Raw genomic sequence first — 72,089 nt, forward strand, 5'->3', positions numbered from 1 at the left:
CAATCTACTTTCCACCCCCAGCTTCCTCTGACCCCCAACATCAGAATTAATTATCACTCAGCTGGTTCTAAAGGCATTTCACTCATACATTCAATATGACATTCATCACCTGGAATACAAAGTGCTTATTTATATCTGTAACTATCTTGTAACACTGTGAGCTGCTCAAGGGCAGGGACTGGGTCTTGTGGTCTTGTTCACGATAGTATCCCCAGCATCAAGGCCAGTGTCTGAGCACTGACAAACACAGGATGTGCCTTTATGTTGGTGTCATGTGTGTTCTTATTTATTTTTATTTAAAAATACAATATTTTTTCAGTTTGGAACAATACTGGCATGGAACACCATCTTCTTTGCTGTCACCTGGAGACAAATCACCATCATCCGTCGTCTGATTTATTGTAGAGCTTCCAAACTGGTCTTCCTGCTTCTACTGTAGGCATCCCCTGCCCACTCCCTGGTCTGTTATCTACACAGCAGCTAAGGTGAACCTACTAAAATGTACATCAGATCAAAGTTCTTTGGTGACTCCCTATCTCACATTGAGTAAATTCCGAAGCCAGTACCCAACATGACCATGTTTGATCTGTTCTCCTTACCTCAACTTATCCTGTGTATAGAGGTTAAGAGTGCAGACTTTGGAGCCGTATGACCTGGATTCAAATCCTGGTTCTACCATTTACCAGCTGTGTGACCTAGGGCAAGCAACCTAACCTCTCTGTGCCTCTGTTTTCTCATCTACCAAATTAGGATAATAATATCTGTCTCATAGGGTTGTTGCAAGAAGTAAATGAATTTATACATGTAAAGTACCTAGAACAGTGTCAGGTACATGGTAGTTACTAAGTAAGATTTTCTCAAATAAACAAAAATGTATCATTCTCCCCCTTGCCTGCTCCTCTCCAGTCACACTGGCCTCCCTGCTGTTTCTGAAATACACTGTCTCAGAACAATATTCTCTTCCCAGACACTTACATGGCGTCCTCCCTGTCTTCCTGTGGTGGCACATGCCTGTAATCCCAGCTACTTGGGAGCCTGAGGCAGGAGAATCGCTTGAACCTTGGAGGCAGAGGTTGCAGTGAGCCAAGATCGCACTACTGCACTACAGTCTGGGCAACAGAGTGAGACTCTGCCTCAAAAAATAAATAAATAAATAAAAATAAAAATAAAAAAAGAAAATTCTAACCATACAGAAAGGAACAAAGGGAAAATAAGATAAAGTCTTCTCTACCCCTACCCTCATCTGTTTTCCTTTAGGTAATCATAGTTGTGTGATTTTTCAATTTCATTAACCAATAAGTATATTGGTTGCATTCTATGTATGTAGGAAAATGTTTGAGGCTTGAGGTTCTGAGGACCTTATACATGCAGAGCCTTCACCTTCCAGGATTTCATAGTCTTTCTGGGAGAAGAACATAAAGGAGTTTTGTAGTGTTACAGAGTAAGAAGTAAGAGCCATCACTGTGGGGTCATAAGATCAGGAAAGGTTTCCTGCATGATGGATGACTTGTTGGGGGTTTGGGGCTTGGGCAGATTTCAGTAAGAGAGAGGAGGGTGGCCCAGGGGTCTAAGGCTCTCTCAGAAGAGGTGCCAAGGTGGGATGATGAAAGGGGCCTCTGAGGGAATGGATAGAAGTGGAGCCTGGCTTAAGTTGAGCCTTTAAGTGGAGAACAGTGACAGAAGAGAATGGAGAATAGGGGCTGGAGCAGCTAGAAGAGTACTGAAAGAGCCAGGAGGCATGTGCTAATGACTCAGGACTGTGACTGGAAGTGACACATTTTATAGATACTGCAATAGTACAATTGTTAGGACTTGGTGAGTGGATGCATATGTTGAGGTGAAGAACAGGGAAGACTGAAATATGAAACCCATGTTTTTGAGCCTGGGCAACCAGGAAAATGGTGATAACATTGTCCAAAATAGGGTAGTCTGGGGGAAAAACTGTTTGGGGGTGTGGTGTGGTGGTGGGAAGTTGGGAGATGACTCTGGCTAGATAGATAGTTCAGCCTTTCCTTGAATGCAGGGACTGCCATTGACTACCTTAGCATTACCCTCCGAAGCTAGAACTAAATACTGCATAGAATATTTGCTAAATGGATGTTACTGGTGGAGATCACTTACAGCCACCTTGGATGCCAAACCCTGGTTCTACTTTCAGATGTTAAGTTCAGAGGGTCCTCTGCATCCCCACCTCTTTTCAACTCATACTTATGGATATCTCTAGGCATCACCTTACCTACCAATTCCTGTCAATTGCAAGTACATCTATGGAAAGTCTGACTTCCTTGCTTCGTTATTTACTTCAGGATCTCCTAGGGTGATCAACCATCCTGGTTTGTTCTGGGGTTGCCAATTTTAGCTCCAAAGGTCAGAAGTCTCAGAAACTTCTCAGTTCCAGGAAAACTGAAGCAATATTCAGCTCTCTCACCTTCAGAATAGCTCTGCTGAACCTACCAGCTGCATAGTAATAATAGCCTTCTCATGTTCTCAATCTAAATTGGTCTTATTCTACTCTTTTGCTCCAGCTTCTCTTGGAACACTGATGACTTATCCCCAGGTATAGTCTTAACTCTCTCATTTCACAGCCATTTGAAAGAGTCAGCAAGATAATGCTGCATGCTAGTTTATCACTCTGCAGTGGCTACTTCAACCCACAACTAAGCAACCTGAGATTCCTAGGAGCAGATAACCCCCATATGCAATCTGTCACTGTTTAGCTTTCATTGCCAAGATAATTTTACAAAGTTAATGAATAGCTAGGTTGGAATGGGGAAGGGGGAACAGACATAGAATGAATGAGGAGAAACTGTCATTGGTGGGCAGGCTCTGTTCTCCTTTTTGGCAGGACATTGGTTACATGGTGGGCCACTTGAGGGTACAGTTGGTATCGTCATCAAAATGTTTTTATGAAGGACCTAATATCTGGTGCTCTGAGATAGGCCACACAGCTCTGGACTTTTACTTTTAGAACATCATGGTCCAAGAGCAGGTACTGATGTGGACATGTGCAAAATGGATTCAAACTGTCAATATGGGTTAAATCACATATTATATGTTAATCATCTCTTCCACTGGTTTCTAGATATTTCTGGTTGAAATCTATCAGGCAAATATATCTTGTCCCCTTAATTATAATATTAGCTCCTTGAGGGCAGAGGACCCAACCTGATACTCCTGTCTACAGACCTTAGCTGCACAGGACAAATCTAGATGTTCAGTAAGGACTGATTGAATCAACCTGACCTACTGGGTGCAGGTGCTCTAGTACCTTTCTAGTTAATTTATTCATTTGAGCCTCATTTCTTCCTCTACAAAACGAGGGTGGAAATTTCTTTTACTTTCTCTTTCTTTTTTTTTTTAAAAACAAGGAGTCTCGCTCTGCTGCCCAGGCTGGAGTGCAGTGGTGCGATCTCAGCTCACTGCAACCTTTGCCTCCCAGGTTCAAGTGATTCTCCTGCCTCAGCCTCCCGAGTAGCTGGGATTACAGGCGTGTGCCACCATGCCTAGCTAATTTTTGTATTTTTAGAGGAGACAGAGTTTCACCATGTTGGCTGGGTAGGTCTTGAACTCCTGACCTCAGGTGATCCACCTGCCTTAGCCTCCCAAAGTGTTGGGATGACAGGTGTGAGCCACCACACCTGGCCCCCCCTTTTTTCCTTTATTTTAGAGACAGGTTCTGCTATGTTGCCCAGGCTGGTCTCAAACTCCTGAGTTCAAGCAATCCTCCTCCCTCAGCTTCCCAAAGTGCTGGGATTACAGGCATGAGCTGCTGCGCCCGGCCAGGAATTGTAATTTTATCTGCTTCATTGGGTTGTTGTGAGGGTGGAGAGACAATACATGTAAATTGCTTAGCACATACTCTAGTATCATACAGTACATCATCTGCTCACTTGCTAGCTATTAATTTAACAATATTAATTTCTGTCTCCTGCTCAACTAGGAGAGAGCCTATGGAAAAGAGTAAGTGCAGCGGCTCTCATGCAAATCTGTAGGTATTCAATTCAGCCTATAGAGGCACACTGGTCTGTTGCCTATGTATTGGGATAAGAACAACAGAAGATTTACCTTTTCACCTATCTTCTTCACTTTTCTGCCATGACAGGGATGCTTTGATGGGTCTGTGCGTGAGCAACTGACTAAGAGCGAAGGTCCAAGTGGGACTCTGGACTGGGAGCGAGGGCTGAGACTAAAGTCGCCACATCAGGCTGCTTATTCCGTTCATTCAGCAAATATTTATAGCTAATCTAACCAGTTTCCGATATCGTTCAAGAGCTGGGGGTCCTGCAACAGCCCAGGCTCGTGCCTTTACCCCATTTCACAGAGGAGAAAAAGCGAAAAATTAGAGAAAAACCGTTTCTACAAGAGGTAACCGCAAAGAACGCGGAAGGCTTCTAGTGCGCAGGCGCCACGCCCCGGTACGCCCCAGCTCTTCCGGCGCGAGGTCACCGACTCGACGAGCCACCGGCGCCGGGGCCGCGCATGCGCGGCGCTGCCTTTCCCGGGCGCTGATTCCTGAATGCTGAGCGCGAGCCCGCGGAGATGAAGTAAGGCGTCAGCTTCCTTTTGAGGAACGAGCAGCGGGCCGCTGAGGGTGGTCTACTGGGGCTGGGGTGGTAGAGCGTCTGCGGGGTCGAGGGGCGGGAGAGGCGCGGGGACTAGAACACCTCGTCCCCTTGTTTTGCTCTTCTTCAGCTTCGGCCGGTTAGCATTTACTTGTCTGCTTTTCTGCCTCCCCTCACCCCCGCCACCGTGAAGTCCTTTAACTAAGGTGAAGCTGATCAACGAGCTGAATGAACGAGAGGTCCAGCTTGGGGTGGCCGATAAAGTGTCCTGGCACTCCGAGTACAAGGACAGCGCCTGGATCTTCCTGGGTGAGGTGCACATCTTTCTTCCGCAGTGCTCCCAAGATTCTCCTGCTCGGTGTCCGACTATTTCAGCATTTTCACCCTTCACTCCTGCTTACATTCATTGCCCTCCTTTATATCCATCTGCTGTCTGCCCGGGAATCCGTGTTCCATCTTTTTTTTTTTTTTTTTTTTCTGCCCCATTTTTAGTTTTCCTTCCCAGCCAAATCAGTGCTCATGAGAGTTACTGTTTGCCATTTGCTGTGCTAAGGTTCAGGGACTGTTGTTATTTCTCTCTCACCCCCTGACCCGTTATTACAGCTGAGGAAATTGGGGTGCAGAGAAGTTAAGGGACTTCCTTAAGGTCACATAGCTAATAACCGCAACAGGCAGAACTATAGCTTTCTAGAACTCATGGTCTTAGCCACAGCCCCATATTGCTACCACCGCCCTCCCCCATTCCCCTTCCCTTGCAGAATTCACTTTGCTCCTCTAGCTCCTGCTTTCTGACCATGGCCACACTACCATTACTGTATTCACTTTATATCACAACCAGTAATTGTACAAGTTTGATGCTTCAAAGAGGTTATTGTAAAAACGTTGTGCTAAGCACTTTATATGCATCGTTTTATTTAACTCTTATAACAGTCTTGCGAGTTACCTGCTAATATCCCCATCTTACAGATGAGGAAAGAAACATTTGGAAGGGAAATTATTCCCTAGGAAATGCTTAACAGTGTCTTTATAACCTTTGTCTATGTGTAGGTGGGGTTAATCATGACATATGTAGACTAATTTTGTATCATAGCTGTAAATTTGTGGGTAATGAGCAGATGAATTCAACATGTTTGTGGAAGCAGAGGTTTGTGATGGAAACTATCTGCTTTGCCCATAGGATTTTGGGTGCCAGGAGGACTGAGTGATCAGTTTACTTTTGTTAGTGGTGACACTGACTTCCACTCAAAATTAGTCACTCCTTTTCCTGTTCTACTGGCACCTTACATGTACTTCTGTCATTGCATCAGACTTGATTTCTTTCTTTCTTTTTTTTTTTTTTTTTTTTGAGTTGGAGTTTCACTCTTGTTGTCCAGGCTGGAGTGCAGTGACGTGATCTCGGCTCACTACAACCTCTGCCTCCTGGGTTCAAGCGAGTCTCCTGCTTAAGCCTCCTGAGTAGCTGGGATTACAGGTGCCCGCCACCTCGCCCGGCTAATTTTTTTTGTAGTTTTAGTAGAGACGGGGTTTCGCCATGTTGACCAGGCTGGTCTCGAACTCCTGACCTCAGGTGATCCACCCGCCTTGGCCTCCCAAAGTGCTGGGATTACAGGCGTGAGCCATGGTGCCCAGCCCAGACTTGATTTCTTTAAGGGCAGGGCCTGTTGCTTACTGTTTGCACCCCTAGTGCCTGGCCTAGTGCATGGTACGTAGTAAACACTTGGTAAATGTTGGTGGAACTGAAATGTGGTTTTCTTTTCTAGGAGGGCTTCCTTATGAACTGACTGAAGGGGACATCATCTGTGTGTTCTCACAGTAAGTCCCCTTTCATTTCCTGCCTCCTGAGTCGACAGAGTACTTTTTTCTGTAATGCATTTTGTGGCATCACAAAAACCACTTATTTTCACTCTAGGCTGAATGGTGTCCCTGCATGGGGAGGGCTGGAGCTTCTGCTCTAGTCTAGATCAGTCCCAGGACATGGTTCTAGAATGTTCTCCTGTGGGAGATCCAAGAGGTTTGTTAATTTGGGAGGCCATCTTGGGGATTCTAGTCTATTTCTGTTGTTTTTCACTGAGGTTTGTTCAGCCTGGGCCTAGACTGGAACAGACTGGAACCCTCAGGAAGGTTCCATATTGGTACGCCTCCTTGGGCTCTTGCAAACTAGGGGTAACCCATGGTCACAGGGCCCTTCTGGTCCTTGCCTGTGTGGCATCATACGACTGGGGCAAACCACAGAGGAATTGGGATGAAAAACAGAAAGAAGGTTGTAGTTTGCTTTCTTTGATTCTCAATGAATGTAAGGTTAGTGAGCAAAGCCAATCTCTACCTGGAGGCTGAGAATCACAGCCTGACGAGGAACAAGAATGAATAGGAGATCTGTATATTCTTCATTCTGCTGAGGTGTTGGCAGCAGCATTTGGTGGGAGAGGGTGTTGGTGGCTCATACTGGTAGTAGCAGCTAGTAGGAGAGGGGCTGGGCAGCTGGCCTGCAACCCCAGAGGTAAACAGCACAGTTAGTCCACAGGGCCAGAGGATCTTGGCACAGGTGCAAAGGACCACTACATTTGGGTTTTGTAGGCCTTCAGAGCATAGTACTGTTTCAGAGAAGTTGGACAGCATGTACAGGTAGCAGACCATGGCAAAAGGGGCTGGCCAAGCAAACACAGGTAGCATACACTGGCAGAGGGATTGCTATGGCAGGATGGTAGGGCCATCCATGGACAGAGGGCCCTGGCTGAGTGGTTGGGCCACTTATGGGGCAGCAAGCCATGGGAAAGGAATTGGGCAATACCCGTGAGAAGAAGGCTGTGATAGAGAACCTGGGCAACCCACACGAGTGGAGGGCCCTGGCAGGGACAAAGATTGCTTCCTTCAACTTGTGGATGTTGCAAGGTTCACAGCAGGTGCAGCCTATAATTTCTACCCCTTTGTGTACTTCTACTCAGCCTTCCCTCTTGGAGCTGTTTAGTTCTACTTGCATTGAGTGATGATCAGCTAGCACGTGTGCTTGTTTGTTTATTCTAATTCTCTATTCTCTATTCTGGTTACACACGTTGCTCTCCATGAAGATTGCCGCTGATAACAGTGCCTTTCAAAAAACTGCTTTGTTGGCTGGGCATGGTGGCTCACGCCTGTAATCCTAGCACTTTGGGAGGCTGAGGTGGGCGGATCACCTGAGGTCAGGAGTTTGAGACCAGCATGGCCAACATGGGGAAACCCCATCTCTACTAAAAATACAAAAATTAGCCAGGCATGGTGGTGCGCGCCTGTAATCCCAGCTACTTGGGAAGTTAAGGCAGGAGAATTGCTTGAATCCAGGAGGTGGAGGTTCCAGTGAGCCAGGATTGCACCATTGCACTCTAGCCTGGGGGACAAAGCAAGATTCCCCCATCTCAAAAAAAAAAAAAAAGAAAAGAAAAAAAAAAAGAAATCTACTTTGTTTCTTATTTTGAAGGTAATATATAGTCATTATAGAACATTTGGCAAAATAAAGTATAAAGAAGAAAATAGAACACACTCTTAAGGAAAACCTTAATGTTTTGGCATATCTCTTTATCATTTTAAAAAAAATGCTGGATGTTATTTCCAGTGGTTTGCTATTATGAATTATACTGCAGTGTGCATTATAGTATATACATTTTTGTATGCATCCCTCATGGTCTCTTTAGTGAAAGAGGAATATGGATCAATATGTTAGCATTTTAAAGATGTTTTATAAACATTGCCAAATTGCTCTCCAAAAGGTTGTACCAATTTCCACACTCACTAGAATGCCCATTTTTCTGAATCCTGATTAACAGTGGCGATTTTAAAAAATATTTGCCAAAGGGCTTTTCATTATTACTTTGCTTTGCCTTTATTTCATCATCAGTGAGGTTGAACATCTGTTTCTAGATTTGCAGCCCATTATTCTTTTTCTTTGTAAATTGTCTATTCATACCCTTGCCAACTTTTTTCTACAAGTATTTTCCTTATTTTCTTGTTGATTTTACATGAGCCCTTCATGTATGAAGGATATTAACTCTTTGCTCTAGCACTTTGTTGTGTATTGTATTACAGGTTGAATATCCCTTATCCAAAATGCTTGGGGCTGGGCGCGGTGGCTCATGCCTGTAATCCTAGCACATTGGGAGGCCGAGGCAGGTGGATTTCCTGAGCTCAGGAGTGAGACCAGCCTGGGCCACGTGGTGAAACCCCATCTCTACTAACATACAAAACATTAGCCAGGTGTGGTGGTGGGTGCCTGTAGTCCCAGCTACTCTGGAGGCCAAGGCAGGAGAATCACTTGAATTGGGAAGGTGGAGGTTGCAGTGAGCCAAGATAGCACCACTGCACTCCAGCCTGGGCGACAGAGTGAGATTCTGTCTCCAAAAAAAAAGAAAAGAAAAGAAAAGAAAAACAAAACGCTTGGGACCAAAGGACCAGAAGTGTTTCCAATTTGCATAAACGTCATGAGCTCTCTTGGGGCTGGGACCCAGATCTAAACACAGAATTCATTTATGTTTCATATACAACTTGCACACATAGACTGAGGGTAATTTTATACAATGTTTTCAATAATTTTGTGTGTGAAAGTTCGTGTACATTGAACCATCAGAATTTAAAGGTGTCAGATATGGAATTTTCCATTTGTGACATCATGTTGGTGCTCAAAATGTTTCAGACTTTGGAGCATTTTGAATTTTGGATTTGCAGATTAGGGATGCTCAGCCTGTACTATGGACTTACTTTTTCTTAATTTGATATGTTATACTTATCATTATTCTTTCTTGATGCTCAAATTTTCCCTATGTGAGGGTCAACATGAGTTCCTTCAAGCCAGTGCCTGTATTCTTTTTTGTTTCAATTCTTGTTTTGAAATAATTTCAGGCTTAATACAGGAACATTATAAAATGATATAAAGAATATCTGTATCTCCTTCACCCAGATCCCCCAGCTGTTAGCATTTTAATTTAATTGATTGTTCTGAGACAGGGCCCTGCTCTGACACCCACACTGGAGTGCAGTGTTAAGACTATAGCTCACTGTAGCCTTGAGCTCTTGGGCAACTGTCATATGTAATCTACAAAAAGGTAGTGTTACTTCCTCTTTTTATTTATTGTATCTGTTTTATCTAACTGCATTGGCCTATACCTCCAATTTAGTATTAAATAGTTCCTAAACTTAGTTGAATTGGCTCTAGTATTTCTCATTAAGTAGGATGCTAGATTTTGGGCTGAAGTGTGTGTATGTGATCATGTAACATCTATCAATTCCTATTTTATTTTTATGACTTTATTTTTAAATTTATAAACCTCTAACTTATCTGGAATTTATCTTTTTGTAAGGAGTAAGGTAGTCTTTTTTTTCCTAACGTTTTTTCTTTTTTTGAGACAGGGTCTCACTCTCTTGCTCAGGTTGGAGTGCAGTGGCATGATCCTAGCTCACTGCAGCCTCTAACTCCTGGGCTCAAGTGATCCTCCCCATGTACCCTCCTGAATGGCTGGGACTACAGGTGTACACTATGCCTGGCTAATTTAAAACAATTTTTTTTTTTTTTTTGTAGAGACAGGGGTCTTGCTGTATTGTCCAGGCTGGTCTCAAACTCCTGGGATCAAGTGATCCTATGGCCTCGGCCTCCCAAAGTGCTGGTATTATGCACATGAGCCACCGTGCCTGGTTTTTTTTTTTCTATTTAATTCTTCCTTTTTGTTTGTTTGCTTTTTTAAGAGACAAGGTCTTGTTCTGTTGTGCAGGCTGGTCTCGAACTACTGGCCTCAAACAATCCTCCTGCCTCCCAAAGTGCTGGTATTACAGGTGTGAGCCACCATGCCTGGCGTTTTTTTTTTTTTTTTTCTATTTAATTCTGCCTTTTTGTTTGTTTGTTTGAGAGACAGGGTATTGTTCAGTTGCCCCAGCTGGTCTCGAACTGCTGGCCTCAAACAGTCCTCCCACCTTGGCCTCCCAAAATGCTAAGATTACAGGCATGAGCCACCATGCCTAGCCTAATTTCTGCTTTTATCTATATTAACTCCCATCTGCTTTCATTAGGTTTGCTTTCTTCCTTTATGTTCATCCTTTGTTTTCACAATAAAAGTCTTTTAATGTTACAAATTTTCCTGAGTATGACGTTAGCCACATTTCATAAGTTTTGGTATATATTTTTCTCATTTTTGCTATTTTCTAAATAGTCTACCATTGATTTTTTTTTTTTTTTTTGCTTCATTTTCTCTTTCATGCAGTTGTTAGGAGAGTAGCTTTCAAGTTCTAGTTAGATAATGTGTTTTTTATTTACAATACCATTTCCAGCTTTATAACATTATAATTGGAAACATGGTCTGTTCTGTTTTTTTTTGGTATAATTATTGAGGTTTACATTGAGACCTAATCCATAGTCAATTTTAATACATGCTTCATGGATTCTTGAAAATGTCATCTTGTAGTATTCAAAGATATCTATGTATCTAATAGTCCTACATTAATATTTGTTAGTATAATTATGTGTATTAATTCATCTGATTTTATTTTATTTCTGTCCACTTTATGCGTGATAAACTTCAAAGTGATGTGTTACATTCTCCCATAACTTTCTCTCTTAGTTTCTCTTTGCATTTCTAATAGCTTTTTTTAATTAAAATGTTTGATTTCTTAATTGACTCAGAGTTTTCCTGATGTATACCTTTATTGTGTATTTAGGCCTTTTTCAGTGTAAAATAATCTTAGTCTCATGTGATATTTTTATTTTGGCCTTGAATTAGTTTTTGCTCTGGATATTGCCACCCACTTTTAATTGGGTGTTCCTGTACTTGTCTGACTTTTTCTTTGCAACCTTTCTGTGTCATCCTGTTCTAGATGTATCTCTTGTACACACTATGTTATTTGAATTTTGTTTTATTACCTTATCTGCATGTTTTTGCCTTTTAAGTCAATAATGTCTTACTCTTTTATAAAATAAATAGATATGGCGAGATTGTTAACATTAATCTCGTGCGGGACAAGAAAACTGGGAAATCCAAAGGGTTCTGTTTCCTCTGCTATGAAGACCAGAGGAGCACAATTCTGGCCGTGGACAATTTTAATGGGATCAAGGTGAGTGTGCTTATTAAGCAGATTGGTTGGACTTTTTTCCCATGTATAGGTGTTTCTTTTTCTACCTGATTCCCACAGACACAAGGGCAGCACTTGTCAGCTTGGTTTGTTGCGGGGGCTGCAGAGATGTGGAGACGCTGGTCAAGAAGAGATTCCAGGAAATAATTCTGTTGGCTCGTGGCCCTGCAGTACTTGCTTCTTTTCCCCATCTGTAAACAAACCATCTCCCCAGGAGCATAGGCACCAGGCCTGCCTCTCATCCAGGCCTCTGTTTTTCACCTTTCTTTTTTTACTGTCTACTATCATTTCTGGTGCACTGGAGGATGAAGAGACTAGCAAACATTGCTCTTCCATATTGTCCTGTGTTGGGAGTTTTGGGCTTCAACATGGCCTCATAATCTAGGACATACCCATGTATGCCTGTCATGTATCTCCAGTGACCTAGCATATTGGGCTCTAGAAATTCTCTAGTTAAAATCCGATGACAGATTCTACAAAAGTAATTTCATCCTGAAATTTTCTCCCCCCAGATCCCTCTTATTTCCACTGTCGTAAGTGAGGCACTGAGTTCTTAGAAGGAGATAGGGCAAGTCAGGCGTATTGATGCTCCATGTGGTTGCTGCACTCATTTAGGAAAAAAGCTGCAGTTGAAATGAACAGTGTCACAGAGTTGGTGTGGGGAGGCTTGAGTTGGAGAGTTTGTCACTGATTCACGAGTATGGGATAGCTGGAGATTATAGAACAGAGTGGAACAAGGTTCTAGGCTTGATGTTTAAGGAAGCCAGCAGTCAGAGGGCGTCATTGTAAAAGGAAGGTTTTCCAAAGTGTTTCAAAATGGAGAAGAGGATACATAACAGAAGCCGCTCAGGCTTCAAGGTAAAAATAAAAATCTGCTCTTGTATTGGAACAATAAAAGCCAAACTTTAAATTTTGAATGGCTTTGCCTAGAGAGTAAGTCTGTATCTGCCTAAAAATAGAATGTTTTTATTTTAAGTGAGGTGTTAATTTTTTGGGGGGCGGGGGGAGGGGGACAGGGTCTCACTCTGTTGTCCTGGTTGGAGTGCAGTGGCGTGGCCTTGGATCACTGCAACCTCTGTCACCTGGGTTCCAGTGATTCTCCTGTCTCAGCCTCCTGAGTAGCTGGGATTATAGGTGTGCACCACCACACCCGGCAAATTTTTGCCATATTGGCCAGGCTGGTCTCGTACTCCTGACCTCAAGTGATCCACCCGTCTCGACCTCCCAGAGTGCTGGGATTACAGGTGTGAGCCACTGCGTCCGACCAGAGGGGTTAATTTTTTGTTGTTGTTCACCTGGAGAGTTGTGATTCGTAGTGCAAGAATCAGTGTGAGCCTATTGTTCCAGTATGGTGGGGCTAGAGCAAGGTGTGAGGGCTGAAGAAAAAAGCAAGTGCCTTTTTCTCGATTCCTTTCTCCCTCCAAACTGTTGGTCTGACTTTGCCTCCTAATTACTGGGTCGAGAAAGCAGTTGTAGCATTAAGCCAGATTTCAAGAATTCCTTCTAGTTGCCAGACCTTCCTAGGGTATGTTTCACTGTAAACTTAGGTTACAGATCAAGGGTAATTCATTATGCATCTAAATCTCAGTCTTCCCTGATGCTTGTGCTCTGAGGTAGTATTTCCTAGTCTTTTTCATTTTATGGCACATACAGAACATGAAGATATTTGCATGGTGCCCTGGAGTAAAGTGATGAGGCTGCTGGTACAATTGCCCCAGGCCTCACCTGGCTGCACTGAGAGGCTGCACTATATATTTTATAATAATAAAATTATATTAACTAAATATTAGTATAAATTAATATTTAGGTGTACATGCTATGACACACCAGTTGGGCAGGTCTGCTTTAGTGACAGAATTTAGCAAGAAGGTAAAGGATATAGTTCAAATCATGGTTCTCTGTAGCTTGTGTTCAAATAGTTGGCAGTTTGGTATGAGGGCCGTCTTCACTGAAGCGTTGCCTGTCTTGCTTAGATCAAAGGAAGAACTATCCGAGTGGATCATGTGTCTAACTATCGGGCTCCTAAGGACTCGGAAGAAATGGATGATGTGACCAGACAGCTCCAGGAGAAGGGCTGTGGGGCTCGTACCCCCTCACCAAGTTTGTCTGAGAGCTCTGAAGATGAAAAACCAACAAAAAAGCACAAAAAAGGTAAAGCATTAAGACCTAAGAGAAGATTCTGGATGGCCTTAATGTCTGCTCTTCCTTGCATTCATTGATAGTTGAGAATCAACTCAAGTGTGAAAGGGGAAGGTATGGGGAAGCATAGTTTAACTGGGAAAGTGGGGAGTATCAGTGGAAGGCTGGTGCTATGGGCAGAATTGTCTCTCTCCCCAAGTTAATATGGTGAAATCCTAACCCCCAGTGCCTCAGAATGCCACTGCATTTGGAGATAAGGTCTTTGAAGAGGTAACTCAGGATGGGAATTACCTTGTACAGCAACTTGACATATCAAGGGTGACAGACATCCAAGTTGGCTTCTTGAGGCACTCTCCTTGGAGGCCTAGACAGTGGCCCCTTCATGTTGCTGCCAAGGTTGTTCTCTTTATGCACATTCCTCACCTCCTAGCATGTGAATTTTTTTTTTTTTTTGAGACAGAGTCTTGCTCTGTCGCCCAGACTGGAGTGTAGTGGCGCGATCTCAGCTCACTGCAAGCTCCACCTCCCGGGATCACGCCATTCTCCTGCCTCAGCCTCCTGAGCAGCTGGGACTAGAGGCACCCGCCACCACACCTGGCTAATTTTTTTGTATTTTTTTTTAGTAGAGATGGGGTTTCACCGTGTTAGCCAGGATGGTCTCGATCTCCTGACCTCGTGATCCACCCGTCTCGGCCTCCCATAGTGCTGGGATTACAGGTGTGAACCACCGCGCCCGGCCGTGAATGTTTTTGAACTATAGTACCTGTGTTTGATGTAACGTATTCAGCAAAGAAAGGTGCTTTTGTTTTTTTTAAGGGAGTTCTTTATTTTTTTACCTTTTCTTATTTGCTGCTACTTTCCTTTACCCTCCAGACAAAAAGGAAAAAAAGAAAAAAAAGAAAGAAAAAGAGAAAGCCGACCGAGAGGTACAGGCAGAGCAACCATCCTCTTCATCACCCAGATGCAAGACAATAAAGGAAAAGGATGACCCTGGCCCAAAGAAGCACAGCAGCAAGAACTCAGAGAGAGCTCAGAAGGCAGAGCCCAGGGAGGGGCAGAAGCTCCCCAAATCCAGGACTGCCTACTCTGGTGGAGCAGAGGACCTAGAGAGGGACCTGAAGAAGGAGAAACCCAAGCACGAGCACAAGTCCTCAAGCAGGAGGGAGGCAAGAGAAGAAAAGACCAGGATTAGGGACAGAGGGCGGAGCTCAGACACACATTCTAGCTGGTACAATGGGCGTTCCGAAGGGCGTAGTCATAGAAGTAGAAGTAGGAGCCGAGATAAATCCCATAGGCATAAAAGGGCCCGGCGCTCCCGGGAGCGGGAATCTTCGAATCCCAGTGACCGTAGGCGTCACTGAGGACTGTTCAGCTGCTCAGTAGATTTGGAAATAATTATGTTTTTTAAATGCAGTCAAATTCAGTTGGGTTGTTACTATTTTTGTATCTAAAACTTCTGGGGCTGGATTCTTTTAATCCCTTGAGTATTAGAGTCATTGGGAGGGCTGCAGTTTCAACAGCTAGATATCCTGGATATTCTTCGCACCATCCATTGTCCCTGGACCAGAGTATGTATCCTGAATTTTGGTTCATAAATATGGCTCTTGAACCCATAGACCTCAGTTGAAGATGGAATTTTTAGGAAAGGGAAAATACCAGATAATTCTAGAATTCTAGTCTTCGTGTTAGATGTTTACAGCCCAGCATCTTGGGACATTTCCAGTTACTAGGTTTGGACAGTTTGATGTGAACGAATGGGATAGAATTTTTAAAATCAGCCAGCTCCATGCCCAAACCCTCCTGTTTACAGAAATTTTTAACGTCTTGTCTTTTTCATTAAAACTTTTTTGTTTGATATGCCTCTTTCCACATTTTTTCCTTGCAATGTATTGATTATTTGTATTGAGGTGAAATTCACATAACATAAAGTTAACGATTTTAAAGGGAACAATTCAGTGGTATTTGGTACTGAACATCCACAGTGTTGTGTAACCATTGCCTCTGACTAGTTCCAAAACATTTTTTATCATCCCAAAATGAAACCCTGTACCCATTAAACAAGAACTCCGCATTTCCTCCCTCCTCCCTGTCACTAGCAACCACCAATCGACTTCCTGTTTATGAGTTTGCCTATTCTGGATCTTTCATAAAAATGGAATTATACAATAATGGCCTTTTGTGTCTGGCTTCTTTCATTTAGTGTAGTGGTTTTTTATTTTTTTATTTTTTATTTTTTATTTTTTTAAATTCGAGATGGAGTCTCACTCTCGCCCAGACTGGAGTGCATTGGTGCAATCTCGGCTCACTGCAACCTTTGCCTCCTGGGTTCAAGCCATTCTCCTGCCTCAACCTCCCAAGTAACTGGGATTACAGGCGTGCACCACCACACCTTGCTTATTTTTGTATTTTAGTAGAGATGGGGTTTTATTTTTGTATTTTAGTAGAGATGGGGTTTCACCATGTTGGCCAGGCTGGTCTTGAGTTCCTGACCTCAAGTGATCACCTGCCTTGGCCTCCCAAAGTTCTGGGATTACAGGCGTGTGCCACTGCACCCGGTCTAATGTAGTGTTTTTGAGGTCCTCCACGTTGTAACATGTATCAGTACTTCATTCCTTTTTATGGCTGTATCATATCTCATTGTATTGATAGAGCACATTTTGTTTATGCACTCCTCAGTGGGTGGACATGTGGGTTGTTTCTAATTTTTGACTAGTCAGCTTCCTTTTTGTGTTCCAGACATACCAGGCTACCTTTTAGCCTTTGTCCTTTTTTCAAGTAGCCACTGTTGCTGGTATGGGAACCCTTTGTCAGCTTCATTGTCTGTCTTTCTGGTCTGCCTGGCACTTCCTTCTTATTTTGACTTTTAGCTTTCTGCTTTATCTATCAGTCTCTTAACAAGTTTGGTAGGTACTAGGTCACAGGACCTTTAATAAATACTCCCTGGTAAATTATTAAAGGTCAGATTTCTGACCCTGCAAAGTGAAAGACCAGAGCTTTAATAGTGAGTGCACTAAGTTGGACTTCCCTGTGTGTTAATTTGGACCCTTGGTTAGACATGCAGGAGAGTTTGGGAGAGTTTGTGGGGGATGTCATGGGGGAGGGTCGAGGAGTCTGGGAAAGCTGTCAGACTATGATATAGATCTAACCTTGGAGAAGAAATAGGAAGGAAGGGTAGGTAGGAAAAGTCTTGTGCGGTTCTAAGACGATTTCAGCTAGACCAAAGTGAGTTGAGCCAGAGTCACCTGTCAGGAGCCCTGCTACATCAGTCGTTGTAAGCTGTTCATGCTATTGCCTCTTGGCCTCCATCTCAGCCATCGTGGCTGCTGTGCTCATGCACCCATTATGCCAGTGCTGTGGTAGCCAGTGACAAAGGCCCATGAACTGGGTTAAGTCATTTCATCGGCTTGTTTTTATATGTGGCAAGGAATTGGATCACACAATTATGGGAGCTGGTTAGGCAAGCCTACAATTCATGAAACAAGAGCTGACACCGGTGGGATTTCTTCAGGGAAATCTGTTTTCCTCTTAAGGCTTTCAACTGATTGGTTGAGGCCCACCCACATTATCGAGGGTAATCATTACTTAACTGATCATAGATGTTAACCACATCTACACAATCCACTACTCCCCCCTTACCAACGGGATACGTTCCAAGACCCCCAGTGGATGCCTGAAACTGGCTAATGCTGAACCCTAAATATACTATGTTTTTTCTATACATACATACTTATGATAAAGTTTAAATTATAAATTAGGTACAATAAGATTAACAACAATAACAGTAAAACAGTTATAACGATATACTGTAATAAAAGTTATGCGAATGGAGTGTCTCTCAAAATATCTCACGTATGTAATATTTTCCAACAACGGTTAACCACAGGTAATTGAAACCACAGATGGGGGGATTACTGTACCTTCACAGCAACACCGAGTAGTGTTTGATCAAGCAACTGGGTACTGTAGCCTAAGCCGAGCTGACACACAACACTAACCATCACAGTTTACTATCCTGTCTGTGGAGGGGTTTCGGGGGAGGAGCTTCAGAGGTTTCCACATGGCCTTCTTCACTATGACAGCTCTCACTCCAACAGACCAAGGAGCCATGGGGGCATTACTCCCACTGCCAGGTCAATTCCAATTACACACTTAGGGCTAGGAAATGATCACTGACTGGGTCAGCAGCAGGCCCACTGTGAATCCTGTTTTGGCCAGCACTTCAGTTATCACTTGGCCTCCATAAGCCCCCAGTCTAACCAGGGCCGTGATGATGCTTCCTGTCTCTAGGTATCAGTCAACTTAGATCTTGGGTCCAGTGTTCCGCCGAATGTTTGAGTATTCTTTCCCCAGTGTACATATCCCCAAGTAAGTGGCTGTAGGTCCCTTTGGGGAAGTACTGGGTGAATCATTGCATACTCACCATTGTCCTTCCCAGGGATCCAGCCACCTCTTTCCAGACCTGAAAACCGGCTGAAGTATGGCAGCTAAGCAAGGAAGTAGGACTTTTTACTGGGGGAAGCTCCCGTAGCCTCCTGCTCCTCCACTCTTCTTCAGCTTGTAGATAGTGAGCAACACCCTTGTTGACTATTGCTCCTAGGGACACCATGTTCCATTATCCATCTCTAGAACTTCCTGAAGGTAAAGCCCCCGTGGCTGTCCTTCAGACCTTGTGGTTCACTCTGGTAATATAAGCCAGGACTCTCCAATTGCTCTCTGAAGCCTCATTCATGGAGTGGACACACTTCCGGGGACCTGTTCCAACTGGGACTCCAGATGGCTGTATCCAGGACTTCCCAGCACTGCTTGATCTGGGTGTAGGTATTCTCCCCAGTTTGTTGAAAAAAAACCAAAAAACCAAAAACAAAACATCTTTTCCTTTTCCTTTTCCCTTTTCTCCTACTTTAGCTTTTGCTAAGTTAACTATTATACTCTTTTGTTATGTTGGTCATTAAACTTTTAACTGCATTTGAGTGTAATATTGCAGTTTCTTTTGCTCGTGAATCCTCAAACCCAAAATGATGAAAGTAAAACTTTCAGCAAAACAGTCACACAGGCAACCAAGTAGGGCAAGGTGACCACAGTGTGACTACTATTTAACTGCTCACTTCCCAGGGGAGGGACATTGGCTACTTTGCTTATAACCCAAAAAGTCCTGAACCCCTTGATCCTAGGTTCCTCGGTTGCAATTCAACTGCCTGTATGCGTAGCGTCCATCTGAACCTGTTGCATTGTCCTGTGGCACTTGGGGGCAGGCGAACTGGAAAAAACACACTGATGCTCATGTTGCTTGCTGTGTTGTAATAAACTGTTTTGTTTGAGCCCATTAAATTTCATTGTCTATGTTCTACACCTATGATGAAGAAATGGCAGGTTTTCTCCTGGTCATTCTCTATGAGGTGGGAGCTCTTCCTTGACGGTATCCCTGACCCAAAGTCACGTGTTAGGGGAGTCCTTTGCTTCCTAGAAATGGTCTGCCTTAGTGTCTCTGCCACACCGAGAGATGCCTGTAGAAAGTTTGGTTTTGGTGAAAATGCAGTGATGGATGGTGGGTTTCAGCCACGTTGGATTTCAGTTGCAGTAGTGTTGAATTTCAGAGCTCAGTGGTCAGCTACGCTCCCTGCAGTCAGAGGTCTGAGGGGCACAGATACATCTTGCACTAGGCCCAGCCTGAAACAACTCACTAGTCATTGACTTTAGTTAAACTTTGGGAACAGTGAATGTTGACTTGTTCCTTTCATGAGTTGACTTCATAGAGCACAGTTGGAATTCATTAGTGGACAAATTGCTAGTGACCTCAAACCTAAACAGCCACATTGAGTGAAGTGCTCATGAAGAATGCCTTTTAGTTCTTAGCATATCAATATTTTTTTTGATGTGGCCTAATTAACACCTGAATCTGTCAGTCTGTCTTTTTTTGTTTGTTTGTTTTTGTTTTTGTTTTTTGCTTCCTCTAACGTATTGAGGCATGTACCTAGTAAGTACCTGTCTTGGTAGTTTATGGACTCATGAATCCTAAGTTGGAAATAATCCTTATCTGGTACAGGCCATTCATTCTGTAAACATGTTTTGAAGCTCTTTGAAAGAAGTAACGTGGTCATCATCTAAATGGGTATTCTAGTGAAGTGGAAAGTGCTCCCCACGGTGCTGTTATGACCAAAGAATAAAGTCAAACGTTTCCTGGTGTCCTTTATCTGAAAATGTAAACTTAGAAGATATGATTTGAGGAGTGACTATTTGCACTATGAATGATTTAACCTAGACTTCTTCCTTAATAAGTGGCCCCTGATTTTTGCAAGCGTTACTGGAAACAGCATCACAAAATAGATGATAAGAGCAGGTCATATTTTTCAACAGGAAATAATGAACAATTACATTTGTGATAAGCATTTGATATTCTATAACTAAAGGATGATCAATGGTAGCTCATCAAAGATACATTGGTCCCTAGATGGATCATTCAAAATACTGAAGCTATGTGCCAGGTGCTATAAAGTGGCAAAACCATAGGACACATGTGAATTGTGTTACTCTAAACTATATGCTTGTCATACAGATGTATAGCCATTGTAATTGTATATTTAATCTCAAAACAATTTGCTCTCCAAAGTGAACATCAGTCAAAAATTTGGTTCCTTCTTGTTGGCTTAGAATTTAAGATTACTTTGGGGATGACTGAAGATGACCTAGCCTCTTTAAAGAAGCTGTTCAAAGAAGCCTGAATGAATGTTTTCTTTTTTTAAAAAAAATTTATTTCCATAGATTTTGGGGAAACAGGTGGTATTTGGTTACATGAGTAAGTTCTTTAGTGGTGATTTGTGAGATTTTGGTGCATCCATCACCTGAGCAGTACACACTGAACCCAATTTGTAGTCTTTTATCCCACATCCCCCCTCCCACCCTTTCTCCTGAGTCCCCCAAGTCCATTGTATCATTCTTATGCCTTTGCATCCTCATAGCTTAGCTCCCACTTACAAGTGAGAACTTAGGATGTTTGGTTTTCCATTCCTGAGTTACTTCACTTAGAATAATAGTCTCCAGTTCTATCCAGGCTGCTGCAAATGCCATTAATTCGTTCATTTTTATGGCTGAGTAGTATTCCATCATACACACACACACACACACACACACACATACATATATATGTATCTCACAGTTTATCCACTCGTTGGTTGATGGGCATTTGGGCTGGTTCCATATTTTTGCAATTGCAAATTGTGCTGCTATAAATATACGTGTGCAAGTATCTTTTTCGTATAATGACTTCTTTTCCTCTGGGTTTTTTCTCATGCCTTACATGCCTCATGTGAACCTGAGGCATTTGATGTCATTCCATTCACCTTAGGTTGGGATTAGGATTTGTTTAAGAAATGATATTGGTGATTATTATAATGTTTCTTTGAGGGGAAGGCATTTATTTACAAGCAGCTAATCGCAACAGCAAAAAACTTTCATGATTATTAACTTAAATACCTAAGTTTATTAGGTTTTCATTAGTACACCATATGATTGTTAAATGATAAACTATACTGTGTAATTGTTATCAGAGTGCACATCTTACTTTGTGTGCTGTTTTCACTTATACATGCATTTCTATGTGTTCATATTATCACTATCTTTGTGATTTTCAGTTGCTACGTAGTATTCTTTTCTGCTGATACACCACACCTGTCTCCCACTTGGATTGTTTTACTTTTTCTTTACAATTAATAGCACTGCTATGAACATTTTAATATTGACCCCCTTAAAAATTTTCCCTTTCCTTTAAGGTTTCCTTGGACTATATTCTCTAAAGTAGAGTTACCAGGTCCAAAAGTACAGATAGAACCTCACCTCGTCTTACTTGCTGTCAGATTACTTTTCAGAAAGATCAAATTTTTAGAACCACCATCACTGTAGAGTTCAAGTGTAATTCTTTCCGTACATTCCTGGATTTGATCATTTTATTACTTTTTGCTTCTCAGAAAGGTATATTGTGATACCTTCAGTTTATCCTAATTTACATTTTCTTTCATGGCAGGTGAAGCTGTCTGTGCATTTTTACTATATTCTATTTTTTCATTTTTTCTTTTTCTTTGTTTTTTTTAAAATTTTTTATTTTGAGACGAAGTTTTGCTCTTGTTGCCTAGGCTGGAGTGCAGTGGCGCGATCTCTGCTCACTGCAACCTCCACCTCCTGGGTTCAAGTGATTCTCCCGGCTCAGCCTCCCAAGTAGCTGGGATTACAGGCATGAGCCACCACACCCGGCTAATTTTGTATTTTTAGTGGAGATGGGATTTGACCATGTTGGTCAGTCTGGTCTTGAACTCCTGACCTCAGGTGATCCACCGGCCTCGTCCTCCCAAAGTGCTGGGATTACAGGCATGAGCCACCACGTCCACCAGCTGGTGCAGGTTTTGATTTACTCTTTGTGATTACTTGACTTTGGTGTTCTAATTGAGGCCTATCCTTTCTCCATCAATTAGATTTTGCCAAGTGCAGGGCAACAGGTATGACCGAAAAGCATGAGCTCTCCACTAGCCATATCAGTGGTTCAGGTGTCTCGAAGGGGTCAAGAGGATTCCTGGAGGCTGGAAAGCCCCTCTGAGAAAAGTCATATCTTTGCACTGCCCTAGATGTTCAGGGATATATCTTGGAAATGAACTATTAGGGAACCCCTAAAGCTCACCTGAATTGGCTTGTACCCACGAGGCCATGTACTAACTAGACCTGCACTGTCCAATAAGGGAGTCCCTAGGCACATATGGCTATTTAAATTGAAATAAATTAAAATGAAAAATCCAGTTCCTTAATCACACTAGTGACTCAATAGCCACACGTTGCTTGTGACGACTGTACTCAACTATGCATATATAGTCCAATCCCATTATCATAGAACATTCCATCAAACAGCACTGAATTGGACCATTTACACATGATGGGATTGTATGTAGCTATGTGATCCATTGTGAAAACCTCTCTGGATCCTTCTATGCCCCTCTAAACCCTACTTGTCCTTTGAGGGTTGGCTCAATTCTAGTTCTCCCAGGAAACATCTCCTGATCACTCCAGCTCACAGCAATGACTCCATTCTTGGAACCCCCTAGAGCAGGTGTCCCCAACTCCACTGGTCTGTGGCCTGTTAGGAACCGGGCCACGCAGCAGGACATGAGCAGCGGGGCAAGCAAGCATTACCACCTGAGCTCTGCCTCCTGTGAGATCAGCTGCGGCATTAGATTCTCATAGGGGGCTCAAACCCTATTGTGAACTGTGCACATGAGGGATCTAGGTTTCATGCTCCTTATGAGAATCTAATGCCTGATGATCTGAAGTGGAACAGTTTCATCCTAGAAACCATCCCCACCCTACCCCAACCCCATTTGTGGAAAAATTGTCTTCCATGAAACCAGTCCCTGGTGCCAAAAAGGTTGGAGACTGCAGCCCTAGAGCACCCAAAATACTTGACACACTGTCTTATTGGTGTCACAATTTTGCTTGCCAGTTAGTCTTATCTTCCTAAGAAGGCTACAGGGACCTCAAGAGAAGAGCTTAAATCCCACACTGCCTGGGTTCCTCTTCTCATGCCAGAATGCATAGCAAAAGCATTTATCAAACTCTCTTTTTCTCTAGCTGTCTTCCATACTTCGCTCTTGTTTTCAGTATTTAGAAGAATCAGCATGTAGGACACCATGTCATGCTTCAAAAACCATATATTTTTAGAGGAAGGTCAGCACGCTTATTGATGTCAGGTGTAGCACTTCAGCTTCTGTCGTGGTGAGGTGGCAGGAATGGGGATAGGATTGAGGAAGATTTGGGAAAATTGGTATTAAATCTTGAAAACACCTTTGACAGAGCAAAGAAAAATGATACCTTCTTTCGTAATTTCAGAGCTCTGTTTGAAAGTACTGGGCTTAGCATCTATAAATGCACCAAAAGGGGTATGGACATTTCTTTGACTTTCTAATTGAGGCTGTCATGTTAGGGGATTGATAGTTTAGGACTCAGAAAGAAGCATTTCTAGAATAACTTATAGTTTTTAAATATTTATTTATTCATTTATTTACAAGACAAAGTCTCTCTCTGTCGCCCAGGCTGGAGTGCAGTGGCACGGTAGCTCACTGCAACCTCCGCCTCCTGGGTTCAAGCAATTCTCCTGCCTCAACCTCCTGAGTAGACAGGACTACAGGCCTGTGCCACCATGCCAGCTAATTTTTGTATTTTTTTTTTAGTAGAGACAGGGTTTCCCCATGTTGGCCAGGCTAGTCTTGAACGCCTGACCTAAAGTGATCTACCCAGCTTGATCTCCCGAAGTGCTGGGATTACAGGCGTGAGCCACCGTGCCCAGCCAAATAACTTACAGTTTTTAAAGCACTTTCACAAAGAATCTTTATTTGTTCCTTTTTACCTCTCTGGGGAGGAAGCAGGAGAGGTCAGTGAGGTCGAACACCTCATCTAAGGGTTATATGGGTAAAAAGTAGCTAAGTTGGCACTAGGACCAGCTCTGCACTCCCTGAATCCTGATGCTTCTTGAGCCAGCTTTGCAGAGCCTGCCTCCCTTGTCCTAGCAGATAACTGTGTGAAAAAAAACTTAACAAGCTAATTTCACATGAAAAGCTAAATTTCAATTCAAGTGCCAGGTTCATTTCAGAATGTCCAGGTGAAAGCAGCAGAGCATTTTAAAACGCCATCAGTTCTCACCCACTTTGGGTAAACTTTCAGTTGACTGGCCCCAACAGATCTGTTTGTTATGTGAGCTATAAAGGGCTCGTGTGGACAATAAGAGTCTCCATTTGGACTCATTTTTTCTGCACCACTTATTTTGTGCATAGGGCCTTTAAAGCATATCCTAGTTCATGGTAACAAAATGATTATTGTACCTGTAAGGGCAGAAATGAACATTTATCTACGTTGCTGATGCATCATGACAGGATGTGATAGCACATGAAAAGAAACGGGCATAAAACACAGACTTTCTTATTTCCAGTAAAAGATTAAATTCTCTTATAACTCTTGTGGTTACCTAGTTTTTATCTTCCCCAGCAATATAACCTTGGGAACCTCAAGAATCTAGGGCTTAAACTAAGGTAGCAGAGAGCAAATTTACCCCTAAACAAAGGGGGAAAACTTTAGCTTTCAAATTAATAGTGCAGTACTAGAATATGCTAGCAGTTTTAAAAACTAATAAGAGTGACCTAGAAATTAATAAGGAAAAAGCTAACATTTGCAGGGATAAAGACAAGGACTTGAAGGGAGAGATGGTAGTCTGAAAAAGCAAGACAAAGATTTTTAGTTATAGTATTGAGGTGTGTGCTGCAAGGCCATATCCTGGAGGTCTCATAGGAGGAGAAAAATGAAGCTTTGGTTTTGAAATTTGGTGATGTTGCTAAAAATGTGGATGCCTGGACTCCATTTCGTGGAGGTGCTGACTAGGCAGGTCTGCGGAGGGGCCATGATTCTGCATCATTAATAAGCACCCTGAGTGATCCTGATGCAAACAGTCCCGGAAGACACTTTGAGACTCTGCCTCCAAGTTGTAATCACAGTCACTATTAGATTCTGCATGTTGCTCAAGATTGGCAGATGGATGGTATCCTAGGATCATAGCACACAGGAAGCTCATTCTGAGGAGTACAGTGAACCTTTGGCTACCAATTCATACTTTTTTCAAAGCAAAACTGCTGAAAAGAGAAACTGGGCAGTAGATGTGGTGTTCATAGTGTGTGGGAAGTAGGAGAGTTCAAATGAAGCCAGCTTGGTGAGACCACTTCTCTTTCCAAAAGCAAACCCTGGAGGATTCAACAGCTTAACACGGATACCCTGATGCTGCTTTGATCAGCTTGTGGGCAGACTAGTGAGGTTCATTTGGTCACTGTGAAGGGAGACATGTTCCTGGGGTGTTTATGGCCAAAGTAAATGGGCCATGGTGCATGCTAAGTGCTAGGGAATGACACTTCACACTGTGAACTGATTTAGATTCCCAATAAAACTGTATTTGTAAAAAAAAATACATCATAAGCTGTAATGGATATGTGCTGGTCCAAAAGTCCTCTTTTTATTGTGAGTTTTCTTAAATAGGCATCATTGTAATTTTTAGTAAGTTCTCCTTTGTGGACCTTCTTACTATTTTGAGCATCTTAGCACAAGTTTGGCCATTTGTGCATTTCTCCCTCCAAAAGGAAGCAGCATCAGGGTATCTGTGTCAAGCTGTTGAATCCTCTACGGTTTGCTTTTGCCTTGTCAGAGCAAAAATAAGTTATTTGAATTGACTACTGCTGTGCAGTGAGCTCCTGTATTGGACAGAATGTAGCGGTTGGGAGGAGGTGTTCCTGTTCAACTAAAGGTACAGAAGAATGTGCTTTTACTACTTGGTTGGGCATGTGGTTGGAAACCTACACGGGATATTTTTTACTTGCCACTGTACTCTGCAGACTGTCCTTGGTCACTGCCCAATTCTGGGACACAGTGGCAACTGGATGTAGCCCCGGGCTGGCGGAAAGAAATTGTACGGGATGAAAGTCACAAGCCCTGTGAGGTTTGAGCCCCAGCGCAGCTGTTTTTTGGCTGTGCAACCTCAAGCAGGTCATTTCCCTCCATTTTCTCTTCTATAAAATAGGACATAAGACTCGTGGAGGAAGCACAGTATGGTAGGCTATTTCCCTTTTGTGACTGTGGTTTCTCATTAATAAAATAGAGATGACGCTCTGCAGGGCAGATGTGAGAAAAACACACTCTCAGCAGAATGTCTAGTACATAGCCGCTACTTAATAAATGTTACTTCCAGTACCTGCTATCCCTCTGCTGTGAGATGCAAGTCAGAAAGCTGCATAGTAACCTGCAAATTGCAATCTATATGCACAATAAGTCATATATTTCAACCCCATGCTGGTGGCAGATGGGGGTGTGCAAGGCAGGAGCCCCTCATTCCAGGGGGGTGAGTAGACAAGCATTTATATTCAAAATGATATCACTGAGCGCTGGATTACAAAATGATATATACTTTGTACCTGAAATGTCGTTATTTGAAGACTATGCATTGGCGAGAATGCTTTTGCATTGAAAGAGGGTGATGAACTGCCCGGGCAAAAGTGAAATACTTACCGTATGCTCCTGCCCTTTGATGGATAGTGAACAACAGAAATACCTAGAAACCCTCAAAGGATGAAACCACTGTGGCATTGTACCCAGTAATCTCTGTCCTCTGCTCTTCCTGGGCTTGACTTCTCATAATTCTGGTCAATTATGACCACCCAGGATTGGCCCCAGACTTGGATGTGGACCTTGGCTGCCCTTGTAGGATCATAGCAAAGGCTCAGTTGTCCCAGGTCACAAAAAATGTCAGCCATGTCTGCCTCTCCCTCCTAGGACTTGGAAAATAAAACATGATGGGTCCTTTTCCAAGAGAAGAAAATGTTAGCAGGGGTCTGGCGGTGAGAAGGAGGAAACGGCTGTCTATTTTACCGCCTCGATCTCCTTTTCAAGAATTCTCAGCAATTGTGCGGTCTGGAGCAAGAAAGTGGCGGGTGAGGTCGCAGAAGCACAAAGTTGATGTTGAGGCAGGCTTAGCTCCTGGCTTTCCTCTGTACCTTTATCAATTTATTCCCTCTTGGAACACAGAGGCAGCATGGTCCCAGAAGGAGACAAAATAGGCTGGGGTGGGTGGCAGGGTTACAGGGCAGCCACTCCATGGTGGTGGCAGTTCAAAAGGAAGTGGAAAATCAATGAAGTAAGGCCTAAATACACACAAGGTGAGAGAAGCGTGTTTTGTATTGATTGTGTGGAGAGCAGAATATTATCTCAAGAGTTTGACTCTAGTTCTTCCAAGAGGATTTGAGGCAGCTTATGAATTAAGACGTTGCAAAGCAGGGTACTTAAAGGGATAAACTGTGACAGGGACAATGTAAAGCACTTGTTCTTAACCCCGGCTGCACAGTAGAACCACCGGGAGAAATTTAAAAAATATGCATGCTTGGGCTTCACTCCAGTTGAACAGGAATCCCTGAGTGTGGGACAAGTATTGGTGTATTTTTAAAATTCCCCAGGTGCCTCTAATGTGCAGTTAGGTTGAGAAGCTGGAGGAGCAGATGCTACCAAATCCCTGACATGAGTAGGTTAAATCAGGGGTTCGCAACATTGGCTGTATATACAAATCACCTGGAGAGCTTTTAAAATCCCATCGCCTAGGCTGCAACTCAGACCAATTGAATCCGACTCTCTGGCGAGGGTGGGGGGGAGGGGGCAGGCATCAGTTGTTTTTAAAGTTTGCCAGATGGTTTCTATGTGCAGCTGGGGTTAAAAAGCTCTGCTCTGTGTAATCCCAGCACTTTGGGAGGCCGAGGCGGGTGGATCACAAGGTCAGGAGATTGAGACCATCCTGGCTAACATGGTGAAACCCCCGTCTCTACTAACAATACGAAAAATTAGCCAGGCGTGGTTAAAGGGGCCTGTAGTCCCAGCTACTCAGGAGGCTGAGGCAGGAGAATGGTGTGAACCCAGGAGGCGGAGCTTGCAGTGAGCCAAGATCGTGTCACTGCACTCCAGCCTGGGCAACACAGCAAGACTCTGGTCTCCAAAAAATATATATAAATAAATAAACAATAAAAAAAAAAAAAGCAGCTCTGCTCTGTGAAGTGGTTTCCAAACATGACTATACAGCAGATTCACAGGGAGGGGTATTCGGGAACTCCTAACGTAGAGACTAAATTCGACTGATGGATAAAGCATTAGTCCATTTGACAGAAGTTTGTTGAGCATCTACTAAACGTCAGTCACTATGCTAGGTGTTGGGGATGTAGTTATGAACAAAACAGACAAAGCCCTTGCTTTCATGAAGTGCATATATATTCAAGGAAATATATATCATCTACCACGGGATGAGGGCAGGAATTTTTGTCTGCTTTGATAACTGTTGAATCTCCAGTGCCTGGCACATAGCAGGCTCCTGATAAACAACTGTTGAATGAACGAATACTGACTGAAGGGTGAATTAGGTGCTATGAAGAAAAGTTCAGTGGGATAACGGGTGTGTGGGTGGGTGTGTGGGTGTCTGCCTATTTTAACATGGGGTGGTCACGGAAGGCCTCACTGAGAAGGTGGCTTTTGAGCAAGGCCCAAAGTAGAGGAGGGAGCAAGCTGCACAGCCATCTGAGGGCACAGAGTTCCCGGCAGAAGAAGAGCAACTGCAAAGGACCTGAGGTGGGAACGTGTTGGCACATTAGGGAAGCAGTAAGGAGGCCAGTGTGGCTGCGGTAGAGTGACTGAACAGAGAGGTAATGGTGGGAGGGGAGTGGGTGGGCAGCTCAGGTAGGGCTTGGTAGACTATGGTCAGTGCTTTGGCATTAATGGAAACACCATGGCCTCTTTTTCTGTGTCTGACACTGAAGAACATATGTATTCAAATAGAGAGAATATACTATTTTCCTGGAGTGAAATGCCAGCAGAAACATCTATGCTACTCCATAAAGGCTGCTGAGTATCTTAATGAAACATACTTCTAACTGTAGCTTTACAATGAAAAAAAAAAAAAAAAAAAAAAAAGAACAGCAAGTGAAATCACCAGAGTGTCCAGGCACACCAGGGAATCAGCTTGGCAAATGGAAGAGCCTCTCAGTGGCCTCCAGACTGGAGACTCCACCTCTCCTCTTTGCAGTCTTACTTGGAAATTGTGGTCTATAAGTGAAGTTTAAAGGTTTTCAAATCAATTTTAATACTGAGAAATGAGAAATGACTGGAAAACTGACAGGCTGTGTGTGCACACGCACATGCATGCGTGAGAATGCACCTATGTACACATACTGGCAATGGGTTTAATGTGAAACAAAAACAAAGCAAAGGTGACACAAAACAAAAGAGAATCTGTAGCATTGTGTCCGCAACTGGTGGGTTCTCAGTCTTGCAGACTTCAAGAACGAAGCCACGGACCCTCACAATGAGTATTACAGTTCTTAAAGATGGTGTGTCCGGAGTTTGTTCTTTCTGATGTTGAGACGCGTCCAGAGTTTTTTCCTTCTGGTAGATTCGTGGTCTGGCTGACTTCAGAACAGAAGCTGCAGCCCCTGTGATAAATCTAACAGCTCTTAAAAGCAGCCTAGACCCAAAGACTGCACAACAGCAATATTTGTTGCAAAAAGCAAAGGAACACAGCTGCCACACCCTTAAAACAGACGCAAACACGTTACCGCGACTGGCTCGGGTGGCCTGCTTTTAGTCCCTTATTTGGCCCCACCCACACCCTGATTGGTCCATTTTACAGAGAGCTGATTGGTCCGTTTTACAGAGTGGTGATTGGTCCGTTTTACAGAATGCTGATTGGTCCGTTTTGACAGAGTGCTGATTGGTGCGTTTACAAATCTTCAGCTAGACACAGAGCACTGATTGGTGCATTTACAATCCTTTAGCTAGACAGAAAAGTTCTCCAAGTCCCCTACGTGATTAGCTAGACACAGAGTGCTGATTGGCACGTTTACAAACCTTTAGCTAGACACAGAGCACTGATTGGTGCATTTACAATCCTTTAGCTAGACAGAAAAGTTCTCCAAGTCCCCACCTGACCCAGAAGCCCAGCCGGCTTCACCTCTCAGCATCAGCTCTCATGGGAAACTTCCCAAGAGGGCTTAGGGAAGGGGGTTTCTAGGGATCACACCTAGGACTGGCCACTCTTTTGGAGAGCTGCATAGAAAGGGTCAGTCCCCAGGGACATTGGGAAGTAGTTGGAATCAGCACTCATTTCCCCCAGCAGTGCCCCTTCCTCTCTGAAGCATCTGTTCCCTCTCTGCCCCCATCAGGCCTCACCTGGTCTGCCTGGGAGTGCCATGCGACACACTTTCTTTGGATTTTTTGCCAGAGGCTCCAGGAACAGAACTAATTGGTCAGGGAGGGGACTGTGTTAAGATGTTAAGAGGCAACCGTGGCTTACTCTGCACTTGGACAAAGACAATGACTCAACTCAAAGGTGAAGACTTTGATGAAGAGGTTTTCGGGCCCCAGGAGCCAGCCCCAGTGGAAGAGATTTGGCCCCAGGAAGGTGTGAACAAGGGAGAGATTCTTGAGGCCCTACACAGCACACCACACAAGTGATTTCCTTTATTGTAGCTTGGCAACCAGGCCATTTCTTTCAGGACCCCACTGCATTGCAATGAGGGGCCAGCGAAAAAGACTTATCTTCATGGAGCTTGCATTCTCTGGATCTAGAGCTGTAAGACTTTCTGTGATCAAGCACAATATTGGAAAGCAGTTACTTCTGAGACATGTCTATATTATTGGCACAAAAATGATCTCAAAACTTTATTATTAAAGAATCAGAAATTAAGCGAACAGTAAAAGCTGAAAGAGGTGAGATCCCTAGAATGCTGGACACACATCTTGGCTCTTTCCTCAGACCCTGGGAAAGATGGTGTGTTGTTATGAGAAAAACTTGGGGCTGTAATGGATCCCCAAACTGGGAAGGAGCTGAGAGACCAAAGAATGACTCAGACAAGTCCAGCCTGACAAGCAGATGAGTTTATTAGGACTTACCTACAGGGCGCTCCTGGGCAGCAGCAGGACAACTCCAGAGATACACCCTATCACCCATCTCTAAGCGCTTTGAAGCTAATTTTCTGGCTCTTTGCCTACTGTGTATGTGCAACGAGACTGTTTTCCTTGGTAGGTTCTCAGATACTCCACAGGATGTTGGGGTCTCAGGCACCTGCTCCTCAGTTGGGCACCATGGCCTTGGCTCACTGCCAGCCTTCAGGTTTCAAGCAGCAGATATAGACCCTTAAGTAACCTGGTGGGGGGACCCATCACACTACAAGTGTGACATGGTGGAAGGAGCACCAGCCAGAGTGCCAAGAGAGGCAGACTTTGCAACCAGTTGCCCATTCTTGCACAACCATTCATTTCATATGCTGTGGGCCTCTTTGCTCATTTGTAAAATGGGAGATTAGGCTGTGGATGGTTTCTAACAACCCATGCAATGCTCTGGTTGTAGACAGTTTTTTTTTTTTATTTTTTTTTTAAAGAACGAGTCTTCCAGGTAAAGGAATGACAGAGGGGAAGGTGCCAGTCATGGGGAATAGTGACTTCCTGTGAAATGTGGAGAGCGCTGAGGCACCACCCTGAGTCCCAAAAAATGTCAATATGCCAGTGACTGAAATTCAGACTGAGGAGATAGAAATGATAGTGAGAGACATTTCAAAAAGATCCACAGCTAGTAGTAAAAATAGCCCTGGACTTCACTTCGCTTCACTACTAAGAGCTGGGTGAACACTTGAGAGTTATTAACTTCTTGGACACTGTTTCTTCAGCTGTAAAATGGATATGTGACCATTTTCTCAAGAGGACCAGATGAAATCATGTGTATGTATTTGATATACGTTTTGTAAATTTATAAAGGGCAAGGAAGAGAGGACTCCTTCTAGATTACTCTTTGGGTCAAGAGTTCTAGGAAAAAAACCCAGAAAACCTCAGTTACCTGGAATATGAAGATCTCATTAGTTGAATTGTTTGATGAAATTGGTTAACCAGAATATCCTCTAAATTTTATTATTTGTTGCTGGCTTTTCTAAAGTGTCTGAATGTACTTTCTTTTCTCTTCTTCTTCTTATTCTTTTAAAACGGGGTCTTGCTCTGTTGCCAGACCGGAGTGCAGTGGCGCAATCTCGGCTCACTGCAACCTCCACCTCCCGGGTTCAAGCGATTTCTCCTGCCTCAGCCTCCCGAGTAGCTGGGATTACAGGCATGCACCACCATGCCTGGCTAATTTTTGTATTTTTAGTAGAGACGGGGTTTCATCATATTGTCCGGGATGGTCTCGATCTCTTGACCTTGTGATCCTCCCACCTTGGCCTCCCAAAGTGCTGGGATTACAGGCATGAGCCACCACGCCCGGCCTAAAGTGTCTGACTGTACTTTCTTACCTTAGGAAGTCTTGTACACTGCACATATTTGAACTGACTTTTTTCTGATGATTGAGGCCATGTGAATTTATCAGGGCCGTCATTCCAAATATCAGTTTTTAATGTGTGTAGACTAAATGCATACCAACCCATTGGGATATACCTAGGAAGTTGTTTTGCGGAAGAGGGCACAGAAGAATTCCAGGTATTTAACAGCCCTAGATAAACTGATTCAAGTTAAAATTTTATGGTTTATTCTGTGAAACTAAGAATTTGTATCACCAGCCCTGACCTCCCCACTGAATGTAGACTTAAATAGCCAATGACTTGGGTGATCTCTCCACTTAAATATCTGATGGGCCTCTCAATTTCAACAAAGCCCAAACAGAGTTCTTGTCTGCAACTCTCTTCTCCACCTTTGCTCCTCTCAGAGTCTTTCCTGTTTCACCAAATGGCACCACCAGACAGCCACTCAGTTACTCAAGTCAAAATTGTAGGAATCATCTTGATTATTCTTTCTTCCTCACCTCCAACATTCAGTCCATCATCAGATTCTGCTGACTCCACTTTCAAAACATATTCTGAATTTGTACTGCCTCCACTGCTACCTGCTAGTCCAAGCCACTGTCATCTCTCTGGTTGGCTTGTTGTAATAGCCTCCTAACTGGTATCCCTGCTTTAATCCTATCCCTACTCAGTTTATTCTCCCACTTGGAGCAAGAGTGATTTTTTTTTTTTTTTTTCTGAGACAGAGTTTTGCTCTTGTTGCCCAGGCTGGAGTGCAATAGCACAATCTCGGCCCACTGCAACCTCCGCCTCCTGGGTTCAAGCGATTCTCTGGCCTCAGCCTCTCGAGTAGCTGGGATTACAGACATGCATCACCACGCTTGGCTAATTTTTGTTTTTTTGTATTTTTAGTAGAGACGGGGTTTCTCAATATTGGTCAGGCTGGTCTCGAGCTCCCTACCTCAGGATCTGCCCACCTCAGCCTCCCAAAGTGCTGGGATTACAGGCGTGAGCCACTGCACCCACCCAAGAGCGATTTTTAAAAAATATTAATAAGTGATAGATTATGTCACTTCCTTGCTTAAAATCTTCTGCAGGCTTTCTACTGTGACCAGGAAAGTGCTCCACACTCCTTTCCATGGCTTACAACAGGCCCTGTGTGATCTGGCCCTGACCATCTCTCTTGCCAGGTGCTGTTCACTGTCCTGTGGGCATGACCTTTCTCTTCATCCTAGGGTCTTTGCACTTGTTGCATCCTGTGCTTGGTCCCCTCTGCTTCCTGTGGCTCCCTGCTTCTTATTATTAGGGTCAGATGTCTCTGGACTTCTTGGACCAAACAAATGAATCAGCTAGTCCCTCTCTATCATGTTTACTCTTCTTTTTTTCATATTCATTTATTGATCCCACAAATATTTACCCAGCACCTACTATGTGCTTCTTTTTCTTTTCTTTTCTCTTTCTTCTTTCTTTCTTTCTTTCTTTCTTTCTTTCTTTCTTTCTTTCTTTCTTTCTTTCTTTCTTTCTTTCTTTCTTTCTTCCTTCCTTCCTTCCTTCCTTCCTTCCTTCCTTCCTTCCTTCCTTCCTTCCTTCTTTCCTTTCCTTTCTTCCTTTCCTTTCTTTCCTTCTTTCTTTCTTCTTCTTTCTTCTTTCTTTTTCTTTCTTTTTTTTTTTGAACTTTAAAGATCAGATTTATTTGGAGAAAACAAAAAACCCACAACCCAAAGGATGGGATTTTACATCAAGACATCTCCCAGGTAATAAGTCTACAGATTACAAATCATTTTCATAGAAGATATTTTTGTACAAATTTTTCGTGTATTCAGGAGCTGGACATTAATCCCTGTTTCTGTTTTAATAGGTGGGACAAGGTAGGGGAGAGGGAAAAACAGTTTTGGATATAACTATTTGGAAGGAGAGTAGACATGAAGAGGGCAAACCCTAGCTTTTCATTATCCACAATCATTGGATTCTTTCTTTCTTTCTTTTTTCTTTCTTTCTTTCTAAAAAAAAACCCTTTCAATCTTCAACACTCTTTAAAAGCCCACTTCTTAGCTACTGGCCAATCCACATCAATTATTTAAATTCACTTGGTACACACCTTTGTCAACTGGGTAAATTATATTCATTATGCCCACTGCTGCAGCACGCATAAACCAACACCCCTGCATGGCTGAACAGGGGCTAATCTAGGACTGTTGGGAGACAGGTTTGCACACCAAGGTCAAGGTGTCATTTCTCTGCTAATACTGTCTACCAAGCTGATCCCTACAAAAATGCACATAAAAGCAGGCAAGTTTAGCTACTGTGTTGCAAGAGAAACCAGGACCTTGTTAAATAGTTCTCTACATTACCATTTATTCTCTCAAGGGAAGCTTTAAAAAAAATAATGATAAAAAACAACACATTGGTCTGGCCACCTCATGAATCCAACAAGCATTGATGTGGCATTTCAGTGGAGAAGGAAACTTGGGGGGAAAGCTCATCAAGGTTGTAAGAAAGGCTCCCAATTTAACTGTCCCTGTCCCTATTTATCCACCATCCAAGACCATCCATTATTCTAGAGCACTCTGATCTATAAAAGGGGTCAAAGCATCAGGAGCAGGCAAAGAGTGAGAACCAAAAGACATCAAGAAACCGATTTGCTTGAGAAAAGCAGCGATTCTCCCTTTCACAGCTCTCCATGGCTGGTAGAGAAAATGCCCAAAATATCATCTATGTGACTTAGAGACTGCTTTTTGGGAGGTTAAGAGTAGCACAAAGAACTTAAGATGACGACAAGAGTCTAAATTTTTAGTTTCAAGGTTTCAACAGAATGTGGATGTATTCAAACTTTCAAAAAGGACAGTGTTTATAAAGGGTAAAACTAGGACACAGAAAACACTGGGAATTACCACGACCCGCAAGTGCTTCCAACTCCAGGAAATAACCATTCATGTGTTTGCTGGAGGTCACACAATTTTCCCCTATTACCTGATGCAAAATGACTCATCACTTCCCAAAAGCTTCTTTTCAAACCACGATTTTCCCATTTGTTTTGGTCCAATGCAGTCCTATTCTTTATGGCCTATATAGTCTCACTCCCAACTACCCCACGGGGGGTTTAAAAAAAAAAAGAATTCCCCCTAGGCTGGCCCCCAAAACTCAGAATTAAATAAGAGGAGGGGCTGGCAGCCTCCTGGAGACTAAAACAACTTGAGGCTAAATCTACCTTTCCAAGAGTGGAAGATTTATTCAGATAATGTTTGAGAATTCATATTTGCCACAATAGGATAAAAACTAAAAGGTAGAAGTCTCACACTTTTCCTTCTACCTCCCTCCCCTACTGCCCAACCAGGTTCCAGACTCTATATCACTGTCATTACCATTTCTACTAAATGGAGGCCCCTAGACACTAATCACACTGGCAACTGCGTGGTGACATAATGCAGCACAACATTTCCTCTAAAAAACTGTAGTCCTTTTCTCTCTGGCTGTATTGGTGATTCCCCAGTTACTTCAGTACTTTAAAGGCTGCAGCAGCATGCAAAAGAATTTCATTTTTTGTTTTTTAAAAAAGGTAAGAAAGGCCTTCAGGAGATGGTGAGTTTTATTTTGTCTTGTCTGGATAGAGGTTTTGATTTGCTCTCGAATGTTCCAGGGTGGAGAGAAACTAGGAGAAAGCACAGGATGTAGAGGTCTATTTGGCATAATCTTCTCCCTCGTTTTCATCTTCACCATCAACAGCGAGAGCAGCATACTTGCTTGCAGAACTGAACTTGGAAGCTGAATTTTTCCTCAGGTTTCTTTGGCTCAGGTGCAGATCTGCAGTCTTGATCCTTTTTGCCATCTTTCCTATCTGACTCCTTCCAGTGGTCTTTGTTCCCTCCATCTCCTGGACCACGGTTAGAGTTCCCAGTTTGGCCTTTTGGGACATTCATCCCATCTACTTTATTTTCATCTTTCCTTGCTGGTCCTTCCTCAGATGGTTGAGCTGGAGCTACTTTTCCCCCACCACTTGTAGGGGATTGCTGCTCTGTGTCTGAGCTCTGAGATGGAGCAGGAGGGTTAGAACTTCGCTTCACCCAAGCATTCTCCTTTGGTGGAGGGACTGGCATTACCTTTAGGGGCTGATCAGGTTTGGGAGGTTTAGAAGTTGGAGAGTGACAATCTTCCTCCTTATTGAGTGTTTCATTTTCTAGAGACTTCTCACTCTCTCTCCGTGCATTTCTGCCAGATGTGGTGGAGGTCCCAGTCTGCGATGACTCACTTCCTGTCCTCGACTGTTCCCGTTCCTGAGTTTCTTCACTTCGCCAGCTTGGGTGTCCCTCCCGAGGCCATCGTTCTAGTTTTGGCTCATCCAGTTGACGCTGCAACTTCTCTTGTTCCTTCTGTAGCCGTTCTTCTACTTCTCTTTCTCTAGCAGCTGTGTCAACGGGCTTTGCCCGTCCAAAGATAGAAGCAGCTCGACTGGACTGGGAGGTACTAGCAGAGGAATCATCTTCCTTAGGAGTACTCTGAGGCTTTAGATTCAGTTTGGGTCTTTGGCGGGGGGACCGCTATCATCACGCCTATAATCATCCCGAGAGTAATCATCTCTGGAGCTCCACGACCGATCATCCCGTCTGTCGTATCGGTCTTCATAGCGGTCCCCACCTCTTCTATAGTCATCATCCCTGCGATACCCACTGCCAAATGCTCTTCTGCCACTGCCTATCCAGGAATAGTCTCTGCTGCCTCTGCTGCCTCAGTCATCATAGCGATCCCAGCCACCATATGGAGCCATATCCTGGCATGGGCCATCCCAATACCCATCCCGATATCCACCATGATACCGGTCTGAATCATAACGATCTCGATACTTGTCTCCAAAGCTATCATCACCTCTTCTAGGTGGGTAGTCATTAAAGCTGTCTGTAGCAGGACGAGCCCTCCAGTCTGTATCAGTTTTGTCAGAATCCCGATTTCTATTACGGCCAAAAGAACGATCATCCCAGTCTTTATCCTGTACTTGATCAGCAACGTCCACTTGAATTCTTCTGTTACCTAGAGACTCTTCATTGAGACTCAGGGCACTGAGCAGGGAATCAGTTCCTCAAATTCAGCATAACCAAAACCTTTCAGCCTCTCTGGATTGCTGGGTTCACGTGGTAAATGCACTGCACTGATATTTAATCCTCTAAAGAATTCCTTAATTGACTCTTCTCTAACATCATAGGGTATGTTCCCTAGAAAAGCAGTGTAGGGTAGGGTGGCGATTTGGGAAGACGGCTCTGGTCGATATTGGGTTCCCGAGCAGCCCGTGGAGCAGTGGGAAGGATGGAACGGTCTAATTGGAGGCGCCATATGCACATTGTCATCATTACTGTGCCAAGTTGTTGAAATTCTCCTTCCAGGTCATCCGTTTCATCAGCCCAGCTGACTGGTTTGGAAACATAGGTGCTTCCCCCACCAGTACCCCCATCCTCAGCCAGAAAGTCTGTTAGGGAGATAGTCTTCGCCTTCTTATTCTTCTTTTTTGCTGAGGCTGCCATGTTGGGAGAGCTTCTCTCTCTCTCTCTCTCTGTCTCTCTGTCTCTCTCTCTCTCTCTCTCTCAATCTCTTTCTCCCTTCCCTTCCCTCCCTTCCCCTCCCCTTCCCTCCCCTCCCCTTCCCTCCTCCCCTCCCCTCCCCTTCCCTCCTCCCCTCCCCTCCCCTTCCCTCCTCCCCTTCCCTCCTCCCCTTCCCTTCCCTTCCCTTCTTTCTTTGAGTTTTCTTTGAGTTTCACTCTGTCACCCAGGCTGGAGTGCAGTACTGAGATCTCGGCTCACTGCAACCTCCGTCTCCTGGGTTATAGCAATTCTCCTGCCTCAGCCTCCCGAGTAGCTGGGACTACAGGCGCATGCCGCCACACCTGGCTAATTAAAAAAAATTTTTTTTAGTAGAGACGGGGTTTCACTTGTGTTGCCCAGGCTGGTCTCGAACTTCTGAGCTCGGGCAATCCACCCACCTCGGCCCCTCAAAGTGCTCATGAGCCACCGCACCTGGCCTATGTGCCTATTTTCTAGGCATGTGAGCATACAGTGAACAGACAAAAATCCCTGCCCTCGTGGAGGTAACATTCTAGGGAAAGGAGATAGCCAATAAACAAATAATAAAGATCTACAGTCTATCAGATGGTATAAGAGCTAGGGAGAAAATTGAGGCAGGGATGGAAGATAAGGAGCGCTGGGGTGGCAGTGAGGTTGCAATTTTAAAGAGGGTAATCAGGGAAGGCTTCACTTAGATAATATTTGAGCAAAGATCTGAAAGAGGTGAGGTGTGAGCTATGCAGATCTCTGGGAGGATGCTGCAGGCAGCCTAGCAAGTGCCACGACTCTAAAAGGAGAATGCCTGACATGTTTAAGGTCAGTGTGGCTGGAGTGTAGTGATTAAGAGGAGGTGGGCACAGAGATCATACAGGGGGAGTGGTGTCCAGACCATCTAGGGACTTATAAGCCATTGTAAGGGCTCTGGCTTTTACCCTAGGTGAGAAGGGAAGTACTTATTCCTATCTAGAGTTATATGTTTATGGCCTCCTGCCCCCACCCCTCTACCACATATTAGAATGTAAAACTCATGGAAGGCAAGAACTTTATCTGTCTTATTCACCGCTGTATCCCTAGCACTTAGAACAGTGTTCAGCACAAAGAAAGTGCTGAGGGAATATTTGTTGAATGAATTGTGCAGGCGCAATATTACCAAAGGATATAGGAACTAGGCATGACCTAGTTTAAGCAATAAATTTGGAGACATTGGATTCAGGTTGACTTATACTCTGACTCACTGTATGACCTTGGACAAGTCACCTCCTCACCCTGAACTTCAGTTTCTTCATCTCCAAAATAAAGGGGTTTTATTAGATGATATTTTTTATTTCAATAGGTTTTTGGGAAATAGGTGGTGTTTGGTTACATGAATAAGTTCTTGAGTGGTGATTTCTGATATTTTGTTGCAGCCATCACCCGAGCAGTATACACTGTACCCAATGTGTGGTCTTTTATCCCTCACCCCTTTCTTTCTGACTGTCATAGCCTGCAATTCCACAATGCAGGAAATACATCAGTGATATATGACCTTCTGACTATGATGTGTTCAGGAATTCTGGTATACTTACCACTATTCTATGGTTCATCTTTTAATGAATGTTGTTTATACTTCTGGGTGGAGAGGATAGTTTTCTTAGCTCCTTGAGTGGGCTGTAGGCTTGAAATAGTCCAGGTCACCTCTAGCCCTGTGGTTTGTGTTTCAAGTCTGCCTTTCCAGTCAACATGACATTCCTACTTCTAGTCCAGTGTTACAGCAACATTGATCCTGAGGTTTCAACAGGTAGAGGACCAAAACCTCAAGTCGTAAATATTTTAATGAGCCAGTTCTAACAGAGACAAAAAATAAAGTAGGATCTATCTTAGCTGGATTTTAAAGTAAGCAAATAAATTTAGGTTTAATCTTTAGCTTTAAAAGCTTTTTTATATATTTTAGTAGGGCAAAGCTAGTTATATAAGGCAAATATACACTCTTAAAAATATGATTAAATCCTAGTAGCATTGGCTCTGGTCCCCATATAAATGACCAATGTGATAAACCCTTATTTTCTAGATAGTTCTCAGAGAAGCACAGTAATTGTAAACTCATATCACATCAGATACTGTACACTCAAATCATTAATAAAATCTCAGCAGTGACTCAGACAAAGCAAACTAATTGGTTCCTGTTAGTTAGTTAACTGATGCAGTACTCCCCAAAAGTAGGTCAATCTACTGGAAAACCCAGTATTAACTTCAGGTTTGACAACAGGAAGATTCATCAATGTAATGAACAAAGTCTCCCTTTAAACACTATCTAATTTAAATGAAGAAAAATAAGTCAATCCAGTCTTCTGTTACTTTGGCACTTGGATCTGGGGAATGAGCATCACCACCACTAAATATGAAAGGTAAAAGATATTTCATTTTTCAATGCATTTTACACATGAAGGGATACTGCTTAAGCCAAAGAAAAATCTGCCAAAGTCATTATGCATATAGAAGCAAACCTGGAATGATGTGTCTGAGTTCTCAAATCAAGTGAAAATCATTGCTACATTGACTTTTGTTTAGTCTTATTTTTTATTTTTAAAATTTTTTTAAAATTTGAACTTTTATTTTAGGTTCGGGGGCACATATGCTGGTTTGCTATATTGGTATATTGTATGATGCTGAGGTTGGGTATAATCGATCCTGTTAGAGAAATGCAAATCAAAATCACAATGAGATACCATCTCACATCAGTCAGAATGGCTATTTTGTTAATTTTAATTTTCGTGAGTTAATAGCAGGTGTATATATTTATGGGGTACATGAGATTGATATCTTTGATACAGTTATACAATGCGTAATAATCACATCAGGGTAAATGGGGTATCCATTGCCCTCAAGCATTTATCCTTTCTTTGTGTTACAAATTATCCATTTATACTCTTTTAGTTAATTAATTAATTAATTAATTTTTGAGACAGAGTCCAGCTCTGTCACCTAGGCTGGAGTGCAACGGCGCGATCTCGGCTCACTGCAACCTCTGCCTCCAGGGTTCAAATGATTCTTCTGCCTCAACCTCCCGAGTAGCTGGGATTACAGGCGCATGCTACCACGCCTGGCTAATTTTTATGTTTTTAGTAGAGACAGGGTTTCATCATGTTGGCCAGGCTGGTCTCGAATTCCTGACCTCAAGTGATCCACTCACCTAGGCCTCCCAAAGTGCTGGGATTACAGGCATGAGCCACCATGCCCAGTCATCTTTTAGTTATTTTAAAATGTACACTAAATTATTGTTGACTGTAGTCACTCTGTTATACTATTAAATCCTAGATCTTATTCATTCTATCTAGCTTTATTTTTGTATTCATTAGCCATACCCCTTCCTCACCCTTCCACACTAACATTTGTGGTTTCTGGTAACCATTGTTCTACTCTATATCTCCATAAGTTAAATTCCATTAATTTTTAGCGTCCACAAATGAGTGAAAACATGTGAAGTTTGTTTTTCTGTGGCTGGTTTACTTCACTTAACATAATGAAATCCAGTTCAATACATGTTGTTGCAAATGACAGGATCTCATTCCTTTTTATGGCTGAATAGTAGACAATTGTGTATATGAACCACATTGCCTTTCTCTTTTTGTCTTAAGTGAAAAATTTTAAATTTAACTTTCTTGGCTGGGTGTGGTGGCTCATGCCTGTAATCCCAGCACTTTGGGAGGCCGAGGTAGGCAGATCACTTGAGGTCAGGAGTTCAAGACCAGCCTGGCCAACGTGATGAAACCCGGTCTCTACTAAAAATACAAAAATTAGTCAAGTGTGGTGGCACGTGCCTGTGGTCCTGGCTGCTTGGGAGGCTGAGGCAGGAGAATCACTTGAACCCAGGAGGCAGAGGTTGCAGTGAGCTGAGGTCACACCACTGCACTACAGCCTGGGTGACAGAGCAAGACTCTGTCTCAAAAAAAAAAAAAAATTAATTTTCTTTTCTTTTTTTTTACATTCTAACTTTTACTTTAGATTCAGGTGGGTACATGTGCAGGTTTGTTACATAGGTAAATTGTGTGTGTCATGGGTGTGGTGTACAGATTCTTTCATGACTCAGGTAATAAGCACAGTACCCAGTGGTTAGTTTTTTGATCCTCATCCTCCTCTCACCCTCCACCCTCGAGTAGGCCCTGGTGTCTATTGTTCTCTTCTTTGTGTCTGTGTGTACTCAGTGTTTTGCTCCCACTTATAAGTGAGAACATGTGGTATTCGGTTTTCTTTTCTCGCATTAATTCGCTTAGGATAATAGCCTCCAACTACATCTTTGTTGCTGCAAAGGACACAATTTTATTCTTCCTTATGGCTGCATAGTATTCCACAGTGTATACGTACCACACTTTTTTTTTCATCCAGTCTACCATTGATGGGCATTTAGGCTGATTCCATGTCTTTGTTATTTTGAATAGTGCTGCGATGGACATATGTCTGCATGTGTCTTTATGGTAGAACAATTTATATTCCTTTGGGTATATACCCAATCATGTGATTGCTGGGTCAAATGGTAGTTCTGTTTTAAGTTCTTTCAGAAATTGTCAAACTGCTTTTCACACTGGCTGAACTAATCTACATTCCCACCGGCAGTGTATAAGTGTTCCTTTTTCTCTACAACCTTGCCAGCATCTGTTATTTTTTGACTTTTCAATAATAGCCATTCTGACTGGTGTGGGATGGTATCTCATTGTGGTTTTCATTTACATTTCTCTAATGATAAGTGATGCTGAGCATTTTTTCATATGCTTGTTGGCTGCTTTTATGTCTTCTTTTGAGAAGTGCCTGTTCATGTCCTTTGCCCATTTTCTAATGGGTGAACCACATATTCTTTATCCATTCATCTGTTGATGGACATTTAGGGTGCTTCCAAATCTTGGCTCTTGTGAATAATGCCACAATCGACAAGAGAGTGCAGATATCATCTCTTTGATATACTGATTTCCTTTCTTTTGCATATAGTGAGGTTACTGGGTCATATGGTAGCTCCATTTTTAGTGTTTTGAGGAACCACCAAACTGTTCTCCATAGTGATTGTACTAACTTACATTCCCACCAACAGTGTATGAGGGTTCCCTTTTCTCCACATCCTTGGATGCCTGTCTTTTGGATATAAGTCATTTTAACTGGAGTGAGATGATATCTTGTAGTTTTGATTTGCACTTCTCTGATGATTAGTGATGTGGAGGACCTTCTCATATGCCTGTTTGCTATTTGTGTATGTTTTCTTTTGAGAAAGATCTGTTCAGATCTTTTGCCCATTTTTTTGATCAGATGATTAGGTTTTTTTCCTATAGAATTGTTTGAGGTCTTTGCATATTCTGGTTATTAATCCCTTGTCATATGGGTGTTTTGCAAATATTTTCTCCCATTCTATGAGTTGTCTCATCACTTTTTGATTGTATCCTTTGCTGTGCAGAAGCTTTTTAACTTAATGTGATCCCATTTGTCCAGTTTTCTTTTGGTTGCCTGTGCTTGTGGGGTATTACTCAGTACATTTCTGCTCAGACTGATGTCCTAGAGATTTTCCCCCAAAGTTTTCTTGTAGTAGTTTTATGATCTGAGGCCTTAGATTTAAGTATTTAATCCATTTTGATTTTATTTTTGTATATGGTGAGAGATAGGGGTCTAGTTTCATTCTTCTGCATATGGATATCCAATTTTCCCAGCACCATTTATTGAAGAGACTATCTTTTCCCCAGTGTATGTTCTTGGCACCTTTGTTGAAAATGAGTTCACTGTAGGTTTGTGTATTTGTTTCCGGGTTCTGTATTCTGTTCCATTGGTCTATGTGTGTGTTTTTATGCCAGTGCCATACTGTTTTGGTTACTATAGCTCTGTAATATAATTTGAAGTCAGGTAATATGATTCTTCCAGTTTTATTCTTTTTGCTTAGGATAGCCTTGGCTATTCTGGGCCTCTTGTTATTCTATATACACTTTAGGATTGTTTTATCTATTTCTCTGAAGAATATCATTGGTATTTTAATAGAGATTGCATCAAATCTGTACATTGCTTTGGGTAGTATGGACATTTTAACAATATTAATTCTTCCAATTCATGAACATGGAATATCTTCCAATTTCTTGCTGTCCATTTCAATTTCTTTAATCAGTGTTTTATAGTTTTCATTATAGAGGTCTTTCACTTCTTTGGTTAAGAAGGTATTTAATTTTTCCTAGGTATTTAATTTTATTTGTGGCTATTGTAGATGGGATTAATTTCTTGATTTCTTTTTCAGATTGTTTATTGTTGGCATATGGAAATGCTACTGATTTTTGTATGTTGATTTTGTGTCCTGAGACTTACTGAATTTGTTTATGTGTTCTAATAGGTTTTTTTTTTGTGTGGAATCTTTAGATTTTTCCAAATATAAGATCATATTATCTGCAAACAAGGATAATTTGACTTCTTTTATTCCAATTTGGATGCACTTTATTTCTTTCTCTTGTCCAATTACTCTGGCTAGCACTTCCAGTACTACGTCAAGTAACAGTGGAGAAAGTGGGCATTCTTGTTGTGTTCCAGATCTTAGAGGAAAGGCTTCCAATTTTTCCTCGTTTACTGTGATACTAACTGTGAGTCTGTCATATATGGCTTTTATAACTTGAGATATGTTCCTTCTATACCCAATTTTTGAGGGTTTTTATCATGAAGGGATGTTGAATTTTATCAAATGCTTTTTCAGCATCAATTGAAGTGATCTAATAATTTCTGTCCTTCATTCTGTTGATGTGATATATCACACTGATTGATTTACATATATTGAACCATCCTTACATCCCTGGGATAAATCCCACTTGGTCATGATGAATGATCTTTTTAACGTATTGTTGAATTTGTTTTGCTAGTATTTTGTTGAGGATTTTTGTATTAATAATCATCAGAGATACTGGCCTATGGTTTTCTTTTTTGAGTATCTTTCTCTGATTTTGGTATCAGGGAAGTATGGTCCTCATAGAGTGAGTTTGGAAGTAGTTCCTCCTCCTCTATTTTTTGGAATAGTTTGAGGAGGACTGGTATTAGTTCTTGAAATGTTTGGTAGAATTCATTAGTAAAACCATCGGGTCCTGGGCTTTTCTTTACTGGAATATTTTTTATTATGGCTTCAATCTTATTACTTGTTATTGATCTGTTTGGGTTTTAGATTTCCCCTTGGCTCAATCTTGGAATGTTATATATGTTTAGGAATTTATCCATTTCTTCTAGGTTTTCCAATTTATTGGCCTACAGTTACTCTTACTATCCACTAATGATCCTTTGGGTTTCTGCAGTATCAGTTGTAATGTCTCCTCTTTCATCTCTGATTTTATTTATTTTTAATCCCTGTTTTTTTCTTAGCTAGTCTGGCTAAAGGTTTGCCAATTTTGTTTATCTTTTCAAAAAACTGACCTTTCTTTTTTATTGATCTTTTGTATTGTTTTCTTCATTTCAAATTAACTTATTCCTGCTCTGATCTTTAGTATTTCTTTTCTTCTACTAATTTTGGGTTCAGTTTGGGTTCTTGCTTTTCTAGTTCTTAACATTAGATTATTTATTTGAAGTTTTCTCTCTTTTTTGATGTAGGCTTTTATAGCTATAAACTGCTCTCTTACTACTACTTTCATTGTATCCCATAGGTTTTGGTATGTTATGTTTCCATTATCATTTGTTTCAATAATTTTTTAAATTTCTTTCTTGATTTTTTCATTGACCCACTGGTCATTCAGGAGCATATTGTTTAATTTCCATGTGTTTGCACAGTTTCTAAAATTCCTCATGTTATTAATTTCTAGTTTTATTACACTGTGGTCAGAGAAGATGGTTGATGTTATTTTAATTTTTTTGAATGCTTTAAGACACCCGATATTGGAAGACCATCATTGAAAGTCTTACTTTTGCTGTTCTCTGGGTCTCTGAGTCCATTCTTTGGGTTTGGATGGGTGAGTTTGTTTCTCACATAGAGTCAAAAACTTTAGAAGTCTACCTGGCGTTCTACTGTACTGTGACTGAGCTGGCACTCAAACCACAAGACACAGTCCTTCCCACTCTTCCCTCCCCTTTCCAAAGGCAGAGGAACCTCACCCCATGGCCACTGCCACCACAGGTCCCTGGGGAGTACTGCCAGACTGCCAATGTTCCCTTAAGGTCCGAGGGCCCTTGAGTCAGCCTATCATGAATGCTGCCTGGCCTGGAACTCACCCTTCAGGGAAATAGGCTCCCCTCTGGCCCATGGCATGTCCAGAAATGCCATCTAAGAACCAAGTTTTGGAATTGGGCACCCCAAGAGCCTGCTTGGTGCATCACCCCCTATGGCTGTGCCAGTACCTAAGGTGCAAGACAAAGTTCCCTTTACTTTTACCTGTGCTTTTCTCAAGCAGAAGGAGAGCCTTAGCTCTCCATAGCCACCATAGCCACCATAGCTGAAAATATATATGCACAGTCTCACCTGAAGCCAGCAAATCTCAGAGGGTCACCCAAGACCCTCAACATAGTTTCTGGGTATTGCTGCTGGTTATTCAGGGCCCAAGGGCCCTTCAGTTAGCAGGTGACAAATCTTTCTAGGACTGGGTCCTTCCCTTCAAGGTAGCAGGTTCCCTTCTGGCCCAGGATAAGTCTAGAAATGTTGTCATCCAGGAGCTAGAGCCTGGAAAAAGGGCCTGGCAACTCTGACCAGTGCCCTAAGGCTGGCTGGTATCCAAGAGGCAAAACAAAGTCATCCCCACTCTTCCTTCTCTCCTCAAGTGGTAGGAAAAGGTCTCTTGTAGAGCTGTGAGCTGTGCATGCAGCCTGGGGTTAGAGGTGAGGTGGTGGCAGCACTCCCTTAACTGCCCCAGCAAGTGTCTCAGTAGGTAGGTCACATGTCCCCCTGTCTACTGTCTCTGGGCCCAGTTCAGCACTGGGACTCCTGTCTACTGTCTCTGGGCCCAGTTCAGTACTAGGAATCGCACAAAAGTTGCAGTCCTTGTGGCCTGGCCTATCTTTCAAGTTTTTTAAGGCCCGAAGGGCATTTCAGCCCATGATAACAAGGTTTGCTGGAACTCAAGTTTCAACTGCTGTGATTGGTGATACGCCTCTGCCTAGGGCTGGTTTAAATGCTCCCTCCCTGGGCAGGAATCAGCTGAATTTGGTCTGGTTTTCCTTTCTGCTCTAACAGGACAGCACTGAGTTCAATGCTTCAGAATTGCTGTGCTGTCTTTCTGCCAGCAACCAGAGATGCTCTCAGCACCACACTACCACTGTGGAAGTGGGGAGACACGGCAATTCAAGACTATTTTTCCTACTTCTGCAGTGCTTCTTTCAGTGATATGAAGTTAAAACCAGGTACTGTGAGTGCTCATCTGATCTTTAGTTCTTATGAAGGTGTTTTTCTTGTGTAGATAGTTTAAAATTGGTGTCCTTGTTGGGGGATGATTGGTGGAGCCTTCTATTCCACCGTCTTGCTTTGTCTCTGGACCTTGATAACATATTTTTCTAAACTTCTTAATAGGGAACTAATCACAGAGCAATATAAATATATATATATATTTTCATGAAAAAAGACAAGGTATTGGCTAACTTGGATTTTTTAAATGATGTATAATAGTCAAAATTGTGAAGGCCTTTGGATGTTTGCCTCTGCCCCTAATTCTTTGAATATATTTTCCAAAAAAAAAAAAAAAAAAAAAGCTTCAAAGAATAAATCCTCATTCCTCCTCACCTCCCTAGTCAAATGTCACTTTCCATTTTGCAATGTTAAAGCAGTTCAAGGAGAAGAGAGTTATAATTAAATAAGTGACTTTTCCCATTTCTGTAGCCTTTGATGATGCCACAGAGCCTTTACATTAATTTGAGTTACCAATCCTAGATCTCAACATCTCTTTATAACACTGTGAACCAGATTTTTAGATAATTGTTGCCCTAAAGGAATGCCTTTTGTGAAAAAGAAAATAAAAGAGGAACTTCTGTAAGAAATGTAAACAATCAATTTTGATTATGAGTCTGGTGGAGGGGAACAATGGTTCGAAAAATAAAAAATTGTTCTATATGATTTTGGAATTTTTCACTGTATGGGCCTTTAATATTCATGTATTTAGGCTGGACGCGGTGGCTCATGCCTGTAATCCCAGCACTTTGGGAGGCCAAGGTGGGCGGATTACGAGGTCAAGATATCGAGACCATCCTGGCCAACATGGTGAAACCCCGTCTCTACCAAAAATACAAAAATTAGCTGGGCATGGTGGCACGTGCCTGTAGTCCCAGCTACTTGGGAGGCTAAGGCAGGAGAATCGCTTGAACCTGAGAGGTGGAGGCTGCAGTGAGCTGAGATCATGCCACTGCACTCCAGCCTAGCGACAGAGTGAGACTTCATCAAATAAATAAATAAATAAATAATGTATTTTCTGTGTTGCAATGTTTTGATATCTTAAAATAGCAAATGAAGCCCTGCGAGTGGATTTCCTGACTGAGGAGTAGTCTAGGAGTTGTCTGAGTTTCCTAAACTCACTTATTGTTCTTTCTACAATTCCCAGCCCTATGCTGGGGATGGATGGTCTTGCTATCCCGATCATTGCACAATGTCTGTCTTGGCTGGGCTGCCTATGTCTAACTTTCCTAAGACAGCTTTTGCTCCCATTTAGAGTAGGAGGGATAGTTGTTTTGGATTAAATATTATCTTCCAATTTTCTCTGGGCTATAAAGAGATGGTTAAAGTGCTGATAAAGGATGAAAGTGAAGAGAGCAGGCAACCAAGAATAAGAACTGTGACAGATATGTCTGCAAATGATTCATCATTGACTTGGGGGTAATGTTTTACAGTTTAGTTACACAGGTCATGTGCCCAAGGAACTACTCATATATAAATGAAGTCTACCACGTAAATGCTAATCTAATTTTGAAAACCCAGAGAGAAAAGGATATTTTTGAGCTGGAAAGGACCGTCATCTGGTCCAAGAAGCTAAAGACCAAGGAGATTACATTAATGTCCCAGCCCATTACAATCTCAGTATTTGGGACTAAAAATAAGTACCCATCAATGTATTTACTGGCTCTGAGACTTAATTCAATTGGTTGGAAAATAATGCTAAGGAAAACATGCTCCTAGGCAGTTTTTAAGCCACAAGCTATATCCCTAGTGTGAAAGCTCACCATCAGTGCAAGAGGCTCATTTATACCAAGGGGCTTTGGTATTAAATGAGAACGTGGGTTGGATCACTATAGCTCCATCTCCAGACAAACTCCTACACAGTAAAAGTGAAATAAGAAGAATGATATCTAAATAGCTTGCAGTCTAATGTTTGTTGATAAATGTTGCTAAGTAAAAACAATACTACTGTGGAGCCTTAAGTTTGAGGATACAAATGACCAGTAGAGTTGGTTGAGCTGATGCTCTAACTGGCCCTTGTGCACCTGTATAGTACAATAATAATGCATACCCATAAAAAAAGAACTATGGGAATTGTAAAAGACTGCATTTCTTCTGAGTTGATAAATGAGGACTATAATTCCAGTCACTCTGCTTTGCTGTCGAGGGTATATCCCTGTTCCCTTTCTTCAAGAAATGACAGTTCACTAAAAACTAGCTTGACACCTTTACACTGAGCCACAGGGCTGATGGGGTAAGTGCCAGGAAAGCAGAGGATTGTACTGGATGAATCAAGAGCATCCAATTCTACTGAGCTGAGCAGGAGCAAATTGACCATATTTGACAAATGCATTCAGTAGACCTACCTGAGGAAGAAAGTCACAGAAGGACAACAAGGTCTCACTAGCCACTCGCTTCTTTTCAACACTGCCTTATGCACTTACTTCTAACAGTTGCACATTCAGTCATCCTGTCTTATCCAATAAGTTTGTCCTTCTTCCTCCTTTCTGCAGCAGAGGAGTCTAAGTGACTCCTCCCACTTATTGATGCTCTTCTCAGTGCTTCTATGCTGTGTCTAGTTCTAGCTAAACACTCCATCTGCATTTTCTCAGTAGGCTGCGTTTTTATAGAAATAACTCCTAGGTGTTCCGCAACAATATGTGGATCGATATTGATTGGTTGTTTCCTACAGTGAAGCATCATTTTAATTAGATGTTTCTCTTCAGTTAAATCTTAATTTAACTTTTTTTTTTCTGTAGCTCAGGCTGTATTATTATTATTTTTATTTATTTATTTATTTATTTATTTATTTATTTATTTATTTATTTTTTGAGACGGAGTCTCGCTCTGTCGCCCAGGCTGGAGTGCAGTGGTGCGATCTCGGCTCACTGCAAGCTCCGCCTCCCGGGTTCACGCCATTCTCCTGCCTCAGCCTCCCGAGTACCTGGGACTACAGGCACCCACCACCGCGCCCGGCTAATTTTTTTTTTTTTTTTGTATTTTTAGTAGAGACGGGGTTTCACCGTGTTAGCCAGGATGGTCTCGATCTCCTGACCTCGTGATCCGCCCGCCTCGGCCTCCCAAAGTGCTGGGATTACAGGCGTGAGCCACGGCGCCCGGCCGTCAGGCTGTATTTTAACAGCATGCTCACACACCTTTTCTTTTTTCTTTTCTTTTTTTTTTTTTTTTTTCTTTTTGAGATGGAATCTCGCTCTGTCTCCCAGGCTGGAGTGCAGTGGCCCGATCTCGGCTCACTGCAAGCTCCACCTCCCGGGTTCATGCCATTCTTCTGTCTCAGCCTCCCGAGTAACTGGGACCACGGGTGCTCGCCACCATGCCCGGCTAATTTTTTGTATTTTTAGTAGAGACGGGGTTTCACAGTGTTAGCCAGGAAGGTCTCGATCTCTTGACCTCGTGATCCGCCCGCCTCGGCCTCCCAAAATGCTGGGATTACAGGCATGAGCCACCGCGCCCGGCCCTCACATACCTTTTCAACAATTCGACCAATGTCCAGATCACTAAAGAGATCAGCACATGAATCTTTTGAGTGAATTGTTTCTACTGGACAATTTAAAACTTTACTAATAATCAAAGAAGCCACCTTATAAGGGAAGAAGTTGTTTGTACGTTTAATATTATAATAAAGTTGTTTCTGTGTTCCAAATTATTGTAGTACATGATTATAAGCAGAATCAATAACCTGAGAAATAATTTCTGTACTTTCTGGACTTAAAAAAGCATTCTTCAGGATTAGCAGCTATAACACTAATGTTTTCTCTGGAAATTTCACATGTCATGGATTTTCTTAATTGAGATGCGATTTTATTTAACTCAGGCTTTGATAAGTTTTAGCATCTTTGCTTGAGGCTCTTGGCAACTTAAGTAGTCTAACCAGGAACAAGGTCAACATTCTTCTAAAATCATGGCATTAAACACAGCATCTTTTCTGGGTGAAGACTTTTTCTTTGACTTAAGGACATCAATAATCTTAACCATGTTTTCGAGAATTTTGACAGTTTCCAGAACTAATTCTGAATATGATGCTTCTTCCTCCACTTGAGGGTAAAATGGGAAGTTTCCTTTACCATTAAAAATCGAGAATTTTTCTTTTTTTTTTTTTGAGACCAGAGACTTGCTCTGTCACCCAGGCAGGAGTGCAGTGGCACTATCTTGGCTCACTGCAACCTCCACCACTTGGGTTCAAGTGATTCTCTTGCCTCAGTCTCCTGGGTAGCTGGGACTACAGGCGTGCGCCACCATGCACAGCTAATTTTTGTATTTGTAGAAGTGATGAGCTTTCGCCATATTGGCTAGGCTGGTTTTGAACTCCTGGCCTCAAGCGATTCACCGGCCTTGGCCTCCCAAAGTGCTGGGATTACAGGTGTGGGCCACCGCGCCCAGCAAGGACATTGTTCTTACCCATTAAATCTTTCTATACTGAAATATGACCCAGGGCGTTTTAAAACACTGTTATAAGCAGAATAACTACTTTTTCAATAGTTCAAGTGTCTGCTAAAGACAGGGTGGGTGACTCTTTAGCCTGTGGTATGACTAATCTGACTTTTAGACACATATTTTTGAAGTTAATGTATGATTTTTGAGGTTAGTTTTTGCATTTCAGCATTCAGAGACTTGTTTTTTGTTTTTTATCCACTTTGGAAACATAGATAAAAGCTTTGGTAAAAAAATGTACGGCAATGTCTTCTATTATGTTAAAAGGCAGTTTGTAAGCATGTGATGGCCGACTATGGGGACTCCTGTGGTTTAGACAACATGTTTAAGCATATTTTCAACAACCCTGTCAACTTCTGTACACTTATATGAAGTTAGCTCTCCAGAAAAATAGGTCAGCAGCTGATTGCCAGCCACTTTCTGTACAACTAAACTGATTTCTGAAAGTATTCTGCAGCCACTGGTGACACAATTTTTTATGCTTTCATGAAATCCAAATTGTGGCAGGAGATTATTTTAAATAGTCTGAACCACTAATTGAATAATTTCATCATCATTAGGATGTAAGGATTGTACATCCTCTATAATCAATCATATATTCATCTTTGGAGACTGCTCTCATAATTGAACTTACTTCATTTGAAGGTAATCCAGTTCTGTATACAAATTATCCTCAGATATTTCTGTTGTAGTGTTGGCTACTGTCGAGGAGATTTTTGATAGAAGATAAGAAATTATACTCTAAAAATTCACAAGGCAGCATTGTGGTACATGGCCATGATGCCTGACATTCTTTGCAGGCTGTTTGGGACACCTTTTCGACCTTTTAAATGAACTCTCTAGATTCTAGAGGCAAACATACTGAAGCTGGAACCTCACCACAAAGTAACAAGGTTAGCTGATGCTGAGAAACTTCTCATATTACTGCATTAACTAGCCTTGTGCTAAATTTTCACTGTTACTGTTATGTCCTTACAAATGGAGTCCTGCCTTCTGTATTCCTGCAAAATATTGCATACAGACGAGCAAATAATCATATTGACCAGTATTTTATCAATTGGTTGTGTGTTAGCCATTAAAAGTACCTCATCTGAAGGAGGTGTTTTAGTTGCAGGTGGCATTCTATGCATGGATGGTGTTTTATCTAGAATTATCATTTTTTATCTTGGGTGGTGCTTTATCCACAGATGGTTCTTTCTGCCTGAGAGGTACTTTATGAACTGATGTAACTTTATCTGCAGATAGGAAGGGAGGATTTCCCTGATCTGGGTTTAACACTTTAATTTGCGCATCTGAAAACTCCTTTAACACAGAATCAATCGGTTTCATAGCTGCCTCATAGAGCTCATCTTGATTTACATCACTGGTTACATTTCAACATGCATCATCTGTGTCCGGTGAGGAAGAAAAATCAATTTGTTAACTATTTCAGAGATAACTTCTTCTAAAAATTTGGCTGACAATATCCCAGGGTTATTTTCTGGTGGGTTTTGAGAACTGTCTGGTTTACTAGGTTTACTTTTAATTTCTTTATCTTTACTTTTATCATTCTCTTCCTCAGTTGCACGAACATTTTGGTTAGCTGAATTTGTTGAAGCAGGCTGTGCAGAATCCTTACCATCCACCTGAGTTACATCTGCTGCATCATCTTCTAGGGTCTTTGGGATTCTGAATCACCTATTTGTCCTTAAAAAGAAGATATTTCTAAATATCTCTGTAAACGCTGTCAGTGACATTTTGGACATGTTCAGAATGCAAGATTTGCTTATCCGTAACTCTTTAAGCTGGAGAATCTCTCTTCTCTTGGGTCTATTTTTCACCTTGATTTTCAGAGATGGTAATTTAAGAGGTACGTTCCCTTTTTCTAATGAACTTTCTCTTTTTTTTATCACTCTTCCTTCTTATCATCTATTTTAATATCTAGTTCCAGTCCAATGTTCTTGTGTTTTGTGTTATTGGTACCTGGTGAAAAATGTTGGTATACCTTCTTATCTAGCTCTTTTTCTAGCTGAATTGTCTTTCTTCTTGATTTCATCCTTTGTATGTGCTATAATCAAATCTGGAAAAGTTGTTGAAATAACTTTTGATACCTTTCTACTATCTTCTCTAATTGAACTTCCCCCTTTCTTTTACTCCTCTTTCTTTTTATCGACCACACCTCCAGCTAACCTAATGCTAGGGTAGTTACTTTGCTGCTCATAATGCTAGTTATAGTGGTACATATTGGCTCATGAATGGTGCCTTTTTTCATTGATGTCTCCTTCTTTTTGAAACCTTCCTTTTAATTAAATACTTATCTACCTATTTCCAAAGTGTCCTTTTTTTTTTTTTTTTTCAGGCCTGATGTAGATGGCTGAACAAATTGGATTCCTGATATGGTTTGGATATGTGTCCCTGCCCAAATTTCATGTCGAATTGTAATCCCCAGTGTTGGAGATGGGACCCGGTGGGCCCCATCTTTGGAATTGGATCATCTTTGAATTCTTTGGATCATAGGGGCAGAGTTCTCATGATTGGTTTAGCACCAACCCTTTGGTGCTGTTCTCGTGATAGAGTTCTCGTGAGATCTGGTTGTTTAAAAGTGTGAAGCACCTCCCTCCTCCTAGCCCCTTTGCTCCTGCTCCTGCCATATAAGATGCCTGCTCCTGCTTTGCCTTCCGCCTGAAGGAATGAATAAAAGCTCCCTGAGGCCTCCCCAGAAGCATATGCTGGCACAATGCTTCCTTCACAGCCTGCAGAACCATGGGCCAATTAAACCTCTTTTCTTCATAAATCACCCAGTTTCACATACTTCTTTATAACAGTGTGAGAATGAACTAATAGAGTTCCCCTTTAAACTTCTATTTATCTTTTTAAAGGTTTTATATGGCAGGCGTTGAATTCTTTGGATAATGTTATCCACATCTACAAATGAAAAGAAGGTGGAAGACCAGTCTCCTGAATAAAACAGTTGAATTTTGAAAGCAGAGATCACCTTTTTGGCTAAAGTAGCAATAAACTCTATAACAATGTTACTTCTGTCTTTTTTCCCAATATTGTTAGATCCATATATTTCTACGACTTCATCATACACAGAATCAGACACTTTATCAACTGTCTCTTTATCCATTGGTGGAAAAAAAACATTTCTTCAGCATTTATTAGAATTTTAATTTCACTTTTCCTAAATTCTCCCAATCGGGTCATTTGTAAAATTTATAGCATGCCCACGAGGTTTTATCCCGATATTTCTTTGTCCTTAGCATTTTCAGAAATACTTTGGAGAGTATAAAACTTGCGAACAAGGTCAATTATAACGTCTTCCAGAAATGTAGCAGAATACACAGAAGACTGTGGTAGGGACAGTGCTTTTTCATTAGCAGGATTCAAGAATTCAGTGACATGGTCATTTTCATGTGAGTCGCTGGAAGATGCTTCTTTATCACATAAAAATGTCTGCACATGGTGATCTATAATTTCCTTCATAATAAAACCAGCTATTCTCCCAAGGAATGAGCCTTCTTTTTGCATGTATTGTTCTATGCTTCAGCTTGGAATTTATTTTTTTTTCATAATGTTGTTATATATGAAATCAAAGAAGTTCTCAATTGCCCCTAATTACATGCTTTCTGTGTGCTCCTCTGCAAGGACAAGTCTAATCTCACGTTCAGAAATTTCTAATTTCACCAGTCAGTTCTGAAACTGCATCAACAAACTCATACTTTGGCGGCACCTCTCCCTCTTTTAGTCCAGTTTCTCTCAGATAAAGGGAATATACATGCTGGAAGCACGTAAATCATGTCTTCTAAAAGAGAATGAAGCAAAACAGAGATGCATGAAGGCAAGAGATGGTTATCATCATTGATGATGTTGAGTACGTTTCTGATGATAGTCTTATCTTGGAGAGTGCAGTAAGAAGACATTAATAATTTTCCTGAAACTAACGACTCTACCTGATAATCATAAATTTATTCTTATAGCAAGCAATACGTTTTTCATCCAAAACCAATGACATCATTTTGTATAGCCCTATATATATGAATCAGAGACATTATCATTGAATATTTTTCATAAATTAGGTTGATGACATTTTTTGGGCTGTTTCTTTATATTCTTCTGAAAAATACAGAGTTTCATCCTACTTGTCTGTACATAAAATTCGTGATATGGTGAACTTCAGCACAGTTGATTTTACTAATGTTGTTACAATATCAGTAATGTTGGCTTTTGCTTTATGTGGATTCTGGCCACCAGATATTATGTGAGAATACATAAAAGATTTTGCATAAAAGCCCAGAAATTACTTCCTCCGAAAAGACAGCTGAATTCACAATGAAGGACAAGTCTCTTTGTTTAGGATCTCTTGCTCTTTGATTATGAGTTTGATCAACAGTATAAAGAAAAAGTTTTATCTCCAGATAAAAATGACTGAATATGATGGTTAAATATTTCTTTTATTATATAACTTGCTATTTTTGTAACAGGTATATTACTTATGTGTTTTTATCTTTTGTAAGAGACTGGTATAGATTTGAATGAGAAATATCACTATAAATGGCATCAACCATAGCCTGAGCATCATTTTCTGAAATCACATTTTGTTTTTCATTTCCATATTTAATAAAGCATATTGTGTGTTTAGAAATTATTGACATGATTTCATCAGTCTCATGACTTACTGAAGTCTCATCATGACAGTCCTGGGTCTTCTGTACTGAAGTCCAATAAACTTATCTGAGATAAAACTTGAGTGACTATTTTTTCTGAATGTGTACATGATAATACAGTGGTATATGTTGTACACATCTATCTTCAGAATATTTATTTACTAATATCATAGTGAACTCTCTTTGCCAAATCATCAGCATTGAGTTTTGAATATGATTTTTTTTTTTTTTTTTTTAAGACAGAGTCTCCTGTCACCCTGGCTGGAGTGCAGTGGTGCCTTCTCGACTCACCACAGCCTCTGCCTTCTGGACTCAAGCAATCCTCCCACCTCAGCCTCCCAGACTAGCTGGGACCACAGATATGCACCACCACGTCCGGTTAATTTTTGTATTTTTAGTAGAGACAGGTCTTTCGCCATGTTGCCAAGGCTGGTCTCGAACTCCTGGCCTCAAGCCATCCACCCACCTTGGCCTCCCAAAGTGCTAGGATTGCAGGCGTGAGCCACGGCACCCAGCCTTGAATATGATTTAAAAGGCAGTTTTGGTATGACATCTGGATGAATTTGGAAATCAGAAACTTCAGCCAGGATAATTTTAGTTACCCTCTCAGCCAATGTCTTTGTGTCACTGAGAAAATCTTTATCAGGCAGTTAGTTGTTCCTGTTCATATCCTTGTAAAATTTTGTTATTTACCACATCAGAAATTTTGACAGTTACATATCTACTGGGGGCAAACACAATTGTTCCTTAGTATTTTCTAGGATGCTAACCTGGACTTTTGAAAATTCTTCTGTTATCAAATATATTATTACTTCAGCTGTCTCCAAAAGTTCTTTTTCTGAATCTCTTACTTATTTTGTTTGCACAATGCCTAAGACTCTATGGAACATTTTGCTTAAAACTCCAGAGATCATGTCTTCCAAGAATTCTGAGAAGTAAACACCAGTAGAAAAACTGTTGCCTTCTTGCCTCATCAAAATATATATATTATGAAGGAAGTAATAAATTTCCATATACAAATGGATAAAGATGTTGACAGATATTTCTAATGATAAAATCTGCCATTCTATCAATAGAAACATTGTTACTGCTTGTGATATCATGTTCAGCTGCTTCCTGAGACCCAGAGTTTTACAAAATATTTCTAAATACTGAATCAATGAGATGCTGAGCATCATCCTCTGAATAAACAGAGTTGGTTTCTTCTCCATCTTTTGAAACTCTAATTCCATGTTGGAAAATTTTCATCTTAGTATCACTAATTAGTTTTGGAGATTTCATTGAAATTTATTCCTGATCTGGAATATCACTGCATGGAAGCAAGCTACATGCAGAAGAAAATATTCTGGATAACAGTGCTTTGATTATGTCTTCTAAAAATGTGTATGGCAGTAAGGTGTTATACAGAGATAAATGCTGCCTTGACTTCGTAGATTTACTAATGGCACTAAAGATGTTCTGAATAATATTCTCTGTTGCTAAAGTAGCATAGGAAGCTGACAAATCCCCAGAAAACAGTTGACGAAAAAGATAAACACAAATAGCTGCCACAATTAAATTGGTAATATCTTCTGCAAAAATATTACTGTCTTTTTGGTAATATCTTCTGCAAAAATGTCACTGTATTTTTGGTAACATCTTATGCAAAAATATCGCTGTCTTTGAGTTCTTTATTATCAACCTCAAGGGCCAGCCCATGCTGTTTCAGAACATTCTTATAAGCTGAATTGATAGGTTCATCCACAGTGTCTGTATCTACAGTGGGAGAGGATTGCTCTTGGTAATCACAAAAGATGCAAATTTTAGCTTTGTTGAAATTGTTATTTATTGAATTTACTATTTTTGGATCATTTTATCCAGTTCATGCTCAGTGTTATAGCTCAGGTTGAAGACCTTTGATAAAAGCCTTACAACAAGTTTTCCTACAAATGTGTGAGGGTGAAAACCTATAGCCAGTGGTGATGGGGTCTTCTGGGGTCTGCGTGACTCTGTGACTTCACTGAGAGCCTCTTTAACCAAATTGGATATTTCATCCAATGGAGCCTTTGGACAAGGTAAGCCCTCTCCACACAAAAAGGATTGAATGATTTTCAATAATCTTGACTAGTAAGACTGGCTGTCCGGTCAACCATAATTTGGCTTTGGCCTACTGTAACTTTTCTGTATTGACACAAGAGAGCCAAACATCTGCAAAATATTATCATAAACAGATTCCACTATATTTTGGAAGTTTTTTTCTATACATAGATACTGACGATCATATTTAGTAAGCCAAACCTTATGCTTTGAAAATGGCTAACATAAATTTATTTATTATACAGGTGGATTTCTCATTAAAATCTGAAGTCATTAAATAGTTCCTTCCCAAGCATGAAGTCTTGCTGGATAGAGAAATGAGTGGAGATAATAGCCTCCTGATGACATCTTCTAAAATGAGTGTGATAACATGGTAATGTAGCATGTTGAATGTTGAACTTGGTAATTAAGTTATTTCAGGTTATTCTGAAATTTCTGCAGTATATTTTCAGCTTTGGGAGAGTAATATGAATTAGGCATGAACCTTTCTACAAAACACAATGGGAGTTGCTAGTCTAAAATCTCTATCAATATGCCATTAGTTATCTGCTCTGCTACTGGGATGATAGTGTGTGCCACATGATTACCACAAGTCACTTGCAATTTATATTCCCATAAAGCATCGTTATAAACTGAGTCAACAATCTTACGAGCAGTTTTTTTTTTTTTTTTTTTTTTTTTTTGAGACCAAGGCTTACTCTGTCACCCTGGTTAGAGTGCAGTGAGTGGCACGATCTCAGCTCACTGCAACCTCCACCTCCCAGGTTCAAGCGATTCTCCTGCCTCAGCCTCCCGAGTAGATGGGACTACAGGCACACACCACCATGCTCAGCCAATTTTTGTATTTTTAGTAGAGATGGGGTTTCACCATGTTGGCCAGGCTGTAGACTAGTTGGAAACATCATTTCTTCAACACCCTATAAAACAGTGACTTAAGCATTATTAAACTCTCTTACCATGGAGTAAACACCTAATATACTCACCTCATTGAACTGGGCCTCAGTGATACTTATATTTTTCCCCAAAATGAAGCATAGAGATTAAGAAAAATGCCTACAATTATTTCCTCCAAAAATGTGGCAGAGTAAACTCCTGTGTTCATGCCTCCTAGATGTTGCATGCTATGAATGGCTGCTACATTTATTGCTTTTTTCCTGGTCTCCAAAGAGGAGGTAGACAAGAGGGTTTTCTTGGAAGTTGCTTACCAAATGGGGCTTCTATTTTGGAACAGATAGCTCTGAGAGTATCCAATGCCGCCTTCAAAGGCTTGCTGTCATAACTCATGAAACTTATAGAGCCTTTTCCCTATCTTGATTCTTTTAATTCTGGACTTTTTGCTTTTGGGAAATTAGAAAGTCTCCTTTTCCTATATGCAAAGAATGCAAAGGATGGACATCTTAGAGGTTGCTGGACATGGTGTGACTGTTTTTCCATTAAGGATTTTACGAAACTATGGGAAATAAAACTAATCATGTATTCTTGATTGATTTCCTCCAGATTTTCCAAAAGTTCTTGTATTAGGTCATTTTTGCATTGCTGTAAAGAAATACCTGAGGCTGATTAATTTACAAAGAAAAGAGTTTTGGTTGGCTTATGTTTCAGCAGACAGTACAAGAATGGTGTCAGCATCTGCTTCTGGGGAGGGCTTCAGAATGCTTACAATCTTGATGGAAGGCAAAGGGGGAACAGGCATCTTACATGGGGAGAGCATGAACAAGAGAGAGGGGGAGATGCCATACACTTTTAACAGATCTTGTGAGAACTCTCTCGCTAACCTGAGGACAACACTAAGCTATTCATGAGTGATCCTCCCCCATGATCTAAACACCTCCCACCAGGCCCCGCCTCCAAAATTGATTCATTGTTTTCCTGCAATAACCAAATCCTTCTTCCTCTATATTTTGAAGTACGTTGAACAGTTGACATTCTGCTGACATTTCATCAGAAAGAGGGTTATTTGTAAGAGAGTCGTTGGTTGTGCATTCTCATAAAAGCATTCTAATAAGCTTCTTGCACACGAATTTCAGATGAAAAACTGATTTGGGGGAGAGCCCTAGATTATTTCTAGGTATGCAATGACTTTGCTGATTACTTGGAGACCGGAACATTTTCATTACTATTTTACCAGAATCCATATCCCAATTTGGGCATTCATCTGGCAAAACCAAATTTAAAACAATATTTAAATTTTTATTGACTACTTTAGATTCACAGTTTTTTAGGCTACCAACCAGAGTGCCTAAATTACATGCCAGAGAATTTAGTTTATTTTTCTGCATGAGTTTATCAATTTGGGCAATAGGAGCTGATTTCCAGTCTCTGGAGTCTGCTTGTCTTTTTATAGTTTTGCTTTTGTTGCAGTTGGCCAAATTAGGGCTTCTAGGCAAAGGAAGTGATCTGTTTCTTCCATTGCCGTAAGTCTGATGATTTATTCCTATTTCTTTGGACAGAACATGGATGACTCCTATTAAGAGTTCCCGAAGGAGATCATCAAAGTCACAGTCACAGCCACTCTTGGGCAGTAAATATATTTTGTTTTTACAGAAACCATTTATTGGGTAATGTCTGCTTTTAAAATGTCACTATTAAACAGGATTCAAATACTGATTTCAGAAATGCTTAAAGCAAGTTCTCTGATAGAAATTGACTGACTCTCCAACACGTTGGAATGAACTAAAATAACCTTGTTAAAAGCTGCATCTTGACTTTCCAGTGTTTTTTGTTTTGACCCACTGTCTTCGGTGCAATCAGACATTCTGGAAATTATACAGGAAATAAACAATTCAGTGATATGTTCACAGAATCAGATAAAGGAAGAATTGATGTTTATGCTTTGTGGAGGCTGTTTTGATTCATATTTTTTTCCTTAACAGTGTGGAAACAATAGATACTTTTTCATTATGAGGACCTTAAAACAGAAAACATTGCTATTTTTTTTAACATGCATTCAGGAAAAATATTGACCATTCAAAATACTGACAACATTTTGTATGTGAATTTCATCTTGGGTGCACCTCACTCAAGAAATAGGAAAACCTAGTTGAGAAAGGAACTGGGTTCTCTTCATGTCTCTATTTCCTATCTATGGAATCCCACTTCAGCAAGGAAGTTAAGAAGGTAGCCCAGCAGAACTCGAATCTCTAAGTGCTGGTTTCTTCCTTGAATAGCTATGTTGCTTTAAGAAGCTGGAAATCCTAGGGCAGAGAAATAATTTCTAGTTTTACTGTTGCAATGCCCTAGTAGGATTCTAGTGATCTCTAAAGGTCTCATATAATTCTTGAAAAAATTTTCAGCTATTCAGCTAATTATACAATTTAGTATATATTAAATTGAACTGAATGAAATTGCTAATGTTCAACAGTTTTTGACATACAAAAATGGCTATTTCTTATGGTTCACTCCAATACATGTATGTAAGCATTCACAGAAAGGGAGTGCAAATAGAGTCTTTGTAAGCATGGACTTAAAGTATAACCACATCAAACCAATCTGGTTCAACTTTTATGTATAAAGATGTGAGTTGTTTTTCAGTTATCATGGGTCCCCCAGGTTGAAGGTCACATAACCTGAGCGTGCCCAGATGAATCACCTGTGTAACCACAGGGGGAACTGAAGTACTTGGACAGAAGAGTGGGGACAGAATTAGAAGTGAACACCACATGGCAGGATCCAGGATCCAATCACATTGAGCTATGGCATCACCCCATGGCAGGATCCAGTCAGATCATGCCTCCAAGCTCCAACATATTGCAAGATCTGATCATATCACACCTCATTACCCTATGCTTATAATGCCTCCATCCCCACCCTCAGCCCCCAGCTTGGGGAGACAGATTTATGGATTTCTTACTACCTCCTTGCCAGTCAACTCAGAATAAAGCTGATTTATTTTTTCTTAAAAGCTAGGGCCAAGGTATTGATCTCTATGTATATTGGGCAGCAAGCCCATTTATTACTAGGTAACAAAAGTATTATAGCTAAAAAGAATTTGTCAGATGCCAGAACATGAGCAGAACAAGAAATTTAATTCCACTGTTCTTACAAACTTAATGCTATAATAATGCTAACAACTTAACTATATACTTCAAAAAACTTGAATCATTACTTTGCCATCAATTACCTATACATGAGGTCTGACTATGATGTAAGAAGTCTTTTGTAAAGAACCTAAAAAATCCTCTTGTAATTTCTTTTTGGAAATTGCCTTTACAGCAGTTGTATGTACCACACAAGGAAACTGATCTCATCATTTCATATTCACACCTCATGCCCAACCTAAATCTTCTGCTTTAAACTATGCCTATTTAGGGCGTGTTGGCTCATGCCTGTAATCCTAGCACTTTGGAAGGCCGAGACAGGTGGATCACCTGAGGTCAGGAGTTTGAGACCAGCCTGACCAATATGGTGAAACCCCATCTCTACTAAAAATACAAAAATTAGCTAGGCATGGTGGCAGGTGTCTGTAATCCCAGCTACTTGGGAGGCTGAGGCAGGAGAATTGCTTGAATCTGGGAGGCGGAGGTTGCAGTGAGCCAAGATGGCGCCACTGCACTCCAGCCTGGGTGACAGAGTGAGACTCTGTCTCAAATATATATATACCCATTTAATCTTATCTGTGGAAAAGGAAAACTGAACAACATCTCTCCAAATAAAAATTATGTAAATGCAACACATTTTATTCTTTAGGATACTGACCAGTTGAAAAACACAAAACTATTATCGATAAACAGCCACTTCAAATCCAAGGCTGTTTTCAGAGAAGCAGAAAATACAGCTTCTTGAGGTGAGGGTAAAAACAAAATTCCTAAAATTATCATTGATTTTTCTTCTAAAGTTATACCAACTTTTTATAAATCATCTTTCACTTACCTCTGGTTTCAAAGTTCTTAAAATTTGTGACCATAGATGTAGCAACATATCTTGCTACTAGATGGATTTCATTTGGTCCCAGTTTCTGTTCCATAAAAGCAATGACTTGAACCTCTTCAAAAGTTGCATTTTTTTTTTTTTAACTTTGGGGACTTGTTTTTCCACTTTTTCAATAAAGTTAAATCTCCACTTGCTTCAAGGTTGGGTTTTCTTTTCTTCTGGCTTTATAGCTGATTATTTTTCCAAATATTTTAAGCATGCTTTTCCCCATCCTTTTGTTCTTCAGACATCACAGACAAAACCTTTTCCTTTGATACCAAAAAAGGCTTCCTTGTCTCCATACTTTCATTAGTGTGTGTGGGTGAACCTGGAAGACCATAACTCAACAACATAGTGTTGATGATATTTTCTGCAGCTAAACATATTTTGAGTGGAAGAATGGTTGTCTGTATTTGGTTTGAGTGAAGTACTCTTTGATTTTTCACCTCCTTCCATTCCCCTGAAGGACATGGCGTGCTCTAGTGCTGATTGTGCAGAGACACTGGATTTTTGAGATAGTTTCTGCAAAAGACTGACTTTAGGGAGATGGCTGTTTCTTCTTATAGCTTGATCAAAATTCCTGATGTCTTAGACATCACTTCTACAATATGATGATTTAAGCTCTAATTCAAGCCTTTCCATTGCACTGGTGGTTTTAGTTGTATCTCTTGCAGAATATCTGACATATGAAGGTAGATTTGAGGAAGCCCTGTCTTTTCTTTTCATATCTTCCTCTGAATAAAAACCAAGCCAGTGATTTGTAGAGGATCATCCCTGCTGATAACTCCTTTTAACTTTGAAGTGAGCATTTCCATTCTGTTTGTGAATTCAGCCCAATTAACAGTGTAAGCGCTTTCATTTCCTTGAGGCAGATTTTCCGCTGGATAGGTTTTGATCAATGACTCATAGAAACGAGTACACTGCTCTATAAATGTTCTGATGATCTGATTTGTTATAGTGTTTTTTTCAAATGCGCTAAGTGAAGGTGGTTACACTTGGCATTTCACTTTGTCTATCTTGTTCTTAATTATACCAATCATGTAATGGCAGTATTAGTAAGCAATTCTGAATGGAATGAATGAAACTATTGAAGGATATCCTGTATGTTTTCCTGGGAAATTACAGTATTTGATTTAGATTCATCAGGAAACTTATGCAGTGGTTGTAATTTAGGGAATATTTTTTCATTGATGATTTTTGTTGGACAGCAAAAAAGTTTTCAATAGGCATTTTCACAATTTCAGAGAAAGCATATGTAGAAACATGCTTAAACGGTATGTCTGCAAATGACTCTAAGGTGTTTATAACTCCCTGGATGATCTTTTCAGCGAGTCAGTGGCTGGAGAGCAAACAAATTTTGTCTTTTAATGTTGTTTTATGGATTGATACATTGGTGATGTTGTTTGTTCTTACCAGAGCTTGCCTTTTGCTTGAGTTTCTTCAGTATCTATTATGAACAGCAAAGTCAAGAAGCATAACTCTAATTTTTCAAACAACATTTCAACAATTTCTTGGCCAACTATGCCAATCTGTGTTTGGAAATCCTCAGCTCTAGTAGAAGCTCTTTTAAAATTATGGTGGGTTGGGGCCGGGCGCGGTGGCTCACGCCTGTAATCCCAGCACTTGGGAGGCGGAGGTGGGTGGATCACCTGAGATTGGGACTTCGAGACCAGCCTGTCCAACATGGAGAAACCCCATCTCTACTAAAAATACAAAATTAGCCGGGCTTGGTGGTGCATGCCTGTAATCCCAGCTGCTTGGGAGGCTGAGGCAGGAGAATCGCTTGAACCCGGGAGACAGAGGTTGTGGTGAGCCATGATCATGCCATTGCACTCCAGCCTGGGCAACAAGAGCAAAACTCCGCTTCAAAAAAAAAAAAAAAAAAAATTATGGTGGGTCGAGCAGGGTGGCTCATGCCTGTAATCCTAGCACTTTGGGAGGCCAACGTGGAAAGATCACTTAAGCCCAGGAGTTTCAGACCAGCCTAGACAACATAGTGAGACCCTATCTCTAAAACAAATTTTTAAAAATAAAATAAAATAAGATAAAATAAAATAAAATTATGGTATCTGTTTTTACAAGCCTCAAGAGGTAACAAAGTTAAAAGTGAAAGACTGCTCTAATTTTTTGCTTTTAATAAAATTTCATTCAAAACAGTCTCAGCTATCATCAATAGCTTACATTTTTCATTGTCCTTGTCACTTGATTCTGTTTACCATTATCAAACATTTGTTGAAAAATATCTTCTTTAGGAAAAATTTTCTCCAGCTGCAAAGAGACATCCTCTAAAGAAAAACGTGCTTCCGGATTTGCAAGAGAGATTGTACTTAAATTCTTCTGTGAAAGTTTGAGGTTATCTGGATGTGAGCCATTTATTGGGTGAGTCAAATTGTTCTTGCTTACATTTAATCCTTGCAAAACTATATCAACTTCACTTTGCTGTCACAAGTTGATCAGAAGGTAAAGCTTTTACATTTACTATTCTACTTTGTGTCACCATTTGAAATTCATTCACAGTTGTTTCCAGAATATTACGTACTCCATCATTGGCATACATTTTTAGTTTCATGGAGGGAAGTTTTGTTTTCACTAAGGGGTTTTTGGCATCCTCTGTTGACAGCAGGTATTGCAGCCCAATGGCAGTCTAGGACCAGCTGCCTTTTGGAGTCTTCTCTTCAGGACCTAACTGGGTTTTGCTTTTGGCCTTAACACTACTAGGCCCTAGCTGTGTTTTTTCCCGCCAAAATTAGAGCAAATAAATAGCTTTTGGTTTTGTTTCAATTTTTTAAATCTAAAACCTGGTCTAGGGGTACCCTTAGGACCAGCTTTAGAATGCATGGCCTCAGAGATCACATTTCATCAGACTGACCTTTAGGGAATAAACTCACTTCTAGATTCAGCAAAGCAAAATTTGTGATCTTTTTGAGAACATTTTGAACCAATTCCCCCACTTGTAATGGAGAAAATTGCAATAATATGGTTTCCAATGAAGTGATACTTCTAATGCCTGTGAAAGAATAAATTGGCAGCATCATATGTTCAGGAGGAAGACTTTTTTTCCTGCTTATTTAAATCCCCTAAAGTGTGATAGATTCATTGGTAATTCATCACTGCCAGATGCTTCTAATTCTCTCCTGGTCTCATTATTTTCGTATAAGGATGTCACAACTATTGAGTACATTTTTCCAAAATTACTTTCGATTGTGTCACTTGTGACACTGCTTATATACAACTGCAAGAGGTGTGTGTGTGTGTGTGTGTGTGTGTGTGTGCTGTTGTTTTAATGTTAGAATCAGATGTTTTAATTTTAGAATCAGATGTAAAGTGGGAGGGTTCATTAAAAGGAAGCCAATAGTCTATGTGTTCCATTACCCTTCGATACACCTTCTTTAAAATTTCCTTAACTGCACTTAAGAAAACAGGTGGGTTTTTTTTTTCCTGTCTAGATTATCCATTTCTAAATATTTCCTCTAAAACCCTTCTCAGGTTTTCCTCTTCTGATATGATTTGGTTTTGATATGGGTATTTTGATAAGACAGTTCAGTATTGTCTTCTTCCTTTGACCCAGTAATATTTCATTTTGTACAACCAGCTGTGTGAAGAGACTAGGGTTCTGTTTTGAGTAAAAAGTACTTTCCTTTAAAGATATTTTATAATTCAGACTCTTTAAGATATTGTTGCCAGTTTCACTTGCAATGGTGTTTTCTTGGAGTGAAATGTTGTTTGATATAAATACACCTTTTGGATTTCTAGATGCTACGTCATTTTAATAAGCATCAAAACAGTCCTGGTAATGACGTCAGCATATTCCTTAAGACTAGCTTGTAATATATGAGTTGTGGGCCCGTGTTTTTCTCTGTAATTACGGATTAAATGTGTATGCTGTCATCTTGCTTACAATTTGTTTACAATTTCTGGGCTAACAAATAATTTTTACCTAGTCTTAGAATCAAGAGTAAGTAGTAAATCTATTCTTTCTGTGGCAAAAGATTTTAACCTATTCAAAATAGCTTTAGTAATAAAGTTAGTTAGCACTTTCTGCACGTGGGTCAGGAGCAGATTGTCTGGTGTCTTGTTTCTTAAGCATAGTTGTCTGATTATCATCAGAGTAAGCTGATTTCAGCTGTACATCTGTTCCTTTTCTCAGAAATAGAAAGCTTTCCCTTTTCTTATCATCTGTTGAGTTCATAACAGTAGATTGTTGACACTCTGCTTTGGGAAATGCATCAGACAATGTCAGGGATGATCTTGCAGAAATAGAATCCTTTGCATTTATGCCAAGCATGACAGCAGAACTAAGATTTTGAGGAATGATGTTTACCATATCATTGGAAATCATAGCAATGCATGACTTAGGAACTACAAGTGTTGAAATAGACACATTTGCATACTCAGGAATTATTCCAGAATTCGCTCCTAGTTGTCTCTCACCCATGTTATATTTAAGACAAAATGTAGCAAGTGAGAAATTATTCTTGTCCAGTGTTTTCTCACAAATGTCACTTAAGATACCCACAGTGGTATCTAGTATTTGGAACTGAGGTTTTGTTTTTTCCTTTCTTAAGACAGGGTCTTGCTCTGTCACCCAGGCTGGAGTGCAGTGGGGTGATCATGGCTACCTGCAGCCTTGAACTCCTGGGCTCAAGTTGAACTCCTGCTTCAACTTCCTTAGTAGCTAGGACTACAGGCTTACATCACCATGCCTGTCTAATTTAAAAAACCTTTTTGTAGAAATGGGGTCTTGTTATGTTGCTCAGGCCAGTCTTGAACTCCTGACCTCAAGCAATCCTCCTGCCTCAGCCTCCCAAATTGTGGGGATTATAGGCATAAGCCACTGTTCCTGGCCTGATTTTTTTTCAATAATCACTTAGAAAAGCGTTTCCACAACATCTTTTAGCCAACCTAGATCAATTTCTCTGTCAGATGCCTTTTTCATACTTGCCTTTAGCAAATATGATGTCTAACACTGTAAATCTGATTTGTAATAATTTCTGACACCACAACATTATGGGTTAAGAAGGAACTTTTTATTTCTTTTTCTTTTCTTTTCTTTCTTTCTTTTTTTTTTTTGGAGAAAGAGTCTTGCTCTGTCGCCCAGGCTGGAGTGCAGTGGCGCGATCTCCGCTCACTGCAAGCTCTGCCTCCCGGGTTTACGCCATTCTCCTGCCTCAGCCTCCCGAGTAGCTGGGACTACAGGCGCCCGCCACCATGCCTGGTTAATTTTTTGTATTTTTTTCAGTAGAGACGGGGTTTCACCATGTTAGCCAGGATGGTCTTGATCTCCTGACCTCGTGATCCGCTCGCCTCAGCCTCCCAAAGTGCTGGGATTACAGGCGTGAGCCACCGTGCCCGGCTATTTCTTTATCTAACTTAAGTTTGATTCATTGTAAAATCTGTCTAGCCACTTGTGTCACATATATATTTAATTTAGCGACAGTCAGTTGACACATTGAGGTGGTCTTTCCTGACTTATTATGATCCACTGAACAACAGAAACATTGATCACCAGATATACGAATCTTTGGTTGATAACCATGATTGACTTAAAGCAGTTGCATCCTGTTGTAAAGGTGAAGTCATTGGAACTGTGAAATTGATATGAGGAAAAAGGAGAGATTTTACTTTGGAAGCAGTAAACATTTCGAAATGTGCTAATATTGACTGAATAATATCTTCAACTACATTTCCTTTGGTTAGTTTATCAATATTGAATCTGTCCTGAAGCATATATGGATTTCTGTCCAGTAGGGTGGAATAAACAGAGGCTTTTCCTCCACTGGTATATTCAGGAAAAGAGATATTTGCTGCAGTGGTGATAGTGTTAAACTTATTTTCATTTGCATTATGTCTGTCACAGCAGTAGAATACAGTTTTTGAAATATGGTTCTAACAACATTATTTGCAACAATGATTATATCTGCTTCGAGCACTAAAGAATCCATTGTTTTATTCCAGGGATTGAACAGATGTTTGAGCATCTGGCTCACTTCCAGCATGCGGAATGTCATATAAATGGGACTGGAGGAAAGGAAGTACATTTAACTGATCAATTAAATCATTCTTAAAAATTCCAATCAAAATATTTCTTATAATGGACACAAATGGGGACTTTTTTTTGGCTCTTTGAGTTCTACTTTAATTTTTTTCAACGTTCTTTTCAATTCCTCTTGCTCAAGAGACTCTGATTTAGTTTCTTCTTTTGGAGGTCTTTCTCTCTAGCACTTTCTTCCTCTGTATCTGCAGAATCTTCTAGATATGACTCTGGTCCAGTTCCCCCAGGAAGAAAAATTTCTATAGGTTGGCCTATATCTGTAATTTTCAATGTCTCTGTTTTCTGCTTCAGTTTCATTAAACGTATGTGGAGGCATTCCATCCCAAATTAAATTGACTAGCTTCTTAAGCATTTGTTTCTCTTGTAGTGGGTTGTGTACACATTTCCAAATCTGGCAAGCTCACATTTAATTCAGTTTGAATAGCCTTCAAAATTGCACTTGATACCTTCTTTGTATGCATGTGTAAAGTGGACTGCAATAGTTCTTGATGTGTATTAGCTAAAATGTTGGAACTTTCACTTTCCCCATCTGTCTCGTTGCTCTTTTTATTTCCATTGATTATAGTACCCACAGTTATAAAATTTCTATGGTGAACCCTTACAATTTAGCAAAAACCGTTTCAATGATATATGAACACAACTTTTCATTTATTTGGATACTTTTATTTTGTGCTCCCTCTTTCCCTGTTTCAGGGGCAGTAGTTTTCCCCTTATTGGTAGTCGTCTTTTGACTGTCTTGTTGGATCCCCCTGGACACCATGCTGGAGATTATGTCAGAGCATCAGCTCATTTCCTCAAAAAGTGAAGCAAATGGCAAGCTGTCAGGGTCAATATACTCTGAGATAGCTTTAAATTCTGAACTTGTGAAATTGCTATCTGCCTCAGCACTACACAATCATGTAATGATATATTCTAGAATTGTATGAGAAATAAGCTGAATATCAGGCTGCAATGCAGTGGTTGTTCTTAAATTCTCATCGATCCACTGTCTGTTTGGTTCACTATCAGATGGGGAGAATGTGAATAATCTTCTATGAGCTCCGATTACATGTCATATAAAGCATCTCCAGTTCTGTATAATACTTGTAATTTGGCACATTTGTGAACTTCCTTTTGCCTAGGAAGGCACTGAAAAGGAGAAAATGTTTGTTGATCAATGTCAACAATTCCATATGAAAATATAGACCTCAGCTTCTGTGAAGGGACTGGAACATTGTTTTTACCTGTCTTTCCACTTAACACCTCACAAATACAATTTACTAATGAACTTGCAATAATGTCATTGTTTAGCTTTGTGGCAACAGCCCAATTCCTTTCTGGTTTTAGCAAAAACTACTGTATCTATATACTTCTTGGGAGGACCTTTCTCCCTAAGATTTAGATTCTTCTCATTGTATTTCAGTTCCTTCTTGATAGCATCCAGAACAATTTTTCCCACTTTAGTTGTGTATATACTAAGTTGAGATTGAAACAAAGATTTCTTGCCAGGTGCAGGCTTCAAACTAGCAGCATGGCTTTCTGGTTTGAAGCATTTTTGCAATTTTGAACAAATACATGACTTTGGCATCTTAAAAATTTTATGAGTTTTTTTTTTCTTGTAAATTTGTTTAAGACCCTTGTAGACTCTGGATATTAGACCTTTGCCAGATGCATAGTTTGCAAAAGATTTATCCCATTCTACGGGTTGTCTGTTTACTCGGTTGATAGTTTCTTTTGCTGTGCAAGAAGCTCTTTAGCTTAATTAGATTCCATTTGCCCATTTTTGCTTTTGTTGCAAAATAAAACCCCCAAACAACCTTATAAAAAAGTGGACAAAGGATACGAACACTTTTCAAAAGAAGACATACATGCAGCCCACAATCATATGAAGAAAGGTCAATGTCACTGATCATTAGAGAAATGCAAATCAAAACCACGAGGAGATACTATCTCACATCAGTCAGAATGGCTAGTATGAAGTCAAAAAATAACAGATGCTGGTGAGGTTGTGGAGAAAAACGAATGCTTATACACTGTTGGTGGGAGTGTCAACTAGTTCAACCGTTATGGATGATAGTGTGGCGATTCCTCAAAGACCTAAAGACAGAAATACCACTCGAGCCAGCAATCCCATTACTAGGTATACACCCAAAGGATTATACATCATTTTATTATAAAAACATACGTGCACATATGTTCACTGCAGCACTATTCACAAGAGCAAAGACATGGAATCAACCTAAATGCCCATCAATGATAGACTGGATAAAGAAAATGTAGTACATATACACCATGGAATAATATGCAGCCATAAAAAGGAATGAGATCATGTCCTTTGCAAGGACATGGTTGGAGCTGGAGGCCATTATCCTTAACAAGCTAACACAGGAACAGAAAACCAAATACCACATATTCTCACTTATAAGTGGGAGCTAAATGATGAGAACACATGGGCACATAGAGGGGAACA

General features: G+C 41.0%; 1 protein-coding gene and 1 pseudogene across 1 annotated transcript; one reads left to right on the plus strand and one right to left on the minus strand.

Annotated features, from left to right (window-relative positions):
- Nucleotides 1–4,475: 4,475 nt before the first annotated feature.
- On the plus strand, nucleotides 4,476–15,950 carry RBMX2 (RNA binding motif protein X-linked 2). The gene is made up of 6 exons (XM_005594570.5): nucleotides 4,476–4,544; nucleotides 4,756–4,871; nucleotides 6,323–6,374; nucleotides 11,498–11,627; nucleotides 13,619–13,796; nucleotides 14,658–15,950. The coding sequence occupies exons 1-6, from the start codon at nucleotides 4,540–4,542 to the stop codon at nucleotides 15,143–15,145; spliced, it is 969 nt and encodes a 322-aa protein (XP_005594627.3). The 5' UTR covers nucleotides 4,476–4,539; the 3' UTR covers nucleotides 15,146–15,950.
- A 20,259-nt stretch (nucleotides 15,951–36,209) lies between these two features.
- LOC102122898 (eukaryotic translation initiation factor 4B pseudogene) lies at nucleotides 36,210–38,155 on the minus strand (annotated as a pseudogene).
- Between the last annotated feature and the right edge of the window lie 33,934 nt (nucleotides 38,156–72,089).

The sequence above is a fragment of the Macaca fascicularis genome, chromosome X, assembly GCF_037993035.2.
Source record: "Macaca fascicularis isolate 582-1 chromosome X, T2T-MFA8v1.1".
Taxonomy (NCBI): domain Eukaryota; kingdom Metazoa; phylum Chordata; class Mammalia; order Primates; family Cercopithecidae; genus Macaca; species Macaca fascicularis.

Bases quoted from the DNA above. Each gene is read 5' to 3' on its own strand.
- RBMX2 (XM_005594570.5), top strand. The intron at 6,375-11,497 runs GTAAGTCCCCTT...TAAAATAAATAG, and splicing joins ATCATCTGTGTGTTCTCACA to ATATGGCGAGATTGTTAACA. The intron at 13,797-14,657 runs GTAAAGCATTAA...TTTACCCTCCAG, and splicing joins AACAAAAAAGCACAAAAAAG to ACAAAAAGGAAAAAAAGAAA.